General features: G+C 31.1%; 5 protein-coding genes and 2 pseudogenes across 10 annotated transcripts; 2 read left to right on the forward strand and 5 right to left on the reverse strand.

Moving 5' to 3' along the window:
* Positions 1-499: 499 nt before the first annotated feature.
* LOC124828736 (Mitochondrial substrate carrier family protein) lies at positions 500-3,791 on the reverse strand. The gene is made up of 6 exons (XM_047302106.2): positions 3,514-3,791; positions 3,265-3,348; positions 2,928-2,989; positions 2,378-2,739; positions 977-1,191; positions 500-890 (listed from the first exon to the last, which is right to left on the reverse strand). The coding sequence occupies exons 1-6, from the start codon at positions 3,637-3,639 to the stop codon at positions 834-836; spliced, it is 906 nt and encodes a 301-aa protein (XP_047158062.2). The 5' UTR covers positions 3,640-3,791; the 3' UTR covers positions 500-833.
* A 4,943-nt stretch (positions 3,792-8,734) lies between these two features.
* MRL7 (polyadenylate-binding protein 2-binding protein) lies at positions 8,735-11,806 on the reverse strand. Its single transcript, XM_047302109.2, has 5 exons — positions 11,619-11,806; positions 10,556-11,445; positions 9,600-9,684; positions 9,261-9,372; positions 8,735-9,131 (listed from the first exon to the last, which is right to left on the reverse strand). The coding sequence occupies exons 2-5, from the start codon at positions 11,365-11,367 to the stop codon at positions 9,028-9,030; spliced, it is 1,113 nt and encodes a 370-aa protein (XP_047158065.1). The 5' UTR covers positions 11,368-11,445; positions 11,619-11,806; the 3' UTR covers positions 8,735-9,027.
* A 1,112-nt stretch (positions 11,807-12,918) lies between these two features.
* LOC124828739 (putative CoA ligase CCL12) lies at positions 12,919-20,674 on the reverse strand. 2 transcript variants are annotated; one of them, XM_088103626.1, is made up of 14 exons: positions 20,130-20,667; positions 19,928-20,057; positions 19,586-19,845; positions 19,117-19,318; positions 18,210-18,250; positions 17,010-17,144; positions 16,768-16,841; positions 16,465-16,685; positions 15,495-15,589; positions 15,208-15,424; positions 14,863-14,988; positions 14,330-14,428; positions 13,493-13,699; positions 12,919-13,366 (listed from the first exon to the last, which is right to left on the reverse strand). In XM_088103626.1, exons 1-14 carry the CDS (start codon positions 20,414-20,416, stop codon positions 13,253-13,255), a joined length of 2,208 nt encoding a protein of 735 aa, XP_087959752.1. In that variant the 5' UTR covers positions 20,417-20,667; the 3' UTR covers positions 12,919-13,252. The 2 variants fall into 2 exon arrangements, 1 of the variants encoding a protein (XP_087959752.1); XR_015783311.1 differs by lacking the exon at positions 12,919-13,366 and having other exon boundaries at positions 13,560-13,699; positions 14,863-14,984; positions 20,130-20,674.
* A 3,188-nt stretch (positions 20,675-23,862) lies between these two features.
* LOC148205655 (pentatricopeptide repeat-containing protein At5g44230 pseudogene) lies at positions 23,863-25,942 on the forward strand (annotated as a pseudogene).
* A 5,063-nt stretch (positions 25,943-31,005) lies between these two features.
* LOC148205656 (bZIP transcription factor 44 pseudogene) lies at positions 31,006-32,290 on the reverse strand (annotated as a pseudogene).
* An 8,905-nt stretch (positions 32,291-41,195) lies between these two features.
* Positions 41,196-44,681, reverse strand: MPK7 (MAP kinase 7). 5 transcript variants are annotated; one of them, XM_088103629.1, is made up of 4 exons: positions 44,523-44,681; positions 43,703-43,820; positions 42,797-43,222; positions 41,196-42,187 (listed from the first exon to the last, which is right to left on the reverse strand). In XM_088103629.1, the coding sequence occupies exons 3-4, from the start codon at positions 43,217-43,219 to the stop codon at positions 41,504-41,506; spliced, it is 1,107 nt and encodes a 368-aa protein (XP_087959755.1). In that variant the 5' UTR covers positions 43,220-43,222; positions 43,703-43,820; positions 44,523-44,681; the 3' UTR covers positions 41,196-41,503. The 5 variants fall into 5 exon arrangements, with proteins under 5 accessions (XP_087959755.1, XP_087959754.1, XP_087959753.1 ...); XM_088103628.1 differs by having other exon boundaries at positions 44,193-44,680; XM_088103627.1 differs by having other exon boundaries at positions 44,072-44,680.
* A 24,384-nt stretch (positions 44,682-69,065) lies between these two features.
* Positions 69,066-71,419, forward strand: LOC124823203 (tubulin alpha-5 chain). Its single transcript, XM_047295373.2, has 4 exons — positions 69,066-69,286; positions 69,371-69,585; positions 69,659-70,367; positions 70,860-71,419. Exons 1-4 carry the CDS (start codon positions 69,174-69,176, stop codon positions 71,170-71,172), a joined length of 1,350 nt encoding a protein of 449 aa, XP_047151329.1. The 5' UTR covers positions 69,066-69,173; the 3' UTR covers positions 71,173-71,419.
* The last annotated feature ends 670 nt before the right edge of the window (positions 71,420-72,089 follow it).

Genomic DNA, 72,089 nt, shown 5'->3' on the forward strand with positions numbered 1-72,089 from the left:
ACATGCAACTGCAAAACCGAACCAAAATAACTATTTTCAAATATTAAGGTAACATCAATGTAGATAAATAAAACACGTTACAGAATATGACGTGTACAAAAAGACAATACCAATTAAAAGGATTTAACTCCTACATGAAGAGATAGATTTTAAACATAAAACCCAACGATAACTATCTATTGAGAAGTCAACCGTTAAAAATAACTTAATAAAGAAATTCAACCATTTAAAAACCGATAAAAGGAATAAAGATATTTAAAATTAAAGATTAATCTCACAAAAGATATATTCAATAATTTTACCTTCACCAAAACTAAATGTTATAAAGAAACCCACATTTGTTATACTTCCACTTTAATTTTCAATGCATTTTCAAAATTGGGTTGAATTTTTTTTAAAAAAAATATTATTTATTGATTGCTTAGCCAGTAATTATGGCAAACAAGGCTAAAAACTTGGATGAGATTACAAAACTAAAAATAAAAATAAAAAATGTGGGTAAGAAAATAAAAATAGTTGCACAAGTTGAATGAAATTACAAAACTTCGATGAGAGGGTGTGTGAGATAGAGTGCTTATTCTAGGTTTAGATATCTCCACAAGTTTTTCTCAATGCTAAAAATGGAATTGTACTACTCTGCTCCAGCCGCATCCAATTCTATGATGTATCACTAATACAATGTTTTGTATGCAAATCCCTTGCTTCAGTCGCATCATTAATAAACTTAAAAAATGATCAGCTCTATTGGTGTTTAGCTGCCAAAAAGGGCTACAACACAGCCAACAAATTATTCAATGCTCAAAGCTTGAATTCAACACAAAATGCATCAAGAACTACAACCCGTAGCCTTTCTGCAATTTCTGAATCTGGTTCAGGAAGATCCATGTCATCTGCATAACCAGTTAATACAATCATATATCACAAACATATCAAGTAAACCATAGTAAACGTGACATGTGACAGAAGAGAACATTACCATGACATGAGGAGCAATCCTAATACAATAGACGGGGAATCCAGTGTAAAATTTGAAAGGTCCTCCAGCTTTGAAGGTTTTGGCAGCACAATCAAGAGATCCAGTGTATGGATATTTTCCATCAGCATCAGGTTGCATCTTCTGAATCTGGGTCTTCACATAGTCAAATGGCAAACTGCAAGCTGCTGCAAAGAATCCAGAAACGGAACTTGCACCTACAGATGAACAAATGTTAGTTGGCAACACTGAGAATAAAATCTTTGGCAGCTTTTTTAACCTATGTTTCAATATTTTACAACAGTAAAAACCAAGACTCCGAACTTGTATCAAAATTATAAATTCAATGCAGAAAGAAGAAACAAGTAAAATATGAGCTTGGGCATTGTGCAAGGGCGGTAACAAAAATGCAAGTGCCAGACAATTTGAATATGCATTCCCCCCTTTCCCAAGTATAAACATAAGAAATCATGGATACAGTATTCAATCCAGAATCATATTTAAATACACGCAAGTTGCAACATGAATGCACCTTAATGCATTAAAACAGGATGATACACCTCTAACCCATATATACATAAGGAAATATGGACTGAAAATGAATGAGCATTAAACCTTAAATCAAATCATAAATTGTGTTTAGTTTCAAAAGAGTGAATTACTTTGGTAACAACATACAGAAATGTAGCAATTGCACTCTTTTTTACTAGCATGAATAGCACAAACTTATAAAAAGTATGCACTGACATTGTCTTCTAAAGCATACTAGAAGCTGACAATAAAAATCCAAGAAGAGTTGTCAACAAATTTAGTTCCTAAATAATAGAAAACAGAACAAGGAAACATTAAGGGCACGTTATGAAAATTGTTTCAAAATCGTTTAGAAAAAACAGAAACAGCTGGGAAATGTTTTCTCATCCTATTTGTTATCTTCAAGTGGGTGCACAGGGGGGACAAACTTATAGACAACAGAAATGTGCTCACGAGACAATCGCTTTTAAGTGTGCTCCAGGGCAGTCAAATTTTAGATAGCAAAAACACTGCTACGGTAAATTAGCCGAGCCCCACCAACTACTGTATCTGTTGGCAACTTTTGGAATTTTAGCAAATCCATAATGCTAGTAGATTTGGAAGACGACTGGACTATTGTAAGGTTTGACTAAATCATTTTGTTAAGGAGTAAGTGGAAGAAAGGCATAGACTTTTGAAACATCAATAGAAAATCTTAAACAATCTGCACCATAATAAGTGGGACAAAATCTTTAGAAAGGTGTAATTTGACCTTTATATCATGTTTTACAAAGTACATTTAAGATTATTTGTCTCATATTCTATCATAAGATATCAAGCTAAAGCCAAAAATATCAAATAAAATTACATGACAATGGTAATATGGTTTCTTACCTAGCACAGTAGCAGCTTCACCAAGACCAACAGAATCTCTGAAGAATTCAACACTTTGATCATAGGATGCAAGCATTCCCATGTTCAATGCCATGGCTCTTACAACAGTAGGCCCGGCACCTTTCCAAAGCGCCAAAACCCCTTCATCAGCACCAATTCGATAGAGTGCCTGGAAAGCATTTGTGTAGTTACGGCGCTGAGCAGCCGGTAAAGTTGCATCAGCCTGCATCCGAATGAGTGCCAAATCTGCTGGACTACCCACAGTTGCTCCGATAGCACCAGCAGTCAGCCCACACAGAGCTTTCTGATACAGTGGCAGGGGCTTTCCCTCATTAGCCTCAATTGCTTTGCTTGTCAAGATTCTAAAAACCAACAAAGTCATTAAGTTAGACGCAAAGTATTTCCTTTGAAACCATAAAAAAGGCTACACACCTTTGAGCAATTAAAGCTACCATTGTATAAAAAATGCAAGGAATACAACAAAACCTCAACAACGAAATCGAAAAACTATTATTTTTTACTTTAGATCTTAAAGTCACAAACGACTCACTTAAACGATCCAAGACGAGCAGTGGTGTATGTAGCCTGCCTGAGTAATCCAGCAGATAGACCCTACATAAAGTGATTCGGTTTAGGCACCACTAGATAACAACACATATGCAAAAGCCACTTCCACTAGCAGATCTATAGCAGGTAACAAAAAAAGGGAAAGAAACACAAGAAACGACGCTTAGCCATACTAATATCAACAACACAAGCCTCCCACATTGGAATCATCATCCAAACACAAAGCCGAAATCATCCCACCAATCGAGTAAATATCCATAATTTGATAAAATGGAAAAACAACCTCTCAACAACAAGAACATGGGAACAAAATCAAAAACCTTATAAAAGGCAGCAACTCCCTCATTCTTGAGCATGTTGGAAGTGACCTGCCCAGCCGATCCTTGCCCCAGTTGAATCCTCACCTACACCACCAAACCCATCAAACCAATCAAAACCCGTAACACATAAAATGGGATCGTGAACAAAAGGCCACAGATCTGAATCAAACAACGAGAATCTGAGACACCCAGAAGACCATTCGGTAGAATCAAGTGCAAAAGAGCATAAAGGTGAAAGCTTGACGTCACCTTGATCATATCGATTGGCTGAATGACGCAGGTGGCGAGCATGCCGGCAGTACCGCCATTGACGAAAGGCTTGATGGTAGACCAGACGCCAGAAACAGGAGCCTTGGGCTTCTTCTCGTCTCCCATTGCTGTTAGGAAAAAAGGGGTTCAGCGAAGAAGATGAAAAGGGAGAACGAGAAAGAAGTGAGTGAGTGGTGCTCTGCGAGCTGAATGGTTAGGTATGGAGCGAGTCCAAGAGAGAGAAATCACACTGTTGAGTTGGCCAAATATTTATATATTCCAATTTGCAATTGCAAACTTCTTTCTTAGTATTTTTCCGCAACAAACGAGAGAACAACGTTTATGTGGTATTCGTTTCTTCTTCTTTTTCTTACGTTGTTAATACGTTATTGACCTTCCACTTCCCTCTAATTTACGAAACTAGTTTTCCATCAACGAATCGATGTTCCTTATTTGTTTCTTTTTTTCTATGGAGTAATAAATAAATAATATAACGCTTTTTACCTGTTAAAATTATATATTAAAATATCAATTAGGTTTTGTATGAGTATCCAAGGTGATACACAAAAGCAAGAGAAGGCACTAATGGCAATGGCGGATGACGCAGAGGAAATGGAGTAACCAAGGAACATAAGATACAAAAAATAACCCAAAAAGAAAGAAAAGAGAAAAGGTAAATCAATCATTTTAAAAAGGATAAATAATAACAAGAATTAAATTTTTTTTATTTTAAATAAAATAAAAAATTTTAACTTTTATTAATATCAAAGTAATTAAATATATATTCAATTTTTATTTTAATAATGATCATAAGTATTTAATAATGAAAATAAATAAATTTTTATATAATCATCATTAGATATCAAACACCTCTGAACCATTAATAGTTTATAGAAATTAAAACTTTTTATTAAAATGATAACTTTTTTATTATGTTAAGAATAAAATATATCAATATACATTTCTAAAAATAATTTCTTTTACAACTTAATATAACAATAATTATTTTTAAAACTTTAATGATTTTATGAATGGTTCCCTCAATCTAATACAAATTTTTATTAATTTTTCAAAATATAAAAAATTTATTTTTTTAAAAGCAGTTATATTTGATCTAAGTAAATATTAATCTTTAAAAAATTATATATTCTCAATTTATTCCTCAAAGAAAATAAAATGTATGGACCCTAACCTAGTAAGTGAAAAACATGATTTTTCTTTCTCCTATTGCCTCACTCGCCCGTCAAAATTTATTGTAAAGAAGAAACAAATTTGCAGCCTTTTTTCTCGTTTTTGATATTAGGGATTTAATATAAAAATAAAAACGGACATATTAAAAAAATCATCCATGTCTTATTTCCAGCAAATTCATTGATCAGATGTCAGTGTTAAAAAAAATTAATATTCTTTTAACATTAATTTCTGCAAATTATTTTCCAAAAAACTTAAAAAAGTAATTATGCCTTTTGAAAGACTAACTTTTACATATTGATTTTAAATAATTTTGTTGATTTTTCTACTAAGCGTACCAACTGGTGATTAAAAAAATAATACTTTTTTTTTATGACCAATTTCAACTTATTGTACCTCAAAAAGGCTAAGAAAATTATTATGTTGTTTTATAATGAATAGTTTAAAAATTATTATTTTAAATTGAGGAACTAAAAAATATTTAATCTAAGTATAATACTGTTTATTTGTACATTTAGATGTAACTATCAGTAAAGTCTAACCGTGATATAATAAAGAGAAAAGATATATGCATAACTTAATTTAAAGTCTATATTCAAACACTCTAAGTATAAGAATAAAAGAGAATCAAGTTTCTATTTGACAGATGATTTATTTATATATTTTTCAAAATTAAATTATTAGCGCATATCATTACTTTATCAAAACAAGGTTGTTAAGTATTTATTTGACAAATAATGCTCTGACCTATTATATTACATTTTTTTTTTCACAAAAACTAATTTACAATACCAAAATCGGTATACTAATAAGAGATAAAAATTAATATTTTTCACAATAAATTGAACCATAAATAATACTGTATATTCACACTTGTGTAAATACATAAGTTCCATAATAATAATAATAATAAATAAATAAAATATGCATAATTTTTAATAAATTGAACTAAATACATAAATAATATGATATATTCACACTTGTATAAATACACATTTATATAGAAGTATGATTCAATGGTGTTGAGTTTTGTTATAATATTAAAATTACAAAATGCATAAGATATGTTGTAGTATGTAATATAATAGAATGGAAAGAAATAATTTTAGGTCTTTTTCTTGCAATTTTATGCCAAAGTCTATGAATTTGTTAGAGTACCTCAAGATAGTCTCAAATATCATAATAGATATTATAGTTCAAAAGAGCTAAAATTTCTATTTATCTTCTTCAACCACTCGTATCTCAAACAATCATCAATAAAAATTTATAATGGAATAACAATATTGTCTTTGCATTATGAGAGACAAATGTTTATACTTTATAGGTTACTAGTCTCTTCACTTCTGTATATGCATGATTTTTTTTAAGTAGGGATGATAAAAAGGATCAGGTTCGATGGATTAGTTCGGTTAGTCGGTCCATCCTGACCATTCCGTCAATCCATTCATCATGTTCATCTCGTTAATCTGTTTATCATAGTAAGCTCGGTCAACCCATTCAATTTGTCAATCCCAAACATTTAGGTCAATACAGTCCGTTTATCCCGACCATCTAGTTAGCTCGTCCATCATGACCATCTAGTTAGCCCGTCCATCATTTCATCTCGTCCATCCCACCAGCTCATCCAACCTGGCCATCTCATCAACTTGTTCATTTTGTACATCTTGTCTATCTAGGCTAGTTTGGTCCAACTTAGTCATATACAGGTTGAAGAAAAAGAGAGAGCAGAAACAACAAATGACTAAAAAACCAAAAAAGTAGATAGGTGTCATGATATTAGATTGGGTATTTTTGGTAGTTTCCTAGGATATTGTTTTCGTAGATAGATATTAATTCTCAAAGTCAAAAGTTTTAGGTTGTTGTTTTATTACGTCTCAAGTGATTATAAATACATTTAACTTTTTAAGAAAATATTATAGTTGTATCATTGTTATTTATAACACTTTAGCTAAAGATGTTAGGGATGTTTAATGATTGTGATGTAATTCATCGTAATAAGTATTATATGATTCACGATACAAATAGTGTGATACAGTGTGATTCATCTTCCTATGTTTTGTGATTGAAATTGAATTATGCAATTGGGTCTTATTGTAAAGAGAATAGGAGAAAATGAACCATGTTAGTGAGAAGTGAGAAGATGAACCTAGGAGATGGAAGAAGATAAGATTAGAAGATGGACCCAGAAGAAGAAGATGAAACGAGAGAAGATGGACAAAAAATGAGAAGATAAATCAGGTGAAAAAGATGTAGAATATACGTCAACAATAAATCTATAGTAATATTTTAAAATGTAAAACACCTTTTCGTTTCTTTTTCTCTTTTTGTAGTGACAACTTTAATCTTTTCAAATTTTATTTTGTTCTTTTTTTAAAAAAATAATATTATCTTTTAAGAAAAAATTAACTATTATTTAAATTAATATATAAGTGTTATCAAATATTTTTTATGTAAAATTAATTATTTGATGTTTTTTAATTTTTCTTTATAAAACATTCTTAATATTATTTAAATCAGTATATATTTATTTTTTTATAATTTCTCATTATATTTTTTATGTAAAATTAATTATTATTTAAGGATTACATTTTCTACATTTATTCTTATTCTCTAAGTCTAGATTTTTAACAAAGTAGTTGGGTCATAGAGTCCAATCCAACCATTATAACATTGATCTAATATGTTCACCTTACAATCACTTTTTTTGAATTTGATTGTTATTATGTTATAGTTTTTAAATATTTATGAATCTTAATATTCATAGTTTGTATCACGGTTCAACTATCATGATGTGATCTTTGTTCCATCCTTTGGTTGTGAAATGGGGGTGGTTGCTTTCTTTGGAATATTGCAAAGAAATGGATTAGAAAGTGTGAAAAAGTGAGGAAGGACCATGGTAGCACTTTGAGGACATGTCCCTCTATACTCCATGGAGGTGGAATCCTTATCATTTGATTGTAATAAAACCTTAAATTCAACCTAATATTAGGATAATATCCCCATCCATTATATTAATTTTTATTAGCAATTATTGATTAAATATTGCCAATGTGGCTTCCCAATCTGCATGTGCTAAGTTTATTTAACTTTTATAATAACCACCTATAAAAAGACTTTTACAATAATCATGTGAAGAGCAATAGGGTAAGGATTAGAAGAGTAAAATAGGAATAAAAGAAGGGCATTTTAGAGAATTGAGAATGGAGATTCCAGGAATCCATTATGCAATGTTGGTGCTCCACACGAGGACGTGTGATTCTATGAGAGATGTCAACTTGTGGAAATGGTTGTTGCTGCAAAGGATATAAAATTTGTGGAAACTCTTCCTTTGGGTTTGTCCTTCAACGAAGATTATCACATCAAAGTTTTGTCTCCTTCACACTCTGTTTAATTGTGAAAAACTTTCTGTTTAATTAAGGACAACAAAAGCCGTTACCATGTTACAACTTTTTATTCATTTGTTTAAGGTTTAAAGAGAATGAAAAGCTATCTTATTCTAAAGACAATTCAGATTCAATCTTCGCTGCACAACAGTGTTTGGATCTCAATGGGCACCATAACAATACTTTTTTATGTTTGAATTTATATTTTTTAATGCCCATACTAATAATATTATTAACTAATTGAAAGCGAAAATTTTAGAGTTTGTTGCGAATGAATAGGAAGAGTAAAATAGGAAATAAAAAATCAAATTGTTTTCCGATTTTAACTTACTGTCTAAGACTAGTTTTTGACGAAAATTGGCGTAAAAGAAAGAGAATAATTTTGTATGTTTCTTTAAAAGCTGCTTAGAATAGAATCCAAGCAAATGAGGCACTCCTTGTTTGGTTGCTTTTTAAGCTTGGAAACCAAGAGGACAGAATGATTGTGACCACTGAGCAGGGCTGGCCTAGAGTTCAACATTCCTCGTGAATAACCATAAAATTCTTTCAATGAATTATGACCAACATAAAATTCTTTCATTTGTCCACCATGTACTTTAAAATTATATATATATTTTCTTAAATATTAGAACAAAAAAAATCATCTCTATCTCGCAAGGGTAGCAAAATACTAGATACTGTAAGAAGTGTCAACAAAAGTGAAATCTGAAAGAATTACACACACAACAAAACCCTACAAAAAAGATTCTAATGCAATTTGAACTCCGTAGCTAATGCGTAGAAGATTAAAGGATGATTATGTATGCTTACTGTTTTACATAAATTTTTAAATTTGGTTGTGCCCGATTGTTTTATTCTTCTATATTTTTGTACACACAGAGACAGTTGCTGCAATTTTTTTTTTCTTACCAAGACACATTCAGGCTGGCATTCGTGAAGATTAATGAAGATAAAACAAGGCCTTATCATCTATCCACGCAGGCTTCTTTGCATTGTAATAGAAAAATGCAATCATCTGAACCAGCTCATCTGCAGTTCTGAGCTCTGCAAAGGGACAAGTAACAGTGCATCATTGTAAAAGAACCTTGACAAAGAATGTGAATACCTTGGGTACCAACCAAACAAAACTCTGGTTCACAAAAAAAAAGTGAGGAGAGAGATCACTGGTCTCACCTTTCTCCCTATACACAACCCTGTTACCCCGTAAGAACAAAATTTGGGGGCATTCTTTAACTTTCAGAGCGGAAGCCAAATCTCTCTCGATATTGATATCTATCTTAACAGCCTGTATAAGGGAAATTCAATATGTTAAATAGTATTAAGAAAAAAATGAGGTCATCACTTGTAACTTTTGTACAGTGATAAATGGCAGAAAATATAATTCTATAAATCAAACAAGTCGATAGTCAGAAGGAAGATTTTAATTGATTAAAAGTAACATCATTATCTTTCATTTTATGCATGCCTAAAAGGATGAAAATGAAGTTTTAACGCGAAAGGAAAACACCATACCCGAGGAGGCAACTTATTTTTCGCTTTCCAGTATACCTTCACTGCTTTCTCCAGCTCTTTCAAGTTTTTCCAGTTGTCAGTTGCCCTGTGGATTAACAAACTCAAATGCTAATCTGAAGGCTACATTTAGCTATAAATAACTAACATTACCAACATATACATATCATTCATTATATATGGGGATGTGACATTTTCATATATTGAACATATATTGAAATTTTAACACAAAAAAGGAAATATTTAATTGAAATAATTGTAACAGAAAATTCTTTTCTAATAATTTTTGTTATAGATTCCCACACTTATGCGCGTTATCACGAGCTTCCATATAAACGACAGTTATCTTATGTGAAGAAATGACATGTTAAAAGAAGTAGGTATAGCAAACCATTTCCAAAAAAAAAAAAGAAAAAATCCTTTCAAAGAAGAATTTTCCTGAGAGACAAGATTACCAAAATTATAAACTAAGAATGGATACAACCAGTTTCTCACTTATGAAAGAAAGCTCATTTTTACTTTCACACTTGCAGACGAGGAGAAAAAAATCAAATGATATGATGAGAAGTTTTCTTTGGCCCCAATTCTAAAGCATTTGAAAAAAAGTATCCAAAGTTAACAAAGAAGCAATTTGCCCCATCCCATGTTCCCACATGCTTTCTTCTATGGGAAATAAAGGCGCTGAGCTCTAGTAGGTTTATCAGTACTTAAAATAAGAAGTTAGAGAAGGAACCTAACTTACGCAAGAAGTTTGATTCATTTTTCTCCCGTGTTCATTTTATTTTCTTGGAGGACTGCTAGTTGAGAGGTTTTAACCATTTCATTAAGCATCACCAGTTGTTCCATCCCTCTCTTGCATTAGGTATTAACATTTACCAGTAACTAATAGTACTATTATTCTTTAGTTCAGCAAATCCATGCAGAGTACCCAAAAGGAAACACAGAACGGTGAAAATTACCTGTTATAACGTTCAAAGACAAGGACAATTAACGGGCTGGGATGGAAAGCAAAACTCTCCCACTCCAAACAGTTAATTTCCTGCACCCAGTTGTCATCAATCTCCCCTTCCCAGTCTATTTGACACCCATCTTCTCCCACCACATTCTTAATTGGATGCTTCTCAAAATACTCAGAAGCTCTCACTCCCCACCCAACATCTGCATCCAATGGCCAGCTTTTACTTTCTTCCTCAATGACCATCTTTTTTCCTGTACCTTCACCACCATCTTCCTCTTTCTCATCATTGTCATCGTCACTATCAAAATTCTCATTTTCAGAATTGTCACCATCCCTCTCCTTCATTATATTCTCATAATTCTCCAAAGAATCCTCGTTTTGTTGCTGAATCGTTGCAAAAGTGCGCTCGAGCGTATCACGCACCATATCTTCCACTGCCACAGCTTCACTTCGGCGACCACGCCTTGGCTTCCTTGGAATCGTTGTGGGGAATGTGTCTGCAGAATTTTTAACATCATTGTCGGACACCACATCTTTAGGTTGTCCACTTCTGCTTCTTGCCTTAGGCCTTGCTCTTTGGTTCGAGCTAGATTCACTTTCGGGCTCAGACTCGGGTTTAGGATGAGACTTTGTACAACCAGAGCATGAAATAGACTTTACAATGCGGCGGTTAGATACAGGGGAGTAATGAGAAAAACTGTGAGTACCTTCCAACATAGGATTCTTAATACTAAGTGATGATAATGGATGCAAATTGGCATCACAAAAAGGTGAAAAGCGTCTAGGAGAGACAACAGTTTGAAGAAGCATCATTTTCCTGACTTGACAACGTTGTCAATGGAAATACATCTATCTATCTTGAATGAAGAGTCTTTCCCTGTTTAGCAAGTGCTACAAAGGAGAAAAGTGTCAGAATCATGGCGGAGAAAATAAACAGAGTAACATTAATTTGAAAGAAATGGTTGGATACTTTTATCAAATAGTTGGTGTTCAAGAGTCAAAACACACATGATAACCCAAAGTTCAAGTAAACCAAGCTGATGAGAACCACAAGCCTTACTTACTCTGGTTTGGGGTTCGAAACGTGGGAAAATGATTGAATTAAAGCTTCGAAATTGTGAGCAAGGGATATCTGAAACGAAGAAAGCTAGGTTTTTCTTTTATCTCGTCTTCACTCTGTCACTTCCCGCAAAACATTTGGTTCATGAACAGAGAAAATGAGGAAACGGCCCAAAAGCTACACATCAAGTAAAGATAAATTCAAATCGATTCAACATTAAGTACAATGTATAAATATAATTGATAAAAAGATAAACTATTGTTATTTTAAATTGTAAAAGCGATCTAGAAATGGAACAATTTTGTTTTTAAATCTGAAAAAAAAATTAAGATAATATAAATTATTAATTTGATTTTTTGCGTTGCAAAATTATATGTTTAAGTAATTTCAACATTTAAGTTTCAATACATAATATGCCACATTCGATTTATCGTGATATTGTTAATTTTGGATCAATCTTACAATTTTAATATCAAAAAAGTTCTTTTAATAGTAACTATTGTTAATAATATTCTATGTATTTTTTAAAAATAATAAAATCTTTTTATATAATTAAATATTTCCTTAGTTACTTTTTTAACGTTTCTCTCTATTCTTCGGATTTTTAAAATAAATCATGATTTTCTATTCAACTAAATATGAAGAAAATAATACAAATTTTTGCAATTAATCCAAATATAAGGTTTTAAATTGTTTGGATTGAGAATAAGTTTTGAACTATAAAATCATTCACGTTAGATCTCACTAGAAAATTAATTCAATCTTACATTTACAAAAAAAAATGCAAATATGAAATAGTATCGAAATATAAATACGAATGAATTTAAGACAATATGATTATTACTAATTAAATTGTAATTAGATTCTTGTTAATAAAAAATTCATCTTAAATTCTATAAATATAAATTTAAATTAAAGAAATAAAGATTTTACATTTAATACGCATTGAGCTATGGAATTTTTAATGAATTTGACATTAGAGTACTTTCTTTAGAGTACTTTCTTTACGTAACCTTTTGACATAACATAGGAATGACAAAGATGAACATTTTGACCGTTAGTAACTAAATATGACAGTAAACATAGCACACCCAAAACATATGGCTTTAACATTAACATGTCAGTCACTATAAATGTTCTATCCTGTAAACTTGAACTAGATTCATTTTCTAATTATTAAAATAGATATTTTATAGTTACACAAAATTTTAATATCTTTATCTATTATAATTACCTAGTTTGTCAGTAACATATTTCTTCAATTATTCTATTAAAACTGTATGTATCCTTTAAAAGCATGCATCTGAAAAATCAATGTAGAAATATTGCATAATGTAAGATAATGAAAATTATTTCATGATGGTAAAATCATGTATCTTAATGAGAGACTTTATTTTATCATATGAAGGTGAATTGCGTACACAGCATTGAATGGTTGTAATTAACTACCATATTTACTTATTGAATGGTTGTATAAAATATCTATATTCATATACCTTGTATATTTTCACCAACCACAGGTACTTATTTTCTTAGTCTACGCTGTACTAAAGTGATTTTTTCTTCATGCTTCCAATTCCGAGGATTGTCCATGATGAAGGTTGGTGTCTGTTCTGGTCTTGTGAGAAAATTGATTCACTAAAGTCTGCTCTGAACTGATAGCTCATGCTTCATTTGATCCCTCAGTACTCTCCTCAGAATCTTGTTGGAAGATGTTCGAGGAAACTCTGGCACAATTTTAACGAGAGTTACCTGTAATGTAATGAAAAAGTTTGTGTATGCTAAATCAGTTAACTTTATGACCCCAATTCAGGCTAGTTTTCAGATTACTAAACCACAATCAATTCACAATTGTTTGTAACCAACAAGGTGTCAGACCTTAAACAAAGGATTAAGGTTGCTTTGAATAGCTTTAGTGAATTTCATCTTCAGAGTTTCTGCAGTGGAATTGTATCCTTTCTTTAAAACAACAAATATAACAAGCTGTTCTGGGCCTCCATTTATAGTTGCCACACCTACTGCAGCTGTCTCCAAAATGCATTCATCAGCCCCATCACAGACACGCTCAATTTCTACAGAACTTGTCTGCATGTAAATTTCAAGTTAAAAGAACAGTGACTCCAAGAATAGAAAATGGCAATAATCATGCAAGTTTAAGAATTTGATATATCTATATTCCAGAGAGAGTGTCACATTCTAACTAAGTAATGCAGATCGTGCACATCAAAACTATGATAATATCAATTTAGAATATATATATATATATATATTCATTTCTTAATAGGATATTAGACTATGGTTTAATGCCTATCCTAGCGAAATTTGGATGTTTGTTAAATCTATTGTTCTCCTCTCTAGCTATCGGATTATTGTCAAATTTTCTTTTCTTTACAAAATGTTTTATATTTGCTGGAATGGATTATTGAGTTCTATGGATTGTAGTACATTATCAAGGGTAACAGATTTATGGTTTATCACTTTTTGTTTCTTTTTATTGTTTTGTTGCATCCTTTCGCAAATGGAAAGTTTATCAGATATCACACTTCCAGAAATGAAAAATGCTCTTTTGTTTCGTACACTCTTCCATTTTTTTCTTAGGTTTTACGAGATGTATTCTTCTATTGCTTCCCTGGTTGATATCTGTGACTACTATCAGATCAGAATCTTTGAAATTGCTGATTAATTTCTAATTCAGCTTTCTCCATGTAACAGTACCTTTATTCCACCAAGATTCATGGTGTCATCAGCCCTCCCTTGTACAACAATATATCCATCAACTGTTCTCCTGATTATATCTCCATGTCTCCTAAGAACCTGTTAATAAATTTACAACGATATCTCCATCAATATCATAAAAATAAAACAAGATAGTTAAAATTACAAATATAGTTTATTCTATTATTATGTAGTTCACAACAAAAGGGGTTATTTGAAAATGCTTAATGGGGGTTTACTGATCTACAATATTTTTGGACACCAAAAGCTTTCATGGGCCTTTGGCTACCAACTATAGAACATCCGAAATACATAATTCAAGATATTTCTATATTTTCACTCTTCACTAGTTTTTATTTGCGGATAAGAGAAAAAATGGTATACGATGAAATTCTTCACGCATGAAATACCTTGTTGAGAAGTAGATATTAAGTCTAATTCAACCTCAAAACCTATTTGTAAAATAAAATTTACACCTACTTATATACTTTAAATTGACATTATCTCTAATTGATATGATACTTTCAACATACCTTTCCTTTATAAATGGGCATTCCCTTAAAGTAAACCTTCTCATGATCAGCATTAAGAATTCTGTCAGATGCTCCCAGAGAGAGGGGAAATAAGCCCACTTCCCCAACACAAGCAACATCATCTGGCTATCATATTAGTCAAAGAGATCAAATATTAGAAAGCCGAAAATATAATTTGTCTAAGCCATAGACAGGTTTGCTATTATGTTTGGACATCTGCTAGTGAAAATGCAATCAGCCTAATTGAGAGAAATATAGAATTTCAAAAGAATTGAAGAGAAAAATGTGCAGACAACAAAGTTTCACCCAGATATGGAACTTAAACAATCCAGTAAATTTTCTTACATATGGAACTCCATTTTCGTCAAAAATGACAAAACCAGTTGTCATTGATGCTGTGCTAAATGCTCCAAAAGCTTGAGGTTGGAGGGGACTTCCTGCAATATAGCTAGACGCAAGTTCAGTGCCTCCACACAATTCAACAATTGGGCTGTAATAAGCTTTTGAAGAAAGCCATAGATCATCATCAACATTTGATGTTTCTCCAGTGGAGCAAAATGTTCTGCACAGAACCATAGTTCAGTTCATTTTTCTTAGTAAAACTTGATTATTACACTAGTAAGAGATATTACTTTATCTTTGTCCAATCCAAGCCCTCCATACAGTTTGTATTCTTCCAAGTTTTTACTAAGCTTGGAACGGTTCCCAAAATGGTAACACCTGCATCCTGGACGATTGTAGTTTAATAAATAAGGCTGTTCTTTGACGTAATATATCACATTCTATTGAAGCAGAATACAATGCAGAATCTACCGTTGCAATTATGATGACACTTTCACTTTCATTGTTGTACTATTATTTGACCTAAGCCATGTTCTGATTTTATCCAACTCCGTTTTTTAGTTGAGCTAAATTCTAACAGTGAGAATCGTTCCATCTGAAAAAAGGTAATTTCCTTTCTTTACTTAATTAGTATAGATTTCACCTAGCACTCAATCAGATCCATTTGTTAGTTGATTCACTGTAAAAGATGCTAGTAACATAGGTTGCTTCCCACTTGTACCTTGACACAGGGCGGAACCATGAGGAAGGATGACAACTTTGTTTACTGTCACAACCTTTAAAGTTATTAAAATAATAAGGGTTAAATACATTTTTAGTCCCTAAATTTTAACAAAATTAGAATTCGTCTTTATCCAAAACTTTGATACGTTTTTATTCTCAAACTTTAAAAATAAATGGATATAGTCATTTTAATCCAATTAGGTTAATTGTTTTTACATGTCAAACGCATTTCATGCTAGAACGAGTTGTTTACACTGTTTGACACTTTCCCGCTTCATTGTCAGCTGGAAAACGAGAATATTAGCTGGAAAACGGATTTGACATGTAACATTTTTTTAACATAATGGAGTGAAAAAGACTGTCTTCTTATTTCTAAAGTTTAGGAACTAAAATGTATCAAAGTATCGAACAAGAACGAATTCAAATTTTGTGTCAAAGTTTAGGAACTAAAAACATATTTAATCCAAATATAATTACTACTATAAAAAATGTTAAATTAAACTTTATAAGATAAAAGGTTTGATTTGGGGGATTTACCTGAACAAATTTTCCAAAATTACGGCCTTGAGGAGATCCATGGTACAAAGCCAAAGTTGCACCAAGTAGAAAACATTGATACAATACTGTTGGTCCCATAACCCATCCTAAATTTGTAGGCCAACAGTAGACATCTCCAGCTTGAACATCAATGGCAGCCCATCCATCAGCAGCACTTCGTATTGGTGCAAGTTGAGTCCAAGGAATAGCTTTTGGGTCCCCTGATGAAAGTCAAAATACAACCACAAAATTACTATAACGGTAGTACTATCTATCTGATACACTCTAAGGGAGGATCTTCACCCGTGGTTCCAGAAGAGAATAGTATATTAGTGACAGAATCAACTGATTGATAGCTTGGAGAATAATAATCTGACCTGCCAAGAGTTAAATGTTAAGGTTAGACAAAGCTCATGAAAAAAAGAAAATGCATCTTCTCCATCTCTCTTTCTCACTCTCCTTTAGAAGTGATAATTTTGGTTAAAAGAATGATCATTTGCTTAGATTCTGATATTGTTCAATGAACAAATTGAAGTTTGGATTACCTGGAGTTCTGAGTCTGATTTGCATAAGAGATAAAACCTTTCCATGATAAATCTTGTTCTCTTAATTGAACTCCTACATCATCACCCAGCACAGGTAGCACAATAACTTTACATGCAGCTGCCTCAATGACCCGACTGCATGAGGAAATATCAGAATGAGGTTTCCAGTGGTTTGTCCTTAAAGAACTGCCATAAATCTATTTAACAGACATTCAAACTAGAACACTGCCTACAAGGTTAGGACAGCAAGGTAAACTGAGAAGGATCATTGGAATCAGTATAAGTCAGAAAATAAGCATGTAGAATGCAAACTTTGCGGCCCCAAGAGCAGCAGTAATACTTTCATTTCTAAACATTTTTTAACATAGTGAGGAAATTATTTATTTTTAAAATGCTGGTCGATAAAATTATATTCCATATGTTAATACGAACTAAGTGAAGGGAGATTTGACTTCTATCTTTGGCACATTTCACTCTAGTGAGCTAACTAATTTTGTTACCAATAAAGAGGTCCTTTAGATATAATTTAGTGATTTAAACTAGCACCAGGACAACAACAACTATCAGAGAACATGTTGCAACATGTTGAACTAATTCAAGAAGGATTTGGAAGATATTAGATGTAATACTACAGATTCACCAAGAACGGAAGGAGTAAAAAGTATTTATGTGATAAAATCTTGAGTTAGCATTTGCTGAATAGGAGATGTGAAGAAGAATTATTAAAACTTAGACTCATTTGAATTTTGCCTTTATAAATGAAAAAGAAATTCATTGGGGAAACCATTCATTTCTGATACTACTTGTGGCAATGACATACACCAAAAAATAAGTGAAGAAGAAATGAGAAAAAGAAAACAGGGTTCTGAAAACACATATAGATACCAGTTTACTGAGTTCTATTATGCAAGTCTGCAATAATTGGAGTGATCTAGCAGTCATTGTAGTCATGTCTTCTGTCATTCATATTCTTGCTGAAATATGGATTAGTAGAAATAGTCTAATTTGTTAGCATGAAATTATCCTATCATCATGTGAAGAACAAATTTTTTTCTGATTGGAATCCCAAAGTTTTATCTCCACAGGTTATATGTTATCAACTATTAAAGAATTTAAGCTTTGAAATCATTTACTATTGCTTTAAGACCAAGGAAAGAACCCATGATTGAAGCTATCGGTATAATGACAACATGTATTTACCTGTATAAAGGGAATTTCCTGCCACCTCTGGCGATGAAATCCTGAGAACAAAATAAAGTTGAGTAACAATGTTAATATGTTACAAATAATGGGAATTCAACCAGAGATTGTAAAAAATGAAATAAGAAACACAACATTACAGGAAATAGGCTAGAACATCAACGGACTAGCTTCCTCCAAGTTTCACTCTTTCCACTGAACTCTATCCTGCTTTTAACAGACTTCATACCTTCTTCAATGCTCCCTCTTCCTCTCCCCTTTGCCAGTTTCCTAGCACTAACAGGTTAATAAAAATCCCCCATGCATATACACTTTTCTCTCACTTCTCTTTTTCATATCAATTGTTAAGCCATTACCTTTCCCTTTAATTTATCCTTGTTCACATAGGCTGTAGTGATAGGTATCTATCAAAAGTTGATTGTATGAGTGCTTGTATCTTATCCAATCCAATGCCTATAAATTCAAAGCTTCTGATATATGCAAATTATTAGCCTTCGATTTGTTTGGTGTATGGAAACTTCAGCAATTTATTATTCAAGAACAGTCTCGATTTATAAAAGAATATGTAATACTTGTTGAATATCGGTTACTCAACGAAAAATTCAATATAAGATTTTAACAACACAGATGCATTTTCTAAAGATAATATTTACGTGCAGTTCCAGGCATTAACAAATTTGGTTTGAAAATTTGAAGCCTTCAAGAAATGACTAATAATAGCAGGTTAAGCTTCCAAGGGGACTCGAAAGGACAGCTTTTATTCTCTAACATATAAAGATTTGGTAATGTTACCATTGCCTCACTCATTCTAATTTGCACAAATCCGTAAGTGAGAAAGAATAGAGACAATTCCAAATATTGAATACTCTCATTTCAATCAACAGTAACTTTATAATTGAAACATCACCTGTGTGAAGATACCCTTTGCTTTGGAAACACGAAGGCGAGTTGCAATCTCTTTTGGTGCAAAACTATCAGCTATTGAGACTACAGCGCATCCTGCTAGGACAATGGCTAAATAGATTATTACGGCATTTGCTGTCATTTGCATGTCAATTGCTATTGCATCTCCCTTTGAGAATGTGGCATCTATTGCTTTAGCTACCATCCTGGAAATAAACGGCAAAGACATGAAAAAAAAATATATTACTTTAATTCTAAATACTAAGATGAGAAGAAGCAAAGACAAAGAAAAGTCAGATTAAAGTAGAAAAAGAGTGGAAACAAAGAATACCAAATGCACACTCACACAAACTTTCCTGGTGCAACTGAAAAATAGCGATTGAACTAAAATCTAAGAAGTCAAGAAATCAGACTCCCTATATTGAATAACACAACTTGGTCCAAAAGCAAGAGTGTGAGCCGAAAAGGCTTACATTACTTGTTGTCGGAGTTGTTTAAGCGTGATACGGTTAACCTTGGAATCTTGAAAAGCTTCATCTCTCCAAACGATGGCTAAACTGTCATCTGGTTTGTAGGGATGAGAACTGGGTTGCAGGCAGCAATCAGCAATGTTGAGGACAGAACCGGGAAGCCAGGTGCCTCCATGTCTAGAAGGGTCAGAAGTATCTAAAATACACTTGGGAGGTTCAACAAAGGAGAGAGAAAGCTCCTTGAGAAGAAGGGACCAGTAGAGCTGCATTGACAATGAGAATTAAGAAAGAAAGAAAAGAAGAGATGTTATGTGTGAATAGAAAAAGAGGTGTTGGGTTGTTTGCCTGAGGGTGTTGAACAGAAAAGTTGTGAAAGAGGCGATAACTGGAAATAGGGTCTTTGTAGGAAGGTCCCAAAAGTTGAGGGGCGTGAGTTTCCATGAAACGGCCAAGGTTGGTGCGTTTGGAGTTGTCCCTGAAAAGAAGAAGAGAAGTGAGTGGAGATTGTAGTGTGATAAGAGTGATAGATAAGAAGAGAAAGACTTACAGGGAAGGAAACCAATAGAGTGGGAGGGAAGCATGTTGAGTGTGGAAGGCAGAGTGATAAACAGAGTGATAGAGAAGATGATGCAATGAGTGTGGAAAGGATGGTTTCAGCAGTTTTCGAGTCACAATGTGGCGCCATATGAGTGAGGGTTGGTTGTCGTTGTCGGTGTCGGAGAGACACTGAGACAGAATATCCCTCAAAAGACGGTAGAGTTGATTGGCTTCTGCTACTGTCAACCCTGCATTCAGCAAGTCTTCCACTTCCAATTCCCTCACAGTCTTCACCATCTCTGTTTCAAAAGTGGAAGTTGAATGAAAAGTTGCAGAGGGGTTGTTGAGTTCTTGAGGTTGAGGTGATCCAAGTGGATCATGCGGTATCTTCACACCACCAAACACTTCAAACTCTGTATTATTAAGCTTCCACCACCTTCACAGCATCTCCCTGAGAAAGCTTTTCTTTTTTTCTGGTGATTGGCGGTGATGAATGGTGATGTTTTTGTGGGAGAAAAATTAAAATTGGGATGAGGCACCAACTTTACTTAACCACGTGATCTGTTTATTATACCTACCACAGAGTGAGTTAACGTGTAGATGTACTCGTGCTAGGTAAATATGTAAGTACAGAATTATTAATTAAACTGATTTACTCAATATATATTATAAATATTAAAATTACATAACTAACATATAATACATATTAGAAAATGCTTTTTATTCAAATAAAAATATTATATTTTGAGCATAAATTTCAATTTGCTTCATCCTCGTGTCAAATATTTGTTAGGTACGAGACTAAGGTTTCCATCTTGGAGACCTCACAGGGACTTAATAGTCATTTTCCTAGTTATGGGATTTTAAGTCCAATTTTCTTAAATAGATTTAAATCAAATTTATATTGGATTATTTTTTTTATTATTATGAAAATCTAAAATCAAGGAGTAACTAAGTTGACTTAAGATGATAAAACAATTAAGTCGAGCTGATTTGGCTGAAGGTAATTCAAGTTGATTCAAGCTGAAGGTTTAAGTTAAGCTAATTTAGTTAAAAAAAAGCTAAGTTTACATGACTCAAAGGTCGAGTCGAATTGGCTTGAGTTAAATATCAAGCCAAGTTGATCTAGGCAAAAGGTTGGACCAAGTCATTTTAGGTTGGAGCATGAGCTGCGTCGCCTCAAACTGAAGGTCAAACCAAGTTGGCCTGAATCAAAGGTTGAGCCGAGGTAGCTCAGGTAGGAGATGGAGTTAAGTTGGCTCGAGTTGGATATCTAGCCGAGCCTGCTCGAACTGAAGGTCTAACCCAGACGACATGGGTTAGAGGTTTAGCCAAATTGGCCTATGCCAAAAATCGTTACAAGACGACTCTAATTAGAGGTCAAAACAAGTCAATCCAAGTTGAAGGTTGAGATTAGTTAACTCAAGTTGAAATTTGAAACTAAATAGTTTGAGTCGAAGGGTGAAACCAAGTCAGCCTGAATCTAGGGTCTAACCTAGTCATTCCGAGCCCAGGTTTTAGTTGAGTCAACATGATTTTAGGACGAGTCAAGTCAAGCCAAATTGGCCTAGACCTAGGTAAAGCAAAGTCAGCACGGGTCAGGTTCAAGTCTAATCAACACGATCCTAGGTCAAGTTGGTTTAGATCTAACTGAAGCCAAGTCAGCATGGACATAGGTCAAGTGATTTTAGTTCGAGCCTAAGTTAAGTGAAGTCAATCCTAATCGATGTTGAGATGATGTAACCTAAACTCAGGTCGAGTTAAATGAACTAAACCTAAGCCAACACAAGTCAACCCAAGTCTAGGTTCAGTTAAGTCGATTCGTTCCATGTTTGATAAACTTAATAATTAAGTATAATACATCAATCTTGCTAGATTTAATCTAACTATAATGTTGAATTCGATCTAGATTAAAAATCTAAATTTAGTGGCTCCTAAAATCTATTTTATTGCTTCTAAATTAAATTTATAATGAATTTTGAAATTTTTGATCATGACCATCCTATGTTATCTCTTAATTATCAGTGTACATATTATAAAATTGTAATGTATTTCCACTTGAAGTGTTTGTTATTATATATTATTTTAATGAATTTTATTGATTTATTCTATTTGACAGGGATAATTAACTTAAGTAAAAAATGGTTAATATTAATTGTAACTTTAACATTGTATTGTTAAGTTACAGTAAATTTGATTATTTTATATTTTTGTATAAAAAATAGATTTTTTAAGGTCATACTTTTACTATTTTTTTCCCTTTATATTTTTTTTTCTTCATTTTTATTTATAGACTAATAATTAGGATTAGTGTAAACAATCCGAGTATGATTGTTTATATTTTAACAACACACATTTTAACACAATGAACATCGTATCAATAGTTTCATTTTTTTTAACATGAAAAATCTTTATTATAATATCTATTTGAATGACTAACTATCTTTTATAAATGTTCTTTTGTGGATATAGATCACAATATAATCTAAGATTATGTCATATTATATTCATATGATGATTCTTTGTAAATGATCATGCTGGTATCCACAACAACCATTTGCTCATTGCACCTTATTGATCTAAACCTCCATACACATTGTTTAGAATAATAGGATGGGGTTCAAGACTTTTACAATATACACATAAAAATTATAAAGTGATAAAAGAACCCAATATTTCAATGATTAATTATAAGAAAATGAAATTAATAAAAAAATGAAAGTAGAACAAAACCATTTGCATATTATAAATTACATAATATAAATAGGAAGGTAACATTTAAAAATAAAATATCTTAATTAAGTGACAGCTTAAGAATAATTAAAATTCTGCATTAAACTTTATTACTACTCATAAATAATTTTATTCCACTATAATGTGATGCCGGCAACTCACTTTATTACTACTCATATGAAATTATAGGATATAATGTTTTTAAGTAAAGTACATCAAAACTTAAAAAAATATAACATCGATAATATTTTTCCATTTTTATCTAAATACAAATTACTTTCAATAAAATAAGGAGGATTTACACAAATTTTCACAATCTGTTTTCAAAATAGAGACAAATAAAGTGTTTTCTTCACTTTTATCTTCTTCCTCTTGCTTCTTCCATATGTTGGTTTAGATTATGAAGTGTTTCTACATCTGATGCAAAAGTTTTTCTTCTATACAACATCGTGATAAACATGATACCTTATATGGTATTAGAGCTCTTCATCTGAAGAGCTTTGCTTCAGACTGAGTTGCATGTGAAATGCTTAAGAAGATTATTTGTTTCAGGTTTATGGAACTTAATTAAAAAAAGAAAAGGAAAGAATAATTGGATGAAAAGTTTTAGCTCAGCATCGTCGAAGCAGTTTGAAACAAAAGTTTTTTCTGCGTATTACAAACAAATAAGTGAATATCAATAATCTCACAATCATATATTATCATAAGCATTTTCTTCAGCATCACGTCGTCTTTTGATGCAGACTAAGCCCATATTTCTGTAACCAAGCTCATTTAATGTACTCATACATTATGCAGAATTTAGAGGAGCTTATTTGGACTTACGGAAATAGCTTATTATGAGCTTCCCATAAATACCATTCAACTTATTTTAATAAACTTGTTTTTCATGGTTAAACTTAACGTATTTCTCACTCGATTTAACGACTACAGGAAGATGTTTTGTATGCAAGAGTTCGTACAACTGGTGTTGTCGAGATATGCTGAACTGACATAATTTTTGTACCGAAATGAAACTGAGAAGTGCTAATACTGTACCCACTTTGTCCTTCTGTTTTTCAGTTCAGAACAAAGTTGGTCGTAGCAATTTCTATAGCTCATTTGTTCGTATGGCGTTGTCTTTTTTTGGAGTATGTAAAACACCTGTATTACATGAAGCTGGGTAGGCTCCTGTTTGGTCCACACCCCAAACCCCTTTCTCTGGACCCCTCTCCCAAGCCCTTCGCCTCTTCTGCTCCGCAAACGACGCATCACTCCCCTCTCGTTTACCTTCGTCGCTCTCTTTTCCGCTTGCTTCCGGTGCCACTCGAGACATCGGTTTGGTAGCGCAGCTTCACGCCCAGACACTCTTGATTGGTGGCTTCCATGCGCGCGCAAGGTGTTCGATGAAATGCCTGAACGGGATGTCGTTTTTTGGTTGATTGTTGCTTACGCGAGGAGGGACTATATGAAGGCGGCAGATGACTTGTTTGATGGGTTGCCTGTGAAGGATATGGTTGCTTGGACTCCATGGTTACCGGGTATGCACAGAATGCTTTGCCCGAAAATGCGGTGGAGGTTTTTCCGGTTGATAGATTAGGGTGTCGAGATTGATGAAGTTATCTTGGTTGGTGTTATATCTGCTTGTGCTCAATTGGGTGCGTTGTTTATGCTAAGTAGATAAGGAACATTACTGAGAGTTCTAGATTTGGGGATGGAAGTAGTGTACTTGTGGAGTCAGCCTTGATAGACATGTACTCAAAATGTGGTAATGTGGAGGAGGCATATAATATCTTTAAAGGAATGAGGGAGAGAAATGTGTTTCGTCACAGTTCTATGATTGATTGTGGGTTTTGCTATACATGGTCAAGTTCATGCAGCGATTAAGTTGTTTTATGACATGTTAGAGACCGATGTGAAACCAAACTGTGTTACTCTTGTAAGGGTGCTTACTGCGTGCAGTCATGCTGGCTTGGTAGACCTAGGGCAGCAGCTCTTTGCTACCATGGAAAAGTATTATGGTGTTGCTCCAACCCCACAGCTTTATGCTTGCATGGCGGATCTTCTTGGTCGAGCTGGATACTTGGAAAAGGTAATACCGCTTGTTGAGACAATGTCTATGAAGTCTGATGGAGCTGTGTGGGGGGCGCTTCTTGGAGCATCGTACGTTCATGGGAATCCTGATGCTGCGGAAATTGCTTTCAAACATTTATTTGAGCTTGAACCTGATAACATGGGAAAATATTTGTTGCTTTCTAATACCTATGCATCTTTTGGAAGATGGGATGATGTGTCTAGGGTCAGGAAATGGACCAGAGAGTAAAATTTGAAAAAAGATCCAGGATGAAGCTGGGTTGAATAAAAAAATGGAATCATTCACAGGTTCGCTGCTGGTGACGGGAAACATCCACAAATTAATGAGATAAAGAAGGAATTAAATGAACTTTTGGAACGACTAAAGGGTATTGGATATCAGCCAAACCTAAGTTCGGTGCTGTATGATGTTAATGATGATGAAAAAGGCTGTTGCTAATGTCTCAGCGAAAAACTAGCTTTGTCATTTGGATTGCTGAGTACTGATGCCGGTTCCACCATAAAAATTATGAAGAACCTTAGCATATGTAAGGATTGTCATATTGTAATGTGTGGAGTATCAAGACTTACTGGAAGAAAAATTGTTGTGAGGGATAACACGAGATTCCACCACTTCTTTAATGGGGCCTGCTCTTGTAGAAATTTTTGGTGACAGAGGCTAGTGCCATATGCGGTTCAACGCATCGGTGTTAGAAGAACTAACATGTGTCTGTCTGTGTGTGGTTTTGTTCTTGACTTTTGCTTCTTAGCACACTGTCCTGCTGAACTCAATAAATGGAGCTAGGCCCAAGAGGATCACTACAAGACCATCAGGTGGGCTGAGTACATTCACTAAGCTGATAGATTTTGTTAGAATGTGGCAAACGAGTTTACTATTCCCTTTATACAATTGTCTTCTGTGTAACTATAAAGATATCAATATGCCATGAATAATGACATGATGATTGCTCCCATTCTTCCTTTTACATAATTTTCTGTTGAAACGAATCCTGAACTTGAATTCAAGATTATTTTCAACTTATGGACTGTTTAAAATAATAAAATAAAAATCTATATTACTTTTAAAATAATAAAATAATCCATATACTTCTCTGTCTTTATCACCCAAAAAGGTACATTACAAAAATGGCTTCACATTTTAAAAGCCATTCTCAGAGCAAATGTATGTTCAGTGATACCAGGTAGATTTTTTTGTTTTCATTTTTTTCAATTTACTAAAAGCTCTTGCCTCTTGAAAATTTTGTACACAGGATTGTTTGTGGTGGTTAAAATCTAAGACAAATAAGTCATAAAACTATAGCAATTATTATGGGTTTCCTTTCTACTATTTTCTTTTTTATTTTGCTTATTAAAACGTGTGAAATAGAAATTTACTAGAAATATTAGATTTATAATTCAGTTGTTGTTTGTGGTTATAAATTGTTTTAAAAAATAAATATTTTTTTTTATCTTAGTCAGGTACGAACACTCAAATACAGTTGAACAAATTATTAGAATTATCTAGTAACTTATGCATATACAACCTTTTTGTTTTATTTTAATAACTACAGTACTATTTGATTTCTTGCAGAAAGAAATACACATGAAATGTTGTTTTCTTAATTTCGTTGTTTTTCATTATTTAAAGGACATACAATACTTTAATCTGTATGTCTTTAATTGAATTTCAAGATATTTTTACATAAAGTAAAATAAAATAAAAAATTGTAATTAACTTTTTTGTTTTAATAAAGCATCTTTTATTAACCTTTCACCACCACTGTGATTGCATGAATGATTTGAAAACACCCTCTGTATCCCAACTGGATGCAGTGGTGGAAGAGAAGAGAAATGCACTAAATACAACAACAAAAGTCTAACTTTAATTTCAATGTGCAATTTAGATTATTTATATTGTATAGAGTTAAACTTTCCATGTTGTTATGCATGATAATTAATGTTAAACATATTAGTAGGTGAGAACTGAGTTATAATCTTGTTTTTATTTTAATTTAACTCATATATGTTAAGAATAAACTCAATTTTGTTACTTGTCTTATGAACATACCCCTTCTCCCCTGCCAAAAGGGAATACACCCTTTCTCCTCCTCCAAAAGGAACTTCAACTTTAATTGCTTTTCATTTTCTCCTATATTTATTAAGGGTGGACAAAGAGAGTTATGTATTTATTTTTAAATAATACTGCCTAATTTGCATTACACAGTCATTTCAGGAAAGAAATAAGAAAAAAAAGTGTTAAAATTTGAATGTTTTTTTCTAGACAATCTGATACGGATTGTTTGCTTCTTGACATAAAGAAAGCAGAGAAAACAAATGGACAGATGAAACTCATCTTTGTTAAGGCATCTCATATTGAGATTGCAATGAAAACAAGATGAAAGTATTAAAAGAAATGTAAATTTGATTCTAAATTTCATATTAAATAGAAATGAAAAATTCAGTATAAAAAATAAAACTTATATATTTATTATTTTAAAAATTTGAATTAGATAAAAAATTAAATTCATGCTTTAATGGTATTATTTCTTTTCTATATATTAATTAATAATACATTAACTAATAAGAAGAAAATTAAGCATCAGATAAATAATTATTGTTTGAAGTTCCTCAGAGTATTGTTTATAGTATAATTTATTGTGAATACATTTACATTAAAGATTGTTTATATATAAAATTTGTTGTGATTACATTTACATTAAAGAATGAGAGTTTTTGATAATTATTTCAATTTTATTATTAATCAGATACTTGTATTTTTCTATTTATTTTTTCAAATTCAATCAGCTTGCCTTCTTTATTCCATTCCTATTTATTTTCTCTATTTTCAAATCCCCACTTTTTACTTGTATTCCAAATAAAGTGTAAAAAAAAGCCTAAAATAAGCTGTGTGCTTGTATATAATTAAGTCATGTTTTATTAAATTAGTTTTGGAGAAAATATAAAATTGATTCAATCATATCACACATTTTATTTACATTTAATTACAAAACACCTGTCGGTTGCTTTTGAAAAAGTGTCACTGAAACTTGACATCTTGTCTAGGAAGGATGTATGATACAAATGGTTATACTTTTTTATGTAGCTTGTTAAGATTAAACATTATGGTTTCTCTTTCTAGCAAAATCATGATTCAAATTGATTATATAAGTTTTAAAAAATCGTTTTAATGGAATTTTTTAAAGTTCATTTTCATAATGTACCTTTTTCATTTTTGAAATATACTAAACCTATTTTTGTGTTTCCTTTTATACATTAATTATGTTAAAAATTTTCAAGAATAATATTGATATTAATGTAAGGAAGAGAGTAGGAAAATCTCACATCAACTGTACATAAAATTAAATTACAATATATAGATGAATGTAAATTTTATTTTAAAAATAAAATAAAATAAAATTTAAAGTCTGTTTTTTAAATTAATATTACAATTAAAATTTATTTTAAAAATACTTATTATTTATTAAATCTATCATATTACCGTTATCATATCATTATTAATATATTTGATACAGTGAAAGATCAAATTAAGTTATAGTGTATTATTAAGTAAAAACTCCTTGACGAATTGATTTTGTAAAATTAAATTAAACTTAAAATTTTAATAATAAGTTTTTCTTACAACAAATTTCATATACATATATATGAGCTTTAGAAAATTAAAATAAATGTGAGTTCATATGATTCATAATTTGTCTGAACTGCTTACTGTATTTATCATCTCTTACTTATTTTAAATTTATCCATTTGTTTTGTCCAACAATGAAAATCCAAACAACGAAGGCATGCACCACCAATAATGGGAATATTAAATTTTAATGCACAACCAAACTTTTATATTTTAGAAAATGGTATAATAATGCATCATTGTTTAGACTTTATCTTATATTTCTCATTTCTTTCATGGGCCTTTCGATTAAAATAAATTATGCTTCCCCAGCACAAAAACATGCCATGATTCAAACTAGCCAATAACCACTAAACTTTTGAAAACATAAAAACTTTTTATGTTTCATAATAAAGTTACCAAAAAAGAGAGTAAATGCTTCATGTCCTCATCATCTTTACACTCTTCTTCAATCAAATTTGACTTCTTTAATAAATATCTGTTTTATAGATATATAAGTGATTAAAGGTTTAATGTTATTGTTTTTTAAGATTGTAAGGTAGTTGTGTTTTATGTCACTAATGCCTCATTTGTAAAAATAAGGAAAGTAAAAATGAGTGATTAACAAAAGAAAAAAGTGAAAATAAAAATTGTTTAGATAGAAAATAAAAACATATTAATCATATTTTTATTTGTCGGTTAATAAATCTCATATAAGTATCAATAGATAATAAACCCCTCAATTATTGGAAGTTCCCAAATCCTTTTGAACAAAAATGAAAGTGTATATTCAGTGTTGGTCTGATCTATCATGAGTTGATCACTTAGTAAGTTAATTCAATCTGATTCATTTATTAGCGAATCAAAAAAATTTGAATCTAGTATGGCCTATCATGGGTTGATAAGTTAAACTTCATTGGTTCATTCAATTATATATTTTTTTTCAAATCTAAAAAAAATTAATGAACGTGTTCACGAGGCTTTTATGAAATTTTGTCGATTACTTTTTCTAAGTTTCAATAATTTTAATTTTGTCTCATAAAAGAATTGAAATTGATAATAAATCTTTATGATATATATATATATATATATATATATATATATATATATATATATATATATATATATATATATATATATATATTTAATCATATTTATTTGATTAAATTACTTTATAATTAATTAATAAAATATAATAATTCTAATATTTGTTATATATATAAATGACTGAAAATTATTAATATTAGTTTCTTGTTTTCTTTGCTGTTATATGTTTTCTAACGTTATTTATATTTCTTTCTCTTTTTTTTACTATTAGTACGCCTTTCATCTAATAATCCAAAACAGAGAGTAAAATTTTGTTTGGCACTTAAGTATAGTTAATTATACGTAATTCAACAAATATGCTTGTTTAAGAGAAATTACGAGATGATTTATATGTAACATGAAAGAATGTTGTTAATTATTTTTCGTAAATTATAAACTTTGAATATACATTACATATATTTTGTTGAAATAAAAGAATATGGCAATTGAGGATCATTTAATATATTTTTTTGGGTGATTTAAACCTTCTTTCTTATACTTTCCTGAACCAAAATTTCTTGTTCTTTGTGTGGATGGAAAGTGTAAAACATTATGATATATTTTAGTTCAGAGAGAGGAATATTCCATAGATTCCATTTTTTCGTTTCTTTGGAGGATGATGAACTATATCTAATTATATATCTTCCCCAAATATTCTGTCCAACAATGAAATCATCATGGACAACCAATAATGCAAATATTTTATTCCTATGCACAAATTAACCCTTTGGATTTTGGGAAATGGTTCAATCATTCTATCATATATATTAAACAAAATGTCTCTTTTCCTAAGTTAAAACATCACCCATCCACCCACTTTAATACCTTTCCCTTTACAATTAATCCAAACACCTTTCACATTAACTTATAATGATTGGTATTAAACTTTTCCTAACCTCATCTGTCTTACATGCTCATATAATTTCACAATAATATACACAATCTTTCAACATCCAAGTGAAAATGAACAACTTCAAATCTCTTCATTTGTATGCCGCAAAAAACATTTTCTTAATTCTTTTTATCATCTCAAACACATATTTCGAAATAGCTGCCAACCAACCAAATGGGGCACACCATCTCATTAGGCTATGATAAATAACACACCACAAAAGAAAGGTACAATTGTTTTTAAGATTTACATGTCTAGAAATATGATAACAAAATACCTTAATGTATATTCATACTTACTAACCTTTTAATATAAATTATTGGACTATGTTCTTTCTTAAGTTACTGTTGGTTGAAAGTTTCCTCATATTATGTAAACAAATTTATATTAGTTTAAACTTATTCTATATTTTATTTCCATAAATAAAAATTTATGTAAAGTGAAAACGAAAAAGAAAGGATCCATGTTAATCAAACAATTTTGTCATGAACATATAGATGGAAATTAAAGGACCCATTTTTAATTTGTGGAGAAGAAAAAGAAAGCCCCACTTGAAATACAAACAAGCTTAACAGAACATAAAGTGAGAAAACAAAAGAACATTACAAGAAAAAGGAAAACAAATTAACATGAGAGACATGAAAACACGACAGTGCAGTGTTACAATGGAGTGGACGAAGGAATCACGATTCCGAAAATTCAGCGATCAATACATCATCAAGATGTCATTGTCGGCGGAAGCCATGATTGGTTGGTTGAAGGGTATTCCATTCCAAGCATCCATGAAGCCACAATCATTGAACATCTGAGTCTCCTGTGCCTCATCGAACACCAAGTAGTTCGTGGAGTTTATGAAACCGATGATTTCGTTCAGAGAGTTCAATCTGTTGCTGAGTTCCGCCATCTGCGCCCTCAGAATCGCGTTCTCAGCTTCCACCTTCAGGTACACCTGCGTCGTCATGCCTATGTTCCTGTTCATCTCATTGTTCTCCTTTTTCAGCTCATCCAATTGGGCACTCAAACCTTCCAGGTGCTGCTGTTTCCTCATCCGAGATCTGCGTGCCGATTCCCTGTTCGATTGCATTCTCTTCCTCTTCCTCTGATCCACCATGTCTCGGTCGCCCTCGGAGCCAGAGTTTTGAAGAGAGCTGGAACCGGATGAACAGGCTCCACCGGGAGAAGCCATCGGTGCTATTTGTGCAATAATTGATTGATGAATCTAATTTCCTAGCTAAAAAATAAAAACACAAGTGGTACTATACTATGTTGTTTTTCTGGAAATAAATGTTATTATTTTGGTAGGAGGTTGGTTGATTTAGTTCATGAGAAAACGTAGAACCAGTGGAGGAAAACAACCGAGAAAGATTGAACCAAGTGTGTCCTGCGTCTTAGAGAAGAGTTTATGGTGAAGCCAGAGAGGAGAATCTCGCAGATTACTGGAGAAGACATTGGTGTTGTCTCTCAATCATTCATAACTGCATAACATGTGTACGAACAAGTTAGCAACGATCGAAACCAGTCCGTGCAAGAGAATCGAATTGGGTTTTGGGAGGAAGGAGAAGAAGATCTGTGGTGATTGATGATGTGTGTGGAGGAGATTTAGATTATTATAGAGGTTGGAAAAGGGTGTGAAAGAATTTTTCAATTCCAGAGGCAGCCAAGAAGATGATAAGAAGGAATAGGAATAGGAATAGCAAGAAGGGATTGGATTGGATAGATTTTGACCAGTTTCTAGGAGGAGGATAAGAAGAGAAGAGGAAGAGGTTTTGAAGAGATTCAGGGGCTGAATTTATAGAAAAACAATTACACATTGTAACGATGAAAAATAATAAAATAAATCAGAAATATTGGTTTTTGTTGTTTGGAGAATTAAAAAGTCAATAGAAATAAAAGGAGGTAAAAAGCAGGAAAGGGGGAAAGTACTGAGAAAAAGGTCACACAGGGCCACCATGGTCACCGCTCCTGTTCATCTGCACGCGCAGATTTATTTTATGTTCGTTTACGCTTTAATTTCTATTCACAGTCAGAGATTTTTTTCTATAACTTTTTCAATACAATTTTTATATTTAGCAAGTGGTAACTAGCAACGTGAAGGTGGAATCTTAGCTCATCAATGGTGGTTGCACCAGTTCTTTACTTTAACAATTAAATTTCTTGGTGCTCCTTCCCTCTCTCGATTTCACTTTCCGATCAGTGTTTATTCTTGACAAATCTTTAAGTACATAAAAACTAATCAAATAACGAGTTTCATGAAAATAGCACATTGTTTAGAGTCCTTGACGGTGTGTAGGTATAAATCTATCTGTCACTAGTTGTATTATATAAGAAAGATGTCTATTTAATTACTAAAATATTGCTATCATGAAAGAATATTTTATCACATGCAACAATTTGAGGTATATGTACGACAGAAATAGTTTAAAATGAATTATTGTCACATGATGGATGATGGAGTGCAGCAGAGGTAGTGGAGTATTTAATTTACCGAAGGTGATCGATGCTTTTTTCAACACGGCCAGCTTTTAATTTTATTTTTCACTAAAATATTTGTACTTCATTATTTACATGGTCTTCTCTGCAAGCACATGGTTCCAGTCATGAGTTGTTGGAAAAGAAATTAAAAGCTTCCGACCAAAAATCCAGTGCCAACCCACCTTTTCTTAAGAGGGGGTTTACAGTAGAAAAAATAACATCAATGATAATATCAATGAAAAATAATATATATAATATTCCAGCTGTTACTTGATGCAGGTAAGAGAAAGAAAGACGAGTGTTTCTCTCTCTAGATGCTGCTAGAAGATCCAAATCTATCGAATGTGAATACAGGGAGAAACTATGTCTGAAAAACAACCTTTTTTCTTACCAAGTTGAGTAGGGTCAGTCGTTTTTCATTTTTATGTGTTGTTTCTTGGAAGGTTCAAGATAACATATACATTCATGCATGTTACAAGTATAGGCATAAACCTTATCACTTAAGTCAATGACATCACCATCCCCAACAACTGAATCTTATTTTATTTGTTAAAAGATTTCTGCTTCACAAAATGTACAAATGGTTTCCACGTGGAGAATATAAGTTTAAGGAAAAACTAGAATGGCTGCTGTCTTTCGTTTTTACTTTGACTGAGTGATCTTCAATGGTTTAATTATCCACAATATCTTATACTTTGATTGCCCAAAAAATTAGATGGCTGCTGCTTCGGTTCGTCTTTTCTTTGACCAAATAATATATATCATATATTTTCTTGGTAAATATATATCATATATTTATTCATAATTCACGAGTTATAACAAACAGAAATAATATTAAAAATCTATCTGAATGTGCTATACCCATTGTTTTAAATATCCATTTTTTTACATTGAACATGCGTAGAGAAATTCTTTATGAATGTAAATGATGCCTTACATCTAACTATTATTTAATATTTGCATAGTTAACAACTTAACATGTCATTAGAATCGATGATCATCAACGATAATAATTTCTAAATAGGCAATAACAATATTAGTTAGTAATCATTTTTTTATTTAACTCTAGGAAAACTCTTTTAGAGGGTTGGCTATCTTGGTTAATATATACTTAATATTTAGCTACTTTTTAGTTTTTTATTAGTTAAAAAAATTGTTTGACAAGTGTATGTTTTTAGTAGTTTGTAGTTTTTCTGTAATGCTTTTCTCAGACGTTATTATCTTCTTTTTTATTAGATTATGTATTTTGTATCGTTAAAACATTCATTAAAAAACTTATTTCCTTTGCTTTTGCATAAGCCAAAGCTTTAATTTCTTCTTATATGATTTAATTTAATCATTATTATATTAATCAAAACAATATACAATATGATATCTACTTAAACACTTGTAATTAAAAACAGATTAAACTTTATAATTCTATTCATGTTGTCATTTTACATTTATCAATGTAATACATAATTTTATCAATAACGTCTATGACAGCTATTTTTACCGTACATATCATATATAATATATGTGGATTTATATATCTATAACGTCTTCATTTGCAACTATTTATTAAATTAAACACTTCTGCCATTTTTTTCCTTGGCTTTTAATTAAATGTGAAAAGTGTCAAATATGTTATTATAATCTTTTAATAAAAATTAAAAATTAATTTTGATAGTTGGAACTGGAATTCAAATAGTAGTTTTTTATCCTATAATAAAAGACATTTAATCATAGTAATAGACATTAAAGATTTATTGAAAGTGTCTAGAATAGGTTTTTGTTTAACTGAAGAACTTTTAGAGATGGTTCCTTAAAAGAAAGTAGCATCTTAAAAAATGTGCATGATGTTACTTTATGTAGTGAGCACTCTGTGATGTAGCTGAGTATTGTGGAGCAATTGAGTTCTCCTTTTCAGTCATTGCTTTTGCATCTATTTATAAACATTTTCATTGGCAAATAACATCATATCATACTCACACTTACACTCACACTCACAAAGTGTACAGATTCTCTGACATATTCGTGCCTTGAACAATATTAAGGAGAGATACATTCCAAACAAAATACAATACTCTCACTATAACAGAATTATGTGTACACAACAACACTAACAATACCAATATGTCCGAAGAAAGTGGTAATGTGCTTGTAAATAGATAGCCATTTACCCAACTTTATATCATCTTAATATTAGACTCGGTTATCTTAGTTTAGACGCAACCTGCAAAAGGCTTGGAAGGGAAAAGCAAATTTCGTATGAAAAGTTGAAGATCTTAAACTTGTGTTAATTTAATATAAATTTCATACTCAATAATATAAAATATATGTTAAATTATGAGTAGTGTCATTTACATGTTAGAAAAAGTTCGATATTATTTAAATATTTGAATTGGATTGAAAATAAATAAAATACTAATATGAATTAAACGCTTGACATTAATTACAAATAAAAAAGTTAATATATAAAAAAAATAAGGTCCACAACATTAAGCTTTAAGATTTTATATTATATGTGTCGTTTCAGACAATTCATGCTTAAAAAATAATCAATTTCTCTAATATATCAATGTATAACACCCAAAATTAAAACATCACACTATTAATTAATGTATTACATAATTGATACTAAGCATATACAATTACATAAACATATATTATACATAAGCATATGTATTTACAAACCATCAAGTCTAACTACTTCACATTTCACTATCCTCTACTCACATATATTATACAATCATCAAGAGTGAATCAATCACAATCAAACATAAAAAACATGGTAAGTTAACGTAATTATAAAACACCATACAATTTATAAATTATCTCATTGTAAAATCAATTTTTATCATCCTAACTAGTCAATCGTATATAATAAGAATCAAATGTTTACATAAAACATGTCTTCACTAACATATATATGAAATCACAACCCATTGGTTCTCAAGACTTAGACATTTAACTATATTTCTAAAAAAAACATGTGTATTGAGTAGACTTAGAGATTCTACACCTATCATGTGAACACTCAACCAACAATATATTAGGACCTATCTCTTCATCACCATGACAATGTTAATTCAATATAGTTGTCAAAATGATGTTCTTTCACTCTAAATCCCACTATAGGAACCTTCATTGACTCTAACAACTAAATATTTTTTTCTATGTGAGTAGCATACTAGTAGAATCAGGACAATCTTTTTATAAAATCATCCTTCAATACACCCTAAACTCAAAATCAATGTAACTCTTCCTCCTTGGAAGTCACTACAATTATCACCCATACAACCAAGCATCATACATATAAAATTAAAACATTCATTATTATTAAGAAATCAACACATATGTGTAATTAGAACAATCTAAAATAGACAAATTATCTAATACAGAGGGTAGCGCCTAATGGGACTCTCGAACACCCAATACCCTAAGCCCCTAGAGCTCCTTGGAATCTCATTACAGATAGCGTCCAACATAAAGCTCCTAGTGTCTAACGTAAAGCTCTTGACACCCAACACTATTGTAAAGCGTCCAACGACGTTCATTAGACGTCCAACGCCCATCACTCTAGAGCTTATTGTCTAGTGAACATCCAATGGTCTCTAGATAATGCTAATGATAAAACATCCCTCGATGAAACACATTTAGCGACAAAAATAAGGTTGTTGTTCGGTAATTATAAAGGGATTTCACGTTTCGTTAATAAATATTTCCAACTACCTTATTATCGATTAATTTTATTCCGTTAAAAAAAGACATTTATTCACGAATTTTTATTATTTCCAACAAATTATGATAGTCAATTATACTTGTTTTTTTATATATAGTGTTGTTAATGAATGTCTTTGGTTAAATATTGATTCACCATATAATCAATCAATTATAGAGCAAGTTAAAAGTTAAAAAGTCTTTTGGACAACTTACTCAAGATCTTTGTTTTGAAAATGAAAAGTGTAGTATTTATTAATAAAAGTTGTGTCCTTGTCTTTTTTTTTTCCCTTAGTTTACTCGAAAAATATATGGAGTGACACACACAAAGTTGATAAATATTACAATGTTCAAATTTAAAATATATCACTTTTAAAAGCGAATTATGTATTTGGTTTAATGTTTAGAGTGTTGAATTCATCTTTGCGATGTAAAAAGTAAAAAAAATCATGTTATGGGATTAAGATGATCACAATCACATAAGCTCATACTATTTAAGATTTCCTCTTAAGTAAAATTATCCTTAATTAACCAATAATGAATTATTAATGAGGTAATTAAGAATAATGGACTTGTCTAATATAGATGTATTTAAGTAAAAGTCCACTAAAATAGTATAAATGGGTGTTCTTCACAACTTAAAACACTATTAATTTATTATCATATTTATTACAGTTCTAACCATTACTTGCAGCATCAAAGTGTCTTTATAAACATTTATCTAGGTCTCTATTTGAATTAATCACAAACTAAAATGGATAAAAGAATATTTGAAACTTAAAAAGTGATGTATAAGTCTTATCTGAACTTGTGAAGGCATCTTACCCTCATAAATACGAAAACTACTTGAAATATATTCAATTTAGAGGGAGATTATTTTTTTTAGCAAGATAACGTATATTTATCCCTATATATATCAAATCCAGTGTTTCACCATAGGACTAAACATATAGAAATTGATTGTCATTTTGTTCGTGAAAAGTTGTTGACCAAAGAAATATGTACTGAGTTTATTGGGTCAAACGATCAACTCGCAGATGTATTGACCAAGTCATTAAGGGGTCCTCGGATTGAGTTTATTTGTTCCAAGCTTGGTACATACAATTTGTATGCTCCAGCTTGAGGGGGAGTGCTAGGATATTTATCATATTTTATCATCATTATAGTGTGTCAAGGGTTACCCTATCTATCATGATTATATTGTGTCTAGGATTAGCCTATTTATCATGATTATATTGTGTCTAGGGTTACCCTATTTATCATGTACTTGTGTATCAATTTATTCTTATAAATAAATAGAAGATTGTGAGAGGGATCAATTAAGCCCTCTAGAATTATTTTACAGTTTCAATCTTAAGTCAGATCAAGTATAATTCAGGTAAATATTTTATTCTTTTTATTTTATACTTTCATTTTACTGAACTGATATATAACTTGTTTTATCAATACATTTTAACAAGTGCACAACTGAGGGTGTGAATAAGCTCTCGTATGAAAAGATCTCGTTGAATAAGTACTTAATTATACATCTTATGAACTCATAGGCAGTGATCCACATTCAAGTTAGAGAGAATTGTCGTGTTATGTGAGGAAAACATCATGTTATAACCATGGATACATTTGAAAGCACGAATTATTTAACTCTTTTATATTAAATTTAAGAAAACAACTGATGAACAACATAGTACAAATGGGTTTAGCCGAAATACCAAAACTATATACATGGCTATATACAAGTTTAGTCATTACGAGACGTCATTATCCCTGTGGAAACGCCAAATTAAAAAAAGTACCAAAGTAATCTCATGCAAAGTATAAAACTTGGCAGTTATGAGTCATTTAAGATTACAGTTTGTCTACGCGAAAAAACAGAACTACATCTCATTCCCCAATGTTCATCTATGTTAAGATTGATTGATCCTTTTAACTAAATTAATGTAATAGTTTAAAGGGTTAGTTTAGTTGTAAACTTCTTTTTTATTTTAAGGGATATTGGATTTTGTAAAGGGTTTTTGGTGTTGACCATTTTTTACCTCTTCTATTCTTATATTTTTTAGTGTTCATTCCCTTAAAAGTTACTTATAAACATTAAAGTTGTTTTTAATGCATGATTATACTAATCAATAAAAATCAAAACATTTCATAATCTTTTATGAAAATTTTCAAATATTTCTATACAATGATTATAAAATATAATAAATAAAAAATTATGTCCTTATATTTTATGTATGTCAATTACTTTTCTAAATAATCTATTATACTAATTATATACTTTTAATTAACTTTTAATTTTACTGTCAAAAAAAATAAGAACGCATACTCATTGACGCATGTACTTCCAGTTTTATTTTTAATAAATATTAATATATACATTACAAATAAAGTACAATTAAACCGTAAAATAATTTTCAAATGTAATAATTGTGTTGTTAGTTAGTAGTTAATTAGCTATAAACATGTATATTGTATTTAAATATAATAAGTTATTTTCGTTAATGTTATTTGGGGGGTTTTAGTTTTAAAATTATCAAAATTTTATAATGAATTGAACTTGATAGTTTTCTTCTTCTTTCTTTAACCGGTGTTAAGGAGATTTAATCTCTTGACTTGTTCTTTGTCTAAAGAAATTTAATTTATAATGATTGTCTAAAAGAGATGGATGAATACCGTGTTATATATTAAAATATGATTCATTCCTAACCTAATATACATTGAATTATTAAGAAACTCAACTTATTGTTGTATAAAAAGATGGATGAATATTGTATTATATATTAAATATGATTCATTTTTAACTTAATATATGTTGAATTATTAAGTTGATACGTAATTGATTTATTCTTATTTTGTCATCAAAATATTACATAAGACACTTAATTATATTGGTCTATGATTTAAGTCAAAATTTAAAACGTTCAAGTTCATCTAGACAAAAACTCAAACAATAAATATAAATAACATATATCACCAAATAGATTAATTAAGGTTATTAATTACTTTATTTGTTATTTTTTTTATATACTATACTAACATCGATATCAAAGTTTTGTGTGTAACTCATTTTCATTTTAAAATAACTCATATTCATCTTAAAAAAACGAATACTCAAGACAGTTATAAGTAGTTCATAAATTGAAAGTTAAAAATGTTTAAAGTATATTTAAAAGTTTTTATATATACATATTTGATTATATAAAAACAAATACATTTTCCTTTTGCTTATGATATTTTGTTATTTTGTAGGCATATGTGAGACATTGGGACTATTTTGTAATAAATTAGTTTGGGAATTAATGTTAAATTAACATTAACAAATTGACCACGTGAATATAGGAGTACAACCATACTTAACAAATTAGAAACAGAAGATTTTTTAAATAAGTTATATTGTATTTGTCCTACCAACTCTCTTGATCTCTATACTTACATATCATGCAATCATTTTGGTTTTTCAAATGGTGTTTACTAATATATAAATAAATAAATGAGTATTGCAATTATAAGATTTATGGACATGATTTGTAGAAGTTGAAATGCACTAAGGAAAAACTAATAAAATATTGAATAGATTAAAATATAAATAAATATATAATTCCTGTTTAAATTTTATTAGTTTTACGTGAATAACTATGAGCTGTTTTTTATTACACCTTCCCTTTTTTATTTTCGCACCCCATAAATATAGTGAAATAATTGTTTGATCCTCGCTTTCTTCCCTTTTGTACAACCTGATGATGGTGATTCTCTCCGTCTCCATTGCAATAGCCAGATCCACCATGAGAAGGAATGAGAAGAAGAATTGTGGGGGTGCGGGAAGAAGGAAAAAAAAACCTTAAGAAGGAGCGTATGACAAATTTACAGTAGAATTACTATGAAAAAACCTTATTTATTTTTCTTTTTTTTCTACCAAATACTCATTTGTGTTGCATAATTTTAAATGTTTTTATTACTCATGTTACTTAGAAATTAAAACTTAAGACAATTTAAATATTTTTTTTCTACTTTTCAAAAGATTTTTTAAAACAAAATCATAATAAAATATGGAACCCAAAACACACAATACCTTAAATAAAAAACCTAACAAAATTATAAATAATAAGCAACTTAGGTAAAACTAGAAAATATTAGTACTCAAAAATATATTTTTTATAATGCATACTAATTATAAAGAAATTTTAAAAACTTAAAACTCATTTACATCTGTATATATCAAGCCGGTTTCTTTTTTTTTTTCTTTATACGTGTTCTTGCTTCTCAAAATCAATGTAACTCTTCCTCCTTGGAAGTCACTGCTATCTTATCACCCATGCAACCAAGTATCATACATATCAAATTAAAACATTCACTATTATCAAGAAATCAATACATATGTGTAATTAAAACAATCTAAAATAGACAAATTATCTAATATAGAGGTAGCGTCTAATGGAACTCCGTAACGCCCAATACCCTAAGCCCTTAGAGAGAATTGCCGTGTTATGTGAGGAAAACATCATCTTATAACCCTGGATACATTTGAAAGCACAAATTATTTAACTCTTTTCTATTGAATTTAAGAAAACAACTTATGAACAACATAGTACAAATGGGTTTAGCCGAAATACCAAAACGATATGCATGGCTATATACAAGTTTAGTCATTACGAGACGCCATTATCCTTGTGGAGACGCCAAATTAAAAAAAGTACCGAAACAATCTCATGCAAAGTACAAAACTTGGCAGTTATAAATCCTTTAAGATCACAGTTTGTCTAGGAAAAAACAGAACTACTACTCCTAGAGACAGGCAATAGGGCTAGAAAGCCATGGAAGAATTAACCAACTATGCATTGGCAGAAGCAACTTCAGGGTGATAATGTTGCATCTCATTCCACATCATTTCCCTAATCATCTGTTCTCCCCAATGTTCATCTATGTCAAGATTGATGGGAACCTGTGCAGGAGGGTTACACCTTGGATCATACAGGCCAGACATATATGGGTGTTGGAGAGCTTCTAAGACAGTAATTCTCTTGGTTGGATCAAATACAAGCATCTTTTGCAACAAATCTATGGCTAATGGATCTGCTTGTGGATATAGCTGAGAGAAGTGTCTCCCCCTAGTATAGGGCAGTGATTTGATAAACCTCCTGGCTTTTGCATTATCAATAAACTCAATATGAGATTCATGCTGGCTTCCAAGAACACTTATAATTAGTTTCAGCTGGTTGAGACACTCGGTGCCAGGGAAAATTGGCTTTCTACCAAGAATCTCAGCAAAGATGCACCCTACTGACCAGACATCAATGGAGGTCCCGTAGTTGTCACAGCATAGCAAGAGCTCCGGTGCACGATACCAACGAGTGACAACATATTCTGTCATAAACTGGCCATCAACTCCATTAGTTCGAGCAAGCCCAAAGTCACATATCTTCAAATCACAATTGGCATTTATGAGCAGATTCCCAGGCTTCAAATCCCGGTGAAGAATATTTGCTGAATGAAGGTATTTAAGACCTCGAAGGAGCTAAAGTAAGAGTTCATGGTTAGTATCAATCACAACAATAGTTAAAATGTGCAAAGATTTGAAATTCATAGAGAATCCATCTGTTTCTAATTGTCAATGCTGATAAACTTTCTACAGCAGAATTCTTTAACAAAATGTGGAGAAGATGGATTACAATCATAATCAATGATAGGTTATTTTCTTAAGAAGCTTAATCATTTAATGAAACGATGTTAAGGTCACATCAGTCCACCAATTGGGGCCCATGACTTCCATCATAGGACACGATCGAACATTGAAGACATAAAAAAAGGTAGAGAGCACGAAATTGCCCCAACTTCTCTAAAACAACCTGATGATACTTTATAAGAATGCACGAAAGAGGATGTTTAACACTGATGTTGTATGTTAATAACAGGAAATGGGGAATTCACTTCGAAACATGACAATGCCAGTTAAACACTGAAAGAATGCATTTGCAATTATACTTCTAACCTCAACCAAATCTCTTTCAAAATGAATATGTCATGCCTTTGTGCAAATCCAAAAAGAATTCAGAGCTACAGTTCTAGATATTAGAAAGAAGAGATGAAGGAATGGAAAAAAGTACCATAACAAAGTGGTCAGTACCTGAAACAAGAAATATTTGCAATGATCATTGGAAAGTGGCTGCGAGGACTTAATAATTTGGTGAAGATCGGTATCCATGAGTTCGTAGACCAAGTAGACATCCTTAAAACTTGTCCTGTGGATTGGCATCATGACATCTTTTAAAGCAATGACATTCTCGTGCCGAATGTGTCTAAGCAGCTTCAGTTCCCTCAAAGTTCTCAAAGCATCAATAGAATTCTCAAATATATTACCAATCTTCTTAATTGCAACTCTCTCATTGGTCTCCCGATTGATGGAAGAGCACACCACGCCATATGCTCCGCGGCCAATAGGCTTGATTGGAACGTACTTCGTATCAATCTCAAACAAAGTTTGCCATATTGTATAATAATGCTTTCCCTTTGGCTTAATTCTGTTCGGTGGTTCAACTAGAGTTGCCATTTCCTGCAAATCAACACCACCACAATATATTCTCAACAACTAAACACACAGAGGAGACTAAAGTAATAAGCTCACAACTATAACAGTAAATTCATTATTATAGCCACGGGTCATGCATTAAGCAATCAACAGTCTGTTAAAGCTGGCATCAAACAAATATCAGAAAAACAATGCATTATATATCAGAGGTATTGTTGCAGGATAAAGGTGAATCATTGGATACTTTTTTATGCCATGTTAGAGAAGGTTCGAATCAATTCTTACTTGTAATTTCTACATCTGGATTTTGATCTTTTGATGTCACCCTGTCTCTTTTTAGAACCTATTCTCTCCAAGACCATCTTTTTAGACATACTTTTTGTTAAAAAAAATACCAAAGATTCAATTTTATCTTTCCTCTTCCCCTGATCTCAACCCACTCACCCACCCAATAGCAAAGAAACCAAATCTTGATTCCAAAAAGAGTGAGAAAAGCGTTCATACCACAAAATTCAGCTTTCATCCCAGCATCTCCCCTTTCCTTGCAGCTCTGACTCGGAGGCCCCAAAAGCGAATCCAAAGACGAAGAATCCCTCGATTGATGCAGCTTCAAGAAAACGTTCTGTACCAAAAACAAATTTTCACAGTTGAAGCCACAACTAATACAGTGGATTGGATTCACGAAGTGGGTCTCGTCTCATTTGAAATCTTATCAAATAAACAATAAATAAATATCTGAATTTCATCGAGATCAGGCTAGAGAAGAAGAAAAAGAGGCCATAGCCATAGCCATAGTCATCATCATATTAAAAAAGAAATAAATATAACGTATCCATATCATACAATAATATTAATAATAACAGTAATACTTACCTAAACATAAAGGCAGACAATAAAATATTATGTAAATATAAAAGGAGGGTCCGATTCAATTTAGAAGGGAGAAAAGAAAGGGAAAGAGAGCATAAGCATTTTAGCATATCCTGCGACTCACATGAGTCACGACGACGACCCCAACCCACACGGCATTGGTTTTGTTTCGTGGTATTATCACTGTTTAGCTTTGCTTTTCTCGCAAGAGAGAATGCAAAATACGACAACGTAAGTATGTGTGTTTGGCCTTTCGGAACTAAAATACTAAATTAAAAAACAGTCTTGCTTTTTCTTTTTCTTTTTCTTTTTCACGCCAACGTTAAGATTCACAAATTTGGTTCAGCCGTTTGGTATTAATTTCGATTCAGGCGCAAACAACTTGGCAAGTTTCCTTTCAACAAATGTTTTGAAAATGTAAGGAAAGTATTTGGTAGGGAGCGAGGTGAGGTACCAATCCTACGTCTACAACTGCAAGTGCAACCAAAACCTATTCAATGCTCGCTCGCCAAAGGAACCCTAACTGCGTGAGTTCGCTTCTACGCTCTCTTTTGCCCCACACTGCTACGTACACCTATTTCTCTACTCCTCCTTCCGATTCCACGTTTTTCCTTCTTTTTTAAATATCTTCAACATTCACTCAATATAGTCAAAATCAAAATATATTATTTTACAAACAGTTGGGATATTAATTAATTGCTTATCCACATTGAAAACATAAAAGTATATATTATATGATTTTGATAAATATAATTCACTGAGTATCCAATATTTATATTATTTTCTAACAAGTAAAATTAATGAATTCGATATTTGTTGTATATTTAAAGATTCTTTTTTAAAGTAAGATAATGTTTTTGACCGAATAAATCTAAAAGAAATCAAGCTACAACAACTAATTTGATATAATATTTATTTGCATATATTATTTTGACCTATGTGAATTTCATATAAAAAATAATAATATTGAGTTAGATTGATTACCGGAATTCTACTATTCGGATATTTAAAGGTTTGATTTAGTCTTCCATTTAACAAAAAGGTCGCCTTCAAGCTTTTTATAAAGATTTTTTTGTTAAGGCTATGACAGTGTTATGTATGTGATTTTGATTCTTGGAGGACATAATTAACACATTTTTTTATTTAATATTGACTTTATGTAGAATTGTTGGTTGGTTATTTTGTCTGATTGGATTTAGTTATTAATTATTATTTATTTTTTTGTAAAGATCTAGAAATAATAAAGATTGGCAAGTGACGTTTTAAAAAATGATAATTGATTTATTAATAAAGTTGTTATAAATAGATATTATATTAATCGAGTTTTATTTTATAAGAATCGTAATTTTAAAAAAATTTAAATCTTTTTAATGTTCAAATAGAATATAGATAATACATTTAGTCTATCCACTTGTGATAATAATATATTATATCTAAACAGATAATAATATAATATACGTAACAGATGATATAAAAGAGTTGAAAAGTAATGAATCTGTTTAATATTCGAATAGAGTATAGATGACGTATATAGTTTTGTATTTTATAGATCTCTTGTTGAAAAAATGTATATATCACATAAAAGATGCATCATTAAAATTCATGAAGAATTGTAAATATATATTATGGAGAACTATATATATTAAAATGTTACATTTTTTTACTTTGAAGTTTCTACATTGTGTTGGTCATGAATGAAGCAACGAAACTCCAATTTTAAAAAATTTAGATAGCTATGAAAATATAATGCAAAGATATATAAGTTTGGCTCTTAAATGTTCATGCCAATTCACACTCTTTCAAGCAAATTACTCTTTTCAACTTTTAACACTTGTATTTGTCAAAATAAGAGTTAACTTTTATATATTCTTTTACATATTTAAATTTTTTAAAAAAAAGCTAGATTTTCTTACATTTAGAAGTAACTTTTTAATAAATTCGTAAAATAAATAAATTTAAAGAAAAAATCATAAGGAAATAAATTATATTTTGAAAACAGTGACGGTTGTATTTTACTTTTTTTTATTTCTTCACTTATTTTTATTAAGATTTTATTTTAGTATTATAGTAGTTCAAAGTCACATTCTTAATTTTAGTTCACTTTATGTAAAGTTTCAAGTTTTTTCAATTAATTCATTGAATGGGTCAATAGAAAGATTTTATTTTAAAAATCAATCCATAGACCAATGATTAAATTGATAAGTGAGATTATTTAAAATTAGTGAAGAAGTTGATGAAATTATCTCTCATTGGCAACGATATTTTTATAAATTTCATAAAAACATAAAAAAAATAGTTCGAGTAAGTTCTCATATAAATGAACCGAAATATTAAATGATGTTTATCATAGATATAATTATTTGATCAGGATTTTATTTTATATTATCATAGAATGAGAAAATCAAACATGGAAAGAAAAATCAAATAAACAAAATTGGATTATTTGACACATTTTATATTTATTATTTGACACACACACATTTTCGATAAGTTGATAAAAAATTTGTTCTTAATGTATCTTGTGAGACCCTAAATAATTAAACTCTGAAATACATGTCAAATCAGAATTTAATTCCCTTAAGCCACTCTGATTTTATGGAAAAACGCACCCCAACATTTCATCCGTGTCACTAAAAACGCACCAAACTCTGCATGCACGCATGCCACTTGTCACGTTGGAAGTTTCTGAAGTCAGAGTGGGGGTGCAGGTGTCCGAAAATGAGACGCTCGTTCGTCTGGAATTGGAAGGAACAAAAGTGATTTTTCGAAAACCCTTCCACTCACCTGCACCATTCATCTTCTTCCTCAGAGCCTTTCATCTTCTCCAACTTCTCTCTAAAACTTCCAACCTCTCTCTACTGTAATTCTCACGTATCTTCTCCGATCAACTTGCAGCACCGTAGGAACGTTCACCCAACTACAAGCTACCAACTGGACCGAACAGTTTCAAAGACTGAAACTGGTAAGTCTCCTTCAGAAGCTTGTCCTTAGGTTTCTGGAAAAACTAGGGTTGTAGTTGCATGCAAGTAGGTAGTCTAAGTGTTCTGTTTTCTGTGGTTAGATTTGTTTTGGAGGAGTCAAGAACATAAGCGTAGTTGGACGAAGCCACTTTTGCATCTAGGACAAGTTTGATTTTCAATCCGGGTAAGGGAAGCTTATATGTTTAATTTATACTTGCATGTTGTATGATCTGATGTGAATGTATGAAAAGTATGATGTTGAAGCTGTTATGAACGAACCTGTTGTACTGGATGATTATGATTTTGTTTTGGGGTGTAATGCATGTTGATTTTGATGCGTATGAAGGATGAATGAACAATATATAGTTGGATTTGATGAGGTGAAGTAATGTTATAAAGTATGAAAATTAATGTGGATATGAATTTATAGAGTTTGAATCGTATGAAAAATGTTAAAGTTAAGACATTTGAAAATCTGGATATGATAATTTCCCTAAGATAAATTACGTTCGTCATCGTACGGTCTTATACCGTTCGGTTTCCCTGAAAAAGACTTAGAGTAGAATTCTTTCATTTGGGAAGAATTCGGTTTGAGAACGAGCGTCCTCATTTGAAATACTATGTTTGAGCGTTAGGTTCAGCATAGAGTTGTCGTACGCCTTAAATTAAATAACATTGAATTAAGTAACGTTCGGTCTTATGCCGAAGCGTTCGTTCTATATAGCGCTCGGTCTTGTACCGAAGCATTCGTCCTAAATAGCGCTCGGTCTTAAACCAAGCGTTCGTCATGATTGGTGCTCGGTCATCTACCGAGCGTTCGCATTAATGAAGTGTTCGGTCTTAAACCGAACGCTCGTCCTTATCTTTGATTTCTTAATGAACGTAAATAGCGTTCGTCCAAATATTTCAATATTCATCCTCTCACGTTCGTACAAATATTGGCATCGGTTCTGTATATACAAAATTTTACAAAGAAAGGTTCTAAGTGTTATTGACTATCCTTAGTATATTGAATCTGGTCCAAGATATTCTTCTTTATTACGAAAATTTACCAAGTACCATTATACCTTCAATAGAGTCAGTTCCTTCAACTGATCAAACAGAGAGTCACGTCCGTCTATCCAGTAATTTATTTGGACGTTCGTCCTAACTCTTCAAAGGACTGAACGTTCGTCCTTAAGTGCTCTTAAAGTTAAAGATGAGAATGATGTTAAATTATAAGGAATTATAGTGCGAACACTATATTAAGTGATTTTATGAGTATGGATTTTGGACGAGCGTTCCAAGGAGGAACGTCTCAGATATGTTAAATGTTAAATTGGTAAAGTATGACCGTGGATAAGTTAAGACTCGCTGTCCATCCTGATGTTCCGTGATGCTCATCTTCATGTAGAGGAGGGTAGTCATGTGTGGGAACGGCAGGAGGTCCTTAGTCCATAAGTTAACGTGGGCGACGTAAGAACGGACTAACCTTGAGTGGCAGCTGTGAGATTAGATCAGTTACTACACCACTCGGGTGCAAGGACGCTTGTAACTACATGGTTCATACAGTCCGGACGGTCTGTCTTATATATATATATTTATTTCTATGTTGTTCTATGTTAAGTTACATGTTGTATGTGTGAATGGAAATGTTAATTGTATGTGTTAATTGTATGAATTAAATATTATAAGCTTACCCTTTCGTTTTCCTTGTGTTGTCCATGGTATGTGTACGTTCGTCTTGTCTTGCAATGATCATCCATGTGGATGTGAGCAGAAGGCGAGGCTACACTGGAGGACGTTATTGAGGAAGAGAACTTGGTTGAAGTGGAAGTGAAAGCGGAGCAGTAGGACGTCCGTCTTTCTTTTTGCTTAGAGCGCTCGTTAGATTAGGAATGTGAATGCTAGCTTAGTTTGGACGTTCGGTTAAATATTTTGTAAAGCCTTTCGTCCTAATTATCCCTGATTCCGTTTTGACGTGTACGTTATTTTGTATCTAAGTCGTTCGGCTCTGGAACTTCAATTATGAATAGAAAGACTGTATATTTTGCTGTTAATTGTAATTAATTCTGATTTATGGTAATTACTGTATTTTGGGATGTCAGATATCTACTTAGGTAATCTATTTGTTTCATTTCTGTATATTTTTTTTCACGTCACCTCGTCCTATTTTACTTATAATTCTTAAAAGTTTTCTTTTGATTATGAGCTCTTATAATATTTAAATTTGTATCTACATTTAAATTTTCTATGATTAATATAATTCAGTATTGATTCAATTATGTGATTGTGAGGACATGATGATATTATAAAAAATATTTTTGTTATTCTTAAAATTCATGGCTGAGAGTATAAATGAGTCAAACTAAGTCAAATTCTTAAAGTTTGGATTTAATTTGTAAAACATACTAAGCTTGAGCTTGATTTGCTTAATTCATCTATGACTTAATTAATATTATTTTTATGGAAATTTTCTTAAATTATTTTTCAATTTAATTAATATAGAATCTAAAAATTATTTTAATATCATTTACTAATAAAAATATATGTACAAAAATTAAAAAAAAAAAAAGATATCCATATATTAAAAAAATTTAGTGATTTATCTCTTTAAATATTCTTATGTAGTTTGATACGTATTTGCTTAGTATACTACACAACTTTCAGACAATGTTAAATAAAGAATATAGTTTTTTTGGTCCAAAGTTTTGGAATTAGTACATACAAGACAATAAGATAAAGGTAACCTCAAATTAATCGCACATATTAATCATAAAATTAAGGTTCTAATCATGATTAAGGCATGATTGGCTCCTTCTTACTTATGTTAACAGTAAAGGTCCAATAAAAAATAATATAACTAGGTGAACATCCAAGTGAAAATGTTAGATTTTCTAAAAACTCTAGTACCTTTTCAAAACGAACTAATATTTATTTGAAAGTTGGAATGCGTCTGCAAATATCTTCACCAACTAGAGTACAACAATAATATATTGTGGTTATAGGATTTATTCAATCTTGTAAGAAAATTAATTTTAAAAAATACTATTTTAATTAAAAAATATTTTCTCTCTCATCTAACACTGACCTTTATAAAAACTACATTATAAGAAAACATTTTATATATATATATATATATATATATATATATATATATATATATATATATATATATATATATATATATATATATGTATATATGTGTGTATATATGTGTGTTATTTTTTTAATTTCTTATAGAAGATATATAAACTTAATGTCTAGTTAATCCTAAAATATTTAAATGTCTTTAACATTAAGTATATTCATTCTAAGTTTCCAAAGCAATAAGAAGCACAAGTTTAAGTTATCATGCAACATTTGTAATATCTCACTAAAAAATTACTTTCTTTTTAATCATCACAAGATAATATATATATATATATATATATATATATATATATATATATATATATATATATATATATAATATTTACATTACACTAAACTTTCTTCAAAATAAAAATCTCCTTTAAAATTATAAGCATGTAGATATCTCAAAAAGAAATTAAACAAAACAAAAAAAGTAAATATTTTCTCACTTTATATTCTATCTCTGTTCATATTTTTTTTAAATATCATGTGTAACACATGATAAAACAACATGAAATGATTTTTTTTAAATCTCTCATGCCATAAAACTCATATACATGTATGTATTTTTCACAATTCATAAATTATATATATATATATATATATATATATATATATATATATAACAAGTGTTTATTTTTTAATTTATTGACTATATCTCATGTTATAAAACAAGGATATGATACTTGTATCGTCTGATTGTACAGTCAATCACAAAGCGACGACAATTATAACTTGGATGATCACTTAACAGACAAGATGACAACTTAACAAACTAAGAGATCAACTAACAAACCAGATAGTCAACTAATAGATCGGATGGTGAGCCATCAACCAAAATAGTCACCTAACAAACCGGACAGAGGATCATTAACCCGTACGATCACCTAACATACTAGATGGCGAGCCATAAACCTGGATGGTCGCCTAACAGATTGAACGACAAACCATCAACCCGGACGACCATCTAACAGTCAATGTTGCCAACTAATAGATCGAACGGCGAATCATTAGACCAGACGAACTACTAGATTGGACTGCATGTCACCAACCCAAGCGAACAACTAACAGACCGGACGATCATCTATCAAGTCGAACGGTCAACTTCCAACCCGACAACAAATCATCAATTGGACAATCAAACAACAGATCAAGTGACTGATCACCAAATAAAACCAAAGTATATCAGCTCCAAAATAGTTTTATTTAAGGTTAAATCATTATTAGTCATGTTTGGGCCATAATTAGGCCAACATTAATAAAAAAACCCTTTCATAAAATCTATAAATAAGGGTTTGAGGTAAGGAGGTAGTTCACGTATTAAATATAACATTCACTAACATCGTAGTACCTTTTGTAGGTATCATCTAAGTAGTTGGACATACGAGAGGTTCCTCAGACCGAACAAGACTTAAACTTGTGATTTGAATATTTAGAGATTAAGTAGTTGGACATGTAGACTTGACTCCACACTTGAAACAATACCGATATCATAAGAGCTTAATTGTGTTTTAAGAAGACATATGTATTAAACCAAATTCAAATATATGCAATTATCGCACTACCTTCAATAAGATGTCTCACACAACAAAGTTATATGATAGGAAAATATCTTTTCATGTGATCTAGTGAATCCCTATAACCTAAAAGACAAAATTACTTTTCACACTACATACTAGATCATAGAAATCTCTTTTCTATATGTAAAATATTAATAAAGTCCAAACATCTCTTTGAGAATTTAAAATTCAATACATAATCTAAACATCTTAATATAGTATTTATTCCTCATAAATAAATAAATAATTATGTCTATAGCACACTACATGTAATATTACAACATAAACATCATATGCTCTTATTGTAATAGATTCAAACCGAATTTAATAAATTTCAATGCATCATTCATAACTTTATAATAATATTCAATTATAATAAGTTGATATAACATAACCATTAGTGAAAATAAACAACTTTAGCAATTACATATAATTAAAAGCACGTAATTTAAAGTTTAGAAAACATTGTATTTTCTCAACAACTAACTTTCCTCCCTCAATGAATTAACACATGTCTTAATTTGATCAATCAAGGGTTTATTCACCCAATGAATTTTTAGTAGTTTAGCGAACAAAATTATCAAGTTTTTAATGATGTAAATTTTGCCCAACAGTAAACCTGTGAAGTTTTTAAATAAATGAGTTTTGTTTGGAAAGAACATGGTCACCCAATAACTACGTGTAGTGTAGAATTGAATGAATATTGGCAAACTAGTCCAAAAATGTTATAATTCATTTTTCATACATATAATTTAGTTATTGGTTTCTAAATAATAGCATTTTGAACCAACTTAACTTAAAACATTCTATATTTTAACTACATAAATGCGCAACATATTCTATCTAACTCAATTCAACTTAAAAGAAAATGATTCAAAACATCCTAGTAATGAATGTTTCTAGTTTTAGGATCATTAGAGTCTCACTTGCAATAACAAAGATAATCATCGTCAACTTTATCATTTTACCAACATATTACATCATATAATAACTCATTTAGAGTTTCATAAACACAAACTATTAATTCACCATTTTTAATACTTTCAATAATTTGATATTTCCTTCATAAAACACGTGATTAATTGATCATGTATGTCAAGAACATTAATTATATTTCACAAGGTCAGCCAAAAATAAGATAAGTCAGATGGAACATTGTAGTAAAACAAGCTGAAATTCATGATTCGTCCCACCAAAAGAAAGTGTCAACATGCTAGATTAGTCTGTCAACTTTTTAAATATTTTATTTCATTTTATTATTTTTAACATTTAAATTTTTTTTATAAATTAATCATATAAACATTTTTTAAGTTTTTAATGTAGTAATAAACTGACAAAAGTAGAATAAAGATCACGAACAAAATACTTCCTGAGGCGTGTAGATCACTGTCCTTAAGGACTTATCCGCGGTGTATTGCGCAAGTCCCCCAGGATACAACAGGAACTTCTCAGAATATCTATGAGGATCTCAGAACTAGCAAAGATCTTTAAAAAGAGTATAAAATAAACCCAGAATAATTTTAGAAGAGGAAAAGAAGAAAGGGGAAGGAGAGAAGAGTGCTTTTGGTGTGTTTTGGAATGGGGAAAAAGTTCTCTATTTATAGAGCTAGGAAAGAATAAAATCAATAAAACACAATAAAAGTCATTAAATATTTTACCGTTGGAGCACTTAATAAAATCAATTTAAACGTTATTGGCAATTAAAGTTTTGACCGTTGCAATCCAACGTTTTCTTTTGCAATAATCTAACATTATTACAACAATCCCCCACTTATTGCAAAAGAAACAAAAATAAGAAACTTTTATTCTGGGTCTCATAGGATGTAATGCATCAGACCTGGTATAGCAAACTATATGAACCAGTCTTAGATTGAAATACTTAACACACAATGTAGTTGGTATAGCAAGCTATATGAACCAAAGACACTTGACGTGTGTTAGAGGTTTATCAATCACAATACACCCCCACAATCCTTGCTGTTATCGCTGTGTTGCGCTTACTAGGCCATGCGCATGCCCGGTATTCATGAGTGCTTTAGAGATCATGCCAAGATCTCATGCAAGCGGCCCCACTCGACACTCATATAGGTGATTTCATCAAGTGTATGCTGCAAATCATACACCACCCATAAGGGATATGAAAATCATTAAAACTTTGTTTAAGACAAAATTCTATCACCGTATAGAATTTTAATGACAAAGTTTAACCTCTCAATATGCAGTCTCTAGCACTTTCACACACCATAGGAATGAACATAATTGATTAAAATCAATTTAGTGCTATCAGAACTAACAAGTGACTTGTTTTTACCCATATGAACCTTATTCATGGGATCTCCAATCACAAAGGTTGGGTTACCATCACTTGTTTGTTTGCAAGCGGCTTAAGTCTCATTCCCCTCGATGTTTCTAATATCATTTGTCTTCCCATGGGTTTTGTCAGAGGATCTGCTAGATTCCGTTCTGACTTCACATAATGAATGGAAATAGTTCCACTCTTTAGCAACTGCTTTACCAAATTGTGTCTCAATTGGATATGTCTATTATTTCCATTGTAATTCTTGTTTTTAGCTATAGCTATTGTCGATTGGCAATCACAATGTATAGATACCGATGGCGTTGGTTTCATTCATAATGGAATGTTCGCTAAGAAGTTTGTCAACCACACAGTCTCACTACCAGCCATCTCAAGAGCGACAAACTCATATTTTATTGTTGATCTTGCAATAATATTTTGTCTGGTTGATCTTCATGTAATCGTACCACCTCCAAGTGTGAATACATAACCACTAGTGGATTTTGTCTCATCTGAATCAGAGATCCAGTTAGCATCGCTCTCCCTTCTAGTACAGCGGCAAAATCCAATATATTTAATGACATAATTCATTGAACCTGATTTGGACATTGAGTGTACCTACTCAGTCTACCTACTGCATAACAAAAGTTCATCAAGTGCAGTAAGCTCCCAATTATCTGGGCATACTAAGGCTGAGATAATAATTCTCCTCTATTTTTCATTAATTTAGAATTAGCATAATAAGGGGTACTCACTGGTGAGGTCATAAAACCTAAACTTCTTAAGAAGTTTCTCAATATATTGTTCTTGGGATAGTAATATACTATCTCCCTTCCTTATGATTCTAATACCTAAAATCACATTCGCTTCACTTATGTCTTTCATGTCAAAGTTTGATCCTAGAAACAATTTAGTTCTAGCAACAATCTCATTGCATGTACCCAAAATTTAGCACGTCATCCACATACAAACAATGACACAATTACCATTTTCAAATTTAGAATACTATCAATATCATTAAGTGAAAAACCAAAATTTATTTTTCTGAGTAATTATGTAAAATTACCTCATCTTCTTCGTCCTCATCCGCGATCCTTACAAATTCGATCAAAAGGCATCATTGCTGCGAGAACCTTGGCAGCCTCCGGAAGTTATGGGTTTCGCAAACATTGTCTAAGTTCTGAAAACAAAGTTTTGATCCTCTGGGATTGAGTTGTTGATGTCAGTCATAAGTCCTTAAGATTGTAGTAATAAACTGACAAAAGTAGAATAAAGATCACGAACAAAATACTTCCTGAGGCGTGTAGATCACTGTCCTTAAGGACTTATCCGCGGTGTATTGCGCAAGTCCCCCAGGATACAACAGGAACTTCTCAGAATATCTATGAGGATCTCAGAACTAGCAAAGATCTTTAAAAAGAGTATAAAATAAACCCAGAATAATTTTAGAAGAGGAAAAGAAGAAAGGGGAAGGAGAGAAGAGTGCTTTTGGTGTGTTTTGGAATGGGGAAAAAGTTCTCTATTTATAGAGCTAGGAAAGAATAAAATCAATAAAACACAATAAAAGTCATTAAATATTTTACCGTTGGAGCACTTAATAAAATCAATTTAAACGTTATTGGCAATTAAAGTTTTGACCGTTGCAATCCAACGTTTTCTTTTGCAATAATCTAACATTATTACAACATTTAATTGACTAATTAGTGTCTTTAAATGGATAAATTAAATTAATTATTATATATGTCATCACACTCCTGGATTTATAAAGTGAATGATCTTTATGTCACAGGTTCATATACTTAATACCTTATAGTACTATAAGTGTTTACATACTTACCCAAATTTTTGACAAGTTAATTTTATCTCAAACATATTCATCGACCACATAACAAGTTATACGATTTCCATGTCAATATTTACCTTAAGCCATATCCAAAACAAAAATAAATACATATAAGTTTGAATTGAATATTCATCATTCCACAATAATATTCGAATATAAAGTATAGATAAAATATACCAATTTAGGGGATCATTTAAAAACAAGTTATTTAAAGTATAAAAAACATTATAATCAGCCACAAATTTTTCTTAATCAATAAGTAGCTTGTTTGTCCAACTAGCAAAATTGTAAAGTTTCCATTGAAATGAGTTTTGTATAGTGATTGTATGGTTGTCAATCATTTGACATGTCAATTTGACTCATCCACAAGACATGACCATGACCCACATAGGTTGGGACCAAAAAGTCTCCCGTTAAAAACGTTCATGGGTCAAAATGCCCACAGAGCCCTATGGGTCTTTTTACATATTAATTTTTTAAATATATTATTGGATCTTTGACCTAGATTCGTCTCCACATTTTTTCTAGGTAGACATATCTCGACCTTTGACTCGAATCGGTCTATCACAAACTTAGGTCAAATTAACTAATCTTAATCTTTAATCTGACCTAGCTCGTCTTGACTTTTTACAAGGATAAGCCAATCTTGATCTTTGACTTGAGCCAACTTGTCTCGACTTTTAATCTAGGCGATTTGTCTCAACCTTCGACCTAGAACAAATCATCGTGACCTTCATCCTATGACAAGTCATATCAACCTTTGATTCAAGTTGACTTGTCTCGACCTTTGACCTGAGATGATTTGTCTCAACTTTTGATCTAGGTCGACCTATCATAACTTTTGATCCACACCTCAACATAACAAATCACAATCATTACCACAGCATAAATAATTTTCTTTCACATAAATATTTGTTCAAATAATTTAAAAATCTCATTAAAATTTTCCCAACCTAGTCATTCATTATGAAAAGTTTTAAAAAAATAAATTATAATTCAACTTTGTGATCGTTCAACTATCTCAAAATGATAGTTCAATTTAAGTTTAGACACTTAATCCTTAAATGATTAAAAAAATAACTAAAGAACTCTATAATTCTAAAGATGTAAAACAACTGAAAACCAAACATAAGCATAATTAAGGTAAGAATTTTTTTCAATTATGTGAGTCAAGAGTGAGTTCAAATACAAAAAGGGAGTGGTAAAAGATTTACAAAGAAAACCCTCTTATTTAAATTAGGATCGAGTAGGATTACCTAACTTTATGAATTAGTGCATAAAAAAATTTGAGAGTAAAAATTTAAAATTTAGAAAAATATGATTAAAATAACATAAAAAAAGGAAGTTTACAGAAAAAAATCATAAATAGTAGCAGAAAAAGAAAATAACACTAAAAATATTATATTTTTTTCTAACAACTTGAATATGAAAAGTTTACCAATTATTTAACTCGTTTATGTTCTCCTACTCTTATACAAGATACAATTCTTAATTTTACTACAATTACATATGATATTAGCGTATTTGAATAAAAAATTATGACACAAAAATATCAAAATTTAATATTTTAATTAAAATATTTGCATGCATTTAATATATGTAAGAATATGGAAGGGTACACATTGTGCACATGGATAAGAATATGGTTCGTTGGTGCCAACTAAGAATTATGCGATTTAATATTGTTTTGTCATCACTCACTCATAAATATGTGTCTGAATATCAATAATACTGCCAGCTTTGGGTTCTTAGCGGACAAAATTAACCACATAGAATTGAATAATCAAATAATTATATTATATTGGACTAGAAAACTGAATTGTTAAATAATTGTATAATATTAGACTAAAATACTAAACTAGATATTTATAATCAAAACTGAATTCCAACATCTCAAAAATACAGTATAAAAATATATAATAGAATAATTACATGTTAATAATACTACAGATCAGTCTTACAAAAGATAGGACATACGCTTATGGCCGAATGACCTTACAAAATAACGAGAAGGTTAAAAATCTACAAATAAGCAATCTAGATCGAACGGTTTACAACACTTCCTATACCGAACGGTCATACCAAAGAAGAAGGTAAAAGATGATCGAACGGTCATCGTACAAGTAAACTAACTACTGACCGAACAATTCTATTGTTCGGTCTTAACTTCTACCTCGACCAAACTTTCTTCTTTCAGCGCTTCTTCCAACAGCTCTTCTCCTTCTGCTCACATCTACACGGATGATCATTGCGACAAGACAATAACCGAACGTACAAAACGGACAAGACAAGAAAATAGGGTAAGCTTATGTAATTTAATTCATGTATCGGGTTCGTGCACCCGGGTGATGTAGTAATTGGGATACCCTCAACAGCTGCCACCCGAGGTTAGTCCTATCTGTCCAAATTAACCATAAGGACTAGGACCTCTTGCCATTCCCACACATGACTTACCATTCTCTACGTGAGAAACAAGTAATCACGGAATATCAGGATGAATCGCCAGCTTAACTTTATCCACATTCATACTTTACCAATTCCAATATCCATTCATGAGATATTCCTCCTCGGAATACTCTTTCATAACCAAAGTCATTTCATCCATATAATATTTCCTCATCTTTCATCATTAAAACTTCAACTTAACCAATTTGAATAGAGATCTCGTAGGATACCAAATACCGAACGTTAGTTTTTAACCCAGAACCAGACTGAAAACTTGGAGTGAGACTGAGATGTCTCCAACTCAAAACAGATCAAATCGAGAGAGTTACTCACTTGTTGTGAAAGGGACCGAATACAATAATACTTCTCCGAGACTAATAGAATCAAACGTTATTTTCCAAGTGAGCCAGTTGAATGAACTGACTCTTGAGAGTTCAAACTAAACACCGTAAAGCCTAGGCCGAGTACTAAGACTCTAGGCCAAAACCAATTGAGACAAATATTGTAGGACATCAAATAATAGTACTTGACGGAATCATATGAAGAAACCGTACGCCAATAAATACTTAGCTTCTTAATGAGTTAAACATCAAGGAAACCGAATGTCAGTCGAAGACCAAGCACCGTAGAGAGCTAACGTTATTGAGTTTGACCTAATGCTCTTATTTTTAAAAATTATATTACTGAATCAAGGTCGAGCGCTTGGTTTAAGACCGAGCAACATTTAGTACGAGCGCTTGGTGTGAGACCGAACACTACTTAGTACGAGCGCTTGGTGTAAGACCGAGCACTACTTAATACGAGCGCTTGGTGTAAGACCGAGCACTACTAAACTTATAGAAGAAAGGCTTGATAAATATAAGATACCATTTAGCTAGTGTTCAAGAACGAACGAAATATACAAATACATATAGATATACTGAAGTTTATAACCAAATAGCAAGGAACGAATATCCTTGGTTGAACGCTCATATACAAATATTACAAAAATGAAGACGTTTGTCCTCAAATAGAATTCTCTCCAAATGAAAGTATCCCGTTTCAACCGAGTCCACAATAAAACCAAACGGTCAATGACCTTCAGTGACGAACATTAATTTTCACATAGAAATACAGACTTGGAGTTCATACTCTTATTAATACATTCCTCAGCATTTATCTTCATACATTCACACAGCCAGAACAAAGTAACAATCATACTTCATATTTGATTCAACAAAATCAAACAAGCATGCCAACATTAAAAAACGAGAATAAAATCAAATTATATAAGCTTCCCTTACCTCTTAACGTGACCGAACGCTCACTGATATGGTTATTGGTTCACCCCTACAAATCCTTCTACCCTCAACGCTCGACAACTTCCGAAACTAAATCAAGTAAAGATCAAAACACTATCAGAATCACTCATTTTAGAGGAGTGATCAACACATGAAACCAGAACTTGGTTTGCATGTCCAGGAAACCACACAGCTGAGGGAGAGATGAACTTACCAGCTCGGAATCGAAAACTGATCGGTTCAAACCAACGTCCTTGACGCCGAAAATGTTCATGTGTAGTCTGTTTGATGATCAGAGGAAGAAAAGATGAGAATTTCTTAGAGAGAAGTAAAAGCTTTTTAGAGAGAAGGAGGAGAAAACAAAATTTTCAGAAATTTGGGAAGAAGGTTTGCATGCAGAAAGTGGCACAGAGTTTAAAATTTTGCCTTAAATATTGCCATCCCTTAAAACCAAACGGCCACTTCCTTGCAGCCACCTGTTTTCCACTATCATAATTTCTGAACTCTCTCTTGACACTTGTAATCCACTCATCTGGGGTTTCTAGTGGGTTTTAAATGGGTTCTGACAAATTATTTATAATAAAATTTAAATTAAATCATTTTATAGTTCATTTTTAAAAATCTAAGCTTAATTAATTTTTTAGTAACTTAAAATTATTTATTGATGAAACACAAAATAGCACATAGGTACATAGGTCGAAAGTTGAGACGAATCATTTCATGTTGAAAATCGAGATACGTCAGTTTAGGTCAAAGATCAAGATAGGTCGATTCTTGTCAAAGGTTATAACGGATCGTTTCGTGCCGAAGATCAAGACGGATCGGGCTAGACATAATGTCATGACGAATCGGGCCAGACATAATGTCATGACGGACCAGGTTGGGATACAATCGAAATATTTCCCGAAATATTTCGGTTGAGACGAATCAGGCCAAACATAATTAACTTTCGCCGAATTCGATTGAGTTAGACACAACCAAAATTTGGTTGGATTAGTCTAAGTCGTCCACTATCGAATTCGGCCAAGTAAAAAAAAATTGGAATTGGTCGAGTCGGCCCCGACTTAAATTCATTTGAGTTAGTAGCGACCCAAATTTGGTCGAATTTGACCGAGTCAACCCTAATTGAACTTAGGCCAAATTTGACCGAGTCAATCTGGCCAAAATTCATTAGAATTTGACCCAAACGACCCGGCAGAAATTCAGTCGAGTCGAACAAATTTGACCATTGGGTGTTAAAAATAATTTGACTAATTTTAGTACATTGTGGTTTGGTATAACAAAAAGGATAATGATACTTTGACAACATTTTTTTGACAATATTTTAACATCATCTACGTTTCATTCTGTGATTGGTCCAAAATTACTCCACAATCAATAATAATAATCATAAACACCAACATGGACCAATCACAGAATGACACGTAGATAGTGTTAAAATGTCAAAAAAATGTTGTCAAAGTATCATTATCCTAACAAAAAATAGTCCATATTAGTTCGTTTCAACTAATTTATAATTTTATAATAGGTTTAATGTATTTGGAGGTCCCCATTTATGTGGATTTGCATCAATTGGGTCCTCGTATTCTGAAAGTGCTCAATTGGGTCCCTATTTTGGTAAAATTGAACCAATAATGCCTTTACCGTTAATTGCTATAAATGACGTTAACTTTCTTGCGATATGACATACTAAGTTGGGCTGAGCTGACATTGAAAAAGTACGTGGTAGAGTAAGAATTGATTATGTGGATTTATTTTAAGGGTAGATTTATTTTAAGTTTTAAATAAAATATTTGTTACCTCTCTCTCACTCTCTCTCTCATGTCATGAAATGAAATCCAGTAGCCCTATCATCTTCATCAAATTTAACTCATCAATCACCATACCCTCGATATATAACCCTTTCATCTCCAGTTTAGAACCCTCATCCAATTTCCTTTCTTCTTCCTTCGATCCTTTGTCTCATTCCTCTCCCATGTTTCTCACTTTTTCCCACATTCTCAATCCACTCCCTTGTTCCCAATTGGGTCCCATTCCTATTCGAATTTCGTTTCTAGGTTCTCCCAATTCGAAGTTTTGCACTTTCCCTTTTTGTAGTGGAATTTCTCGTTCCTGGGAAGTTCAATTCCATTGTCTCTCACTAAAGCTGAAAACTTGGAGAGAAAGTGCCATACTTTTCGATTCAATTTGTTTTTTGACAACTGGGTATGTGATCTTCTTGTGTGGGTAAGCAAGGTTACGAAAAGTTAAAACATGTGTCAATCCTACCTATATTAATGCTTTTTTAACGTTATATTGTTTGAAACAATTATTTATGTTAAATATGACTAAATATTTTAATTTATTATTCATCATCAAATTTTTATATTTACAAATATAAATATACATTTTCTTTTCATGCTCTATTTTAATATATTTTTGTTATAATATGTTTTCTTATCTTTAAATCTTTATTTTAATAATCATATTTATATTATTTTTTTTGAGATACTTAAATTTGTAATAAAAAATTCCCAACAACTTTGTCTATTTTTTTCAATTTGTGTAAGCATGTAAGCATACACCTATTTAAAGAAGACCATACATAATTACTTACCAATTTTACTTAGTTTAACCTACCGAGTTATTTTTTACAAACCAAATACCAAACAGAACAAGCTAAAATGAGATTGATGGATACACATTACCACCAATATTAAATACTCAAAGAAGAGGAGTTACATCCAATAAATCTAGATTTAGTAGCAAGAACTTGCTTCAACATGTCTTTCTGTCTACTCAAATTTCTTAAGCTTACATCTGAGTAAAGCTGACCTCATATTAAAGGATACCAATTAATAAATAAAAAACAATGAAAAAATATATTGGTGATGTTTATAATATGTGACATGTGAACGTTCAAAAAAGAAAAAAAACAAAAACAAAAAACTGATTATGTATTGGTATAGTGCAACACCAAATTTGCCATGCAATTTCACAATAGATTAGTTCATTGAGGACCCTGTATAACACAAAGACAATTATTACTTCAAGTTAAATTGCAACCCAAAATAATACATCGAAATAAATATAATAATTTGTCTTAACTTCAATAAAATATTTATAAAATTTTATATTTTATCCTTCCAGTATAATATGTGTATATGTAAGCTAATTGAAAGTTAAATTAAAGATAAGAAAACAAATGACAGAAAAGTAATTAATATTGTCTTAAAACTTTTAAAATAACAGCTGAATGAAAACAAAACTCTTTAAAGAATACAAAATAAATTTTCATCTCAAATAATTAAAATTTAAGACAATGCAAATACCATTTCAATATTTTGGTTAAATAATATGTTTTAAATTTATGGAGATGCAAAAATATTCACTATTAATCGTTAAAAGAGATGTCTTTTTTGTCTCTCGTCTACAAAACATATATGTTATTTATTTTTTTATTTTTAAATTTGTTTCTATTGTTAGTAATAGAAATCACATTTAACATATATTTTCATAAACAACGAATAAGAGAAAAATCGATACTAAAAATAAATATTTTCATGTTTATATATTCAATAATTTTATCATTTATTTATTTTAACATGGATTAAGGTTTTGTAGAACCATATGGCCCCAAACATTACAAAAACAAATTGACCTCTTTTGAAGCAACATTCAACTTCCAATTCATGCATGCAACAAACATCACATCCTAGGAATTTTTCCCGTCAACAACAATAGAAAGAAATAGACATATTTTAATTACTGTAAATGTATAATAAGAACAGAGTCAAATAAAACAAAAATAATTAAGATTTTTAAAAAAAAAACATCATCAAAGAATTTAAGCCCTCGGGATAGGGATCCTCAAAATCTTTAAGTAAAATCCCTAATTAATCCTGTGAATTTATACCTTCCCAAACCTTCTTATTTGTGTGTCATTACATGTATGAAGAATGAAAAGTTAAAAAGGTAAATATATATTTCGTTTCGAACTATTATAAAAAATCATGTTTTGTTCATAAATTAAATTATAAAATATTTAGTCGAGTCGTATTTTATGAAAGTGTATAAGGGTGATATATTGACACAAAGATATAAAAAAAACATTTAAGTTACAAATTAAAATGATAATATTTATTTTATTTTCTAATTTAAAATTTTAATATATATTATTATATTATTAAAGGGAGTTATTAATTGAGTGTGTTTTTTGAAAGGGTGTTAAAGTATTGTTTTTGGATCCGCATATGTAAGCTAAAAGAAAAAGAAGCCTATACGTTATTATTTTTTTCATAAGCTAACTCGTATGTTATTTTTTAAAATACAATGCATTCTTTAAAAATGAGAATTATGAAAAATTATATTTACTTAAAAAAATATGTATGTGGTAAAGATCTAGAAAATATTTTATGATAATTTTTAAAAAATGACTTTCAATTATTTTATTGATAAAATGTCAAAGTTATAAATAGAACTTATATTATTCAAATTTAATGTTATAGAATTCACTATTTTCTAAAATTTATTTATAAAATTCTCATTTAGTTTTTTTTATTAATTCTAACCCCTTCATTTTTTTAAGATAAAATACCATAAAAATAATCCTAGTGAAGAGTTCTATTACCATTCAAAAAACTAAGAAACTTTTTGTCTCTTTTGAGGTTAATAATTGTTTTTAGTTGTATATAGTCTATAGTTCAATATGACTCAAAATAATTCAAAGTGAATATCTATATTTATGTGATAATAAGGATATGCTTAGATTTTTAATTGGAGTTTTGTTTGTATAATTAGATCTTTCTAGAGAGGATAGAGATTTAAGGAATAGTTTGATTCAAAAAGTGATGTTCTAAAGGTGAGAAAAGCCTATTAGTTTTATTTTGTTTAAGTCTAAATATGTACACACAAGTGAATGAAATGAATGATTTCTTAACTAGCTTGTGAATTGTGATGCAGAGGAAAAAATCTCAAATAGATCATTGAATCATCTTCTGAGATTGATCTTTACTTTTCACACTCAAAACAATTTGGTTATCTCCTGGTTAGCGAAAAAGAACTCGGTCATTGTTGTTGGAACTCACTCAGTATTTGCGTAACTCGATCTTTATCTAGAAGTACTCGGTCTTAATCTGGAAGTGCTCAGACATCACAAAAAAACCTAAGTTCAATGTTTGCAATATTGAAACATAAAATTACTCGCTATTTAGGAATTTAAAATAATATATCTAATCATAACAAAATTTTAGTATCAGTCAAATAAATTGAGAAAATGAATTCACTAATATTGATAATAAAATAATATAAAAATAAAAGAAGAATGAATTTATAAATGAATAAAAATTTACTCTATTTAAAATTTTAATCCAACTGAACTGCTCTTTAACTTCTCAATTATTGTGAATGTGTGATTCTAAAAAGATGAAAATAAGATATTAGATTTAAAAGAGATGAAATGTTAGAGAAAAAGAAAAAAAAAAGTTTTTCTAGTAAGAGCGAAAGCATTTATTTTTTGGTATGTATGTTGGGGTTACAAACACAACACAATTAACGGGCCATTTGTTGTTATTGGTTACACATTTAAGTGATTTTGACGTGAATATTCAGGCATCAATTTTTTACATATAAAATCATACAAATGACTCTTTTGTTAGTGTAATTTGTAATTTTGATGCTTTTCAGTAAAAAAAGATGCAATTTAATTTTTTGGATTTTATAAATGTGCAGTTGATTAAATTTTTTAATATTTGGATTTGTTTAATTAGTTAAATAATGTATTGATAATATGAAAAGATAAAAGATATTAATTAGGAGAAGAGAAGTGAAGAGTGTGGTGTGTTGTTATTTTGTTTGGTTGTCTGCTAATAATTGTGGGAAGTGGGTGGCAGCACATGGCCGTCCTGCTCCACCAATCCATCCATCCATCCATCTAATATACGGACAAATTCCTGATATTTTATTTCTTCTTTCTTTTATCAATCAACTTAATTACCACATTATTTCATCCTTCAAAATATCATTTATAACTAATGTGTTTATTAATTTCTTTGACTAAATATTTACATATAATTTATTTTTACCTTTGTTTACAGTTTCGATACCTTATAAATATAAACTCTTTTAGTACGTTTTAAAAAGAATAATATTTTTTTCTTATAAATTAAATGTATTTAATATTTATTATTTTATTATACATAAAAAATACTCAGTCACGAGGTATATTTAATATATTTCTATTTTTGAATTCATTAAATATTATAATAATTAATTTTATGCAAAAACACATTCACGATTCTGTTATTTTTGTCTTTGAAAATAATATTATTGTTTGTTATATAATAAACAAAGTTATATTCCAATCAATCTAACTTGTAAATGTAATATCAAAATTACATAAAAAATTATATTATTTTTAAATATAATACTATTAAATTAAAACGTAAGAATATTCATAAAAGTAATAATAACCGCTATTGGTAATATATTTAAAACTAAAAATAAATTGTGAGTTTAAGTATGTTATTTAAATCAAATAATATATACATTGATTAATTTTATACCTAGAAAAAATCATTTTCTCAAGCTAAAATAATTTTTCATTCTTTAACTGGCTTATTTAACGTTTTTTTAGCATTGAAATTACTAATTGGATATTTGAAATTACAATTTTTTGTTTACATGTTTGATATATAGTATTAATGTAATCTTTCATCAATATTTTTATATTTATTTACACACAAAAAAATTATTTAATTTTATCCTTTTTCTATGTTATTTATTCAAAACATTTTTGAAAGACTAACAATAACAAAAATGGTCAAGTCCAATGATGAGTTTGTCGATACAATTTGTCTTGTCTAATTGAAGATCAATTTGTAACTCAATATTATTAGAAAACATAAATGTAGGAAACTCATCTTTCATGTCAGTCCACCAATCCGACATCACTAAAAAATAAATCTAAACTTGTATGAACATGTTTTTGATATATATTTTCAAAAATTCTGATGCAAACAAGATATTCTATTCAAATAAGTGATAAATTATTGAAATATAATTCAACATCAGCTTGACAACAACCCAACATCAACCCAATAGCCCAACATGAACATGTTTCAGACAACTTGACTAGTCTACTAACCCGACAAGTTAATAGTTCGACAAATTAGATTATAAAATTTAATTCGTTCTTAAGTAACGGGTCAGCCAAAACCGACCCGTTTTTGAAAGGCCAAACGAGGCTATATTGACCCGTCTTGTTATCCCTACATATTTACATATTTTTACTTTATCTTTTTCACTTTATATATATATAGAGTTTATTTTTCATTTTATCTTTTATATAATTACTTTTTTTAAACAAAAATAATTACTTTTATAAAAACTATTTATATTTTATTTTTATAATTATAATAACAATAATTTTATTGTTTTTTTCATAAAAAAGTAAACATATATGGTACATATATTTTCACTAGTATATATTAAGTGAAATTCATTATCTCATTATTTTTTGCTTTTACTTTATATAATTTAATTAACTTCTCAATCTGTCTTGATGAGTTAAATTTTTTTCTAAAGGAGCCCAACAAGTTACTCTACATTTATAATGACTAACAATATATGTAAATAATAAATAGTTTGATTAATGACCCGTTTGAGTAATAATCAATTTAAGTATAAGTATTTTGTACATAGTTTCGTGTACCTTTGTCTAATTAACTTATACTAAGTCTTATATGATCTTGCAATTATTTTCTATCTTTTCAAAATATCATTTAAGATGATTTTCAATTCAAACTTCTGTTCTATTAGTCTTTGACGCATTTCAAATTTTCTATAACAACAAATTTTGACTTTTGTGCATTTTTATTACAGTCAATCAACATTAACAGAAAATAATGTTGCATTTCTCTTTTTTTTTTTTCCTTCTTTTTAAAGAAAATCGTAGAAAATCTCGTTGAAATTATAACCTAGTGGGATGTCAACATTTTTTTTTAAGAAAAAATTTTAGACATTTTGGTTATTTTACTAGCCTTTTTCAAGCGAGGAGTTTTATTATTTCGGATTTTATTTCACCATTTTTATGTATAGTTTGACTTAAATAATTTATTTATATTTTTGGAATAGATCTTATACAAGTGTCTTACAATGTCCTTTTTGATGTTATTGTTATCAACTTCATCATATTAAAAAAATATCATGATACTCGTTGTAACTTTCTTAACTCCTTAGTATAACTTTATATTCCCTTTTAGTTTATCATACAACACTTTTTTTAATTAAAAGTTATTAATAGTATGGTCATTCTTTTATGAAAAATATCCATGAACAAAGTCTTTGTTGATACTATTTAGCAATGAAATGGTATACAAAATATATCATTAAACTTGTTTTTACGGGGAAATTATGGTAATTGAAAATCTAAGTGCCATTTCATGTTTATTTTTTCTTTCTATCACTTGATTACTTATCACTAGTATTCACTAATGTTTTGTGATCCATGGTAGGTTTAGTCCGTGTTGATTAAAAAGTTAAAAGTTAACACGAAAGATGCATATGAAAACAATTTTAATTTAGGTTAGTATGGAACTTTCGAATATTTAGATTAACTTAAAGTAATTTTTTTTGCATAAAATTAAAAAAATAAAATCATTAAATTATCTTGAATCCATTGACAAGAAATAAACAAATTAAAACTAGATAAATATTTTAGATGATAAATTATATTGAAAGAGAATTTTGTGAGGCTACTGGAGAAGAAAATATGAAATATCATATTAATTGATATTATTTTTAAAAAATTATAATGATTATTTTGAATAAAGTGATTTTAAGTCTAATTTAATTATAAAAAATTGAAGTTGAATTTAAGATTTACATCTGATCATATTTGATGAAGAACAATTTTACTAAGATAAAAATATTTATATTTTAAGCGTGCTGATGATAGCATAGATCCACTGAATGATATATATAATTAAAATAAATTTTGAATGACTTTTATATTAAATTTTAAATGTAATTTAATTTTATCAAAAGATGAGATGTCTACATTATTTTTATATAATGTGAAATTATCTTATATCTTGAAATTTTCAATGATCACAAGAACTTTATTGATTAAATTGTTTTGTTTACTTTTAAATAGTCTTAAGTATATAACAATTTTTTGTAATGTAAAATATTTTTAAACACTCTTACTAATCCACGCTTAAATAAGTATATCATAATAAGTAATTGTATCACTAGAATATATAAGTATTAAAATGAGTGATATTTAATTTTTATAGAAAATAGTTTGATAATAGGGGAAAAATGAATAGGAAAAGTAAAATATAGAAAAAGAAAAAAAATGGTTAGGACAGGGCATGTACAGTGATGTATGAGATGCGGAAAGGATGGGATGCGAGGTTAGTGGGGTCGGATAGGCTGGCGGCAAACGGAGAGTGAAGAGACCCGGATTCTAAACGTTTATCAAATCCCATTTTTAAGGGTCATATTTGTAAACATACTCACACACACCTTCTCAAATCTCAAATCCCAAATCCCTAACCCTCCCTCTCTTCTTTCTTCTTCTTCCCATTCTTCCCAGCAGCCCAAAACCACCCCATCCAAATCCCAAAATGAGAGAAATCATCAGCATTCACATCGGTCAGGCCGGGATCCAGGTCGGAAACTCTTGCTGGGAACTCTACTGTCTCGAACATGGCATTCAGCCCGATGGCATGATGCCAAGGTCTTTCTCTTTTCTTTCTTTTTTCTTCTTCTGCTTCTCTACATTTCCTGCATTCTAACAATTTTTCCCTTTATTCCATCCCAGTGACACCTCCTTCGGAGTCGCACACGACGCCTTCAACACCTTCTTCAGTGAAACCGGATCCGGCAAGCATGTCCCGCGCGCTGTCTTTGTCGATCTTGAACCCACTGTCATCGATGAAGTCCGATGCGGCGCCTATCGCCAACTCTTCCACCCTGAACAACTCATCTCCGGCAAGGAAGATGCCGCCAACAACTTTGCCAGAGGCCACTACACCGGTATCCGTCTCTCACTCTCTGTCACACTCTCACTCTCTTAATTAAACCTAATTTTTGATTTTGCCCCTTTCAGTTGGCAAAGAGATCGTAGATCTGTGCCTCGACCGTGTCCGCAAGCTCGCCGACAACTGTACCGGTCTCCAGGGCTTCCTTGTCTTCAATGCCGTCGGCGGAGGAACCGGTTCCGGTCTTGGATCCCTCCTGTTGGAGCGTCTCTCCGTGGACTACGGCAAAAAGTCTAAACTGGGGTTCACCATTTATCCTTCCCCTCAGGTTTCAACCGCCGTCGTTGAACCCTACAACAGCGTCCTCTCCACCCACTCCCTCCTGGAGCACACCGACGTGGCTGTCCTGTTGGACAATGAAGCCATCTACGACATCTGCAGGAGATCCCTGGATATCGAGAGACCCACTTACACCAACCTGAACCGCCTCATCTCTCAGATCATTTCTTCCTTGACCACCTCCCTCAGGTTCGATGGCGCCATCAATGTCGACATCACTGAGTTCCAGACCAACCTTGTGCCTTACCCTCGCATCCATTTCATGCTCTCGTCCTATGCTCCGGTTATCTCTGCTGCCAAGGCCTACCATGAGCAATTGTCCGTGCCCGAGATCACCAATGCCGTGTTTGAGCCTGCCAGCATGATGGCCAAGTGTGATCCCAGACACGGGAAGTACATGGCTTGCTGCTTGATGTACCGTGGTGATGTTGTTCCCAAGGATGTCAATGCTGCAGTTGCTACCATCAAGACTAAGAGGACTGTGCAGTTTGTTGATTGGTATAATTTCTTTCAATCTGGATTTACTCACAAATGTTTACTGGATACGTTTTTTAAAAACTGAGATTTTATAAGTCAAGTTTTTATTCTTGATCTGAGAAAAACCGCATTTTCTTGTGAAACCAGACACCGTACGTTCATGTTTGCTTTCGCATTGAGTGATCTGAAATCATGTTGAGATACCAGTTAACATAATTGTGTTTAATGTTCACATGTTTTACTTGATTTTGTTTTACAGTTTTGTAGTGATTCTGGATACAAAATTGAAGCAACTTTTTGTGGTTTTTTACTTTGGATCGGTAGTTTTATGACACGGGATTCAGTATTTAATTTGCATGTTCTGAATCAGTCACTTGCGTTCAGAATTAAAATACTGGAGCATGTATCATTTTACTTCACAGTCATGTTTGCCAGATCAATTTGGCAAATGTCCATCTGAATACACTGTAAGTTGGTATGTGAAGTTGATGTTTGTTGTTGTTGTTGTGATAGGTGTCCTACTGGATTCAAGTGTGGTATCAACTACCAACCTCCTTCTGTTGTTCCTGGTGGTGACCTTGCTAAGGTGCAGCGCGCCGTATGCATGATCAGCAACAACACTGCGGTTGCTGAGGTGTTCTCTCGCATTGATCACAAGTTTGATCTGATGTACGCCAAGAGGGCCTTTGTGCACTGGTATGTTGGCGAGGGTATGGAGGAAGGTGAGTTCTCCGAGGCTCGTGAGGATCTGGCTGCTCTTGAGAAGGACTATGAAGAGGTTGGGGCTGAAGGAGCGGAAGATGAGGAGGAACCGGAGGATTATTGATAATTTAAGGTGTTACGACTGTAATTGTTTCGAGTAAAAGGGTATATGCTTCGTTACATTGCCCTGCACCCGTACTGTTCGTTCTTTTTTGTTTTTATTCCTGTGTGATATAGTTCATTCAAAACTGTGAAGTGGTCGATCGTCATTACGCTTCTATTTGGTGATTTAGGATTCTGTTGTTTGAGACATCAATCATGTATTCTGATCTGCCATGTCAAAATTTGATTTCTTATGTTTTTGTTCGCTATTTTTATCTGGTTTCCGTATTGATAACATAATGAAAATCAGGCTGAACATATCCTTCTGGAAATCATGTGACTAAATTGCAGATTTCTGGGCGGTTGTTCGAAAGGTTTTAATAGTCAGAGTCCGGTTGGTTTAAGTTTGGTGCAAGTGCCAAAAATTCTCGAGACTTGTGAATGAAATAAATAATAAAATTACTGAGATCATGGCATATGAAAAAAGTACATTTCCAAAATTTAGGAAGTTTGAATTTGGACATTTTAGATCGCGAGTTCCGATTGTGGTATTGAGGGAACCAGAGTTTTCTGAACGAACATGAAACGCCAGAATTGGGATGTACGAAGTTTGGGTTGGTTTGACCTAATACGGAACAACGCTTTAAAAAATGAACCTGACTCTAGAATTGATAATACGCAATCTGAGGGTGGTAAATTTGGCGGAAATTATATTTTCACGTAATTTTTGTCCTTATATTTAATATATATATATATATAGTCAGTCATAATATAGTCATTTTTTTATGTTTGTTGTCCAATTTTGAAAGTAAGATACAAGAATTACATAAAGTTAATGAATTTTCTTTCAAATAGTCCAATTTTAACATTTTTATTTAAAATTTTTAAGTTTAACTGTGCTTTTTAATTTCTGTAAAACAATTGAATTTTACCTTTTCT

The sequence above is a fragment of the Vigna umbellata genome, chromosome 1 (genome assembly GCF_029865625.1).
Source record: "Vigna umbellata cultivar VRB3 chromosome 1, Vumbellata_1.0, whole genome shotgun sequence".
NCBI classification, from domain to species: domain Eukaryota; kingdom Viridiplantae; phylum Streptophyta; class Magnoliopsida; order Fabales; family Fabaceae; genus Vigna; species Vigna umbellata.

Coding starts and splice junctions, on each gene's coding strand:
- LOC124828736 (XM_047302106.2), bottom strand. CDS start 3,639: ATGGGAGACGAGAAGAAGCCCAAGGCTCCTGTTTCTGGCGTCTGGTCT. Junction 3,349..3,513: donor AGCCAATCGATATGATCAAG/GTGACGTCAAGC, acceptor TTGGTGGTGTAG/GTGAGGATTCAACTGGGGCA. Junction 891..976: donor GGATTGCTCCTCATGTCATG/GTAATGTTCTCT, acceptor CTGGTTATGCAG/ATGACATGGATCTTCCTGAA.
- MRL7 (XM_047302109.2), bottom strand. CDS start 11,367: ATGATGCTTCTTCAAACTGTTGTCTCTCCTAGACGCTTTTCACCTTTT. Junction 9,685..10,555: donor GTCTTTGAACGTTATAACAG/GTAATTTTCACC, acceptor GTTAATCCACAG/GGCAACTGACAACTGGAAAA. Junction 9,373..9,599: donor AAAATAAGTTGCCTCCTCGG/GTATGGTGTTTT, acceptor TCCCTTATACAG/GCTGTTAAGATAGATATCAA.
- MPK7 (XM_088103630.1), bottom strand. CDS start 43,572: ATGTCTAAAAAGATGGTCTTGGAGAGAATAGGTTCTAAAAAGAGACAG. Junction 43,251..43,483: donor TCCAGATGTAGAAATTACAA/GTAAGAATTGAT, acceptor TTAGTTGTTGAG/AATATATTGTGGTGGTGTTG. Junction 42,188..42,796: donor GCAAATATTTCTTGTTTCAG/GTACTGACCACT, acceptor CTCTTACTTTAG/CTCCTTCGAGGTCTTAAATA.
- LOC124828739 (XM_088103626.1), bottom strand. CDS start 20,416: ATGGTGAAGACTGTGAGGGAATTGGAAGTGGAAGACTTGCTGAATGCA. Junction 20,058..20,129: donor CTCTATTGGTTTCCTTCCCT/GTAAGTCTTTCT, acceptor TCTTCTTTTCAG/GGACAACTCCAAACGCACCA. Junction 13,367..13,492: donor ACCTTAATCCTTTGTTTAAG/GTCTGACACCTT, acceptor ATTACATTACAG/GTAACTCTCGTTAAAATTGT.
- LOC124823203 (XM_047295373.2), top strand. CDS start 69,174: ATGAGAGAAATCATCAGCATTCACATCGGTCAGGCCGGGATCCAGGTC. Junction 69,586..69,658: donor TGCCAGAGGCCACTACACCG/GTATCCGTCTCT, acceptor TGCCCCTTTCAG/TTGGCAAAGAGATCGTAGAT. Junction 70,368..70,859: donor ACTGTGCAGTTTGTTGATTG/GTATAATTTCTT, acceptor TTGTTGTGATAG/GTGTCCTACTGGATTCAAGT.